General features: G+C 44.5%; 1 protein-coding gene across 1 annotated transcript; it reads right to left on the bottom strand.

The window, feature by feature from the left end:
* Positions 1–24300: 24300 nt before the first annotated feature.
* On the bottom strand, positions 24301–29488 carry LOC123145434 (dihydropyrimidine dehydrogenase (NADP(+)), chloroplastic). The gene is made up of 7 exons (XM_044564842.1): positions 29157–29488; positions 27535–27798; positions 27273–27443; positions 25972–26084; positions 25708–25891; positions 25432–25541; positions 24301–24655 (listed from the first exon to the last, which is right to left on the bottom strand). The coding sequence occupies exons 1-7, from the start codon at positions 29409–29411 to the stop codon at positions 24499–24501; spliced, it is 1254 nt and encodes a 417-aa protein (XP_044420777.1). The 5' UTR covers positions 29412–29488; the 3' UTR covers positions 24301–24498.
* Between the last annotated feature and the right edge of the window lie 42601 nt (positions 29489–72089).

The raw sequence follows: 72089 nt of genomic DNA on the forward strand, positions 1-72089 counted from the left end.
TCAACTCTCCCATCATAGACATTTGATATTCTTCACTCATCATATAGGCAAATTCATCACTGTAACGTTGGTCAGTACAGCCAAAGATAATATCATCAACATATATTTGGCACACAAACAATTCACCATCATAAGACTTAGTGAAAAGAGTTGGGTCAAGTGAACCAGGTTTGAAGCCTTTCTTCATGAGGAATTCCTTCAAAGTATCATACCACGCCCGAGGGGCCTGCTTGAGGCCATAGAGGGCCTTATTGAGTCTGAAGACTTTATCGGGATGCTTTGGATCTTCAAAACCTGGGGGTTGAGCAACATATACTTCTTCCTCAAGCTTACCTTTGAGGAATGCACTTTTCACATCCATTTGATATAGAGTGATATCATGATGGTTAGCATAAGCAAGTAATATGCAAATAGCCTCAAGTCTAGCAACAGGTGCTAAAGTTTCATCGAAAACAATTCCTTCAACCTGTGTGTAGCCTTGAGCTACAAGTCGTGCCTTATTCCTCACCACAAGGCCATTTTCATCTTGCTTGTTGCGGTAGATCCACTTTGTGCCAATGATATTGTGCTTGCAAGGATCTGGACGTTTGACCAGTTCCCAGACGTTGTTGAGCTCGAACTGATGTAATTCTTCTTGCATAGCTTGAATCCACTCAGGCTCCAGAAATGCTTCATCTACCTTAGTGGGCTCTGTGATAGAGACAAAAGCAAAGTGACCACAAAAGTTAGACAAATGGGAAGCTTTTGAGCGTGTGAGAGGACCTGGTGCTTCAATGTCATCGATGATTCTCTCAATTTGCACTTCGTTTGCAACGCGAGGATGAGCGGGTTGTCGTCGAGGAATTTGATCAGCATTTTCTTCAGGACCATTTTCCTCAGCACCATTTTCTTTGCATCAGCTCGACGTTCTTCACATTCTAGAATGAATTCTTCAGCAGATTCTTCGGTAGGAATGACATCCTCAGTAACCTTGAACTTGATAGATTCCTCAGGTGTTGGTTCATCTATCATAGAAGGTAGGTTCTCTCTTTGCGAGCCATTAGTTTGATTGAACCGCACATCTATAGTTTCAACAACCTTGTGAAGAACGTTGTTGAAGACTCTGTAGGTGTGCGAGTCCTTTTCGTAACCAAGCATGAAACCATCATGTGCTTTCGGTGCAAATTTAGAGTTGTGATGAGGATCTCTAATCCAACATTTAGCACCGAAGACTTTGAAATAACTCACATTGGGTTTCTTGTCAGTGAGGAGTTCATATGCAGTCTTCTTGAAGAATTTGTGAAGATATACTCTGTTGATGATGTGGCACGCAGTATCAATTGCCTCAATCCAAAAACGACGAGGCGTCTTGTATTCATCAAGCATAGTGCGAGCCATCTCAGCAAGAGTCCTGTTCTTGCGCACCACGACGCCATTCTGCTGAGGAGTATAAGGAGCAGATAACTCATGAGTAATACCAAGTTCATCAAGATAGTCATCAAGACCGGAGTTCTTGAACTCAGTTCCATTGTCACTTCTAATGTGCTTGATCTTCACACCGAAGTTGGTTGAAGCTCTCGAAGAAAATCGTTTGAAGACTTCCTGCACTTCATGTTTGTATGTAATAATGTGTTCCCATGTGTAACGAGAGTAATCATCAACAATAACAAAGCCATATTGAGATGCATCACTTGAAACTGCAGAATAATGATTAGGACCAAAAAGATCCATGTGAAGCAATCCAAATGGTCGAGTAGTGGTCATGATAGTCTTTGCTGGATGCTTGGCCTTGGTCATCTTTCCAGCTTCACAGGCTCCGCATAAGTTATCCTTGAGGAATTTGACATTCTCAATGCCAATGACATGCTTCTTCTTCGCAAGCGTGTGCAAATTCCTCATGCCTGCATGACCAAGTCGTCGATGCCAAAGCCAGCCTTCTGAAGCTTTTGCAAGTAGACATACGGTTGGTTGTGGTCCTGTAGAGAAATCAACAATGTACAAGTCTCCTCTCCTAAAGCCTTCGAAGACTTTGGAATTGTCAGCTTCCATGATCACAACACAACGATACTTGCCAAAGACAACAACCATATCAAGATCACAAAGCATTGAGACAGACATGAGGTTGTATCCTAAGGACTCGACAAGCATGACTTTGTCCATGTGTCAATCCTTTGATATCGCAACCTTACCTAGACCCAATACCTGACTTTTGCCTTTGTCAGCGAAGATGATATGCTTCAGATGCGATGGAGATAAGGGAGCATCAATCAATAGATTCTTGTCACCAATCATGTGATTTGTACATCCACTATCGAGGACCCACTCATTGGATTTGGGTTGATCATGCTGCAGATGAATTAGTGCAACTTACGAACTCATATACTTCATCAGCGAAGAATATGACATTAATTCATCAGATCAATTTCATCACGCAATAGAACAGATAAAGCAGTATGAGGACGTGAGAAATGAAAGTTCATTTCTTCATGATTAGCATGCGTCCTTTCAGGCATTTTCAGGTCTCCAGCAAATTCTTCAGATGTTTTAGCACGTCTGGAGACCTGACCCTGCAGAAGAAATTAGTTCTTTTTCTTCACCACCCACATCTGAAGGGGTGGCAAAGAGTTCATCACTCTGCGAGATCCATATGATAAAGGTGGCATAGAAGTCAATCCATTTCGTTTCACATAAGAGAAGTTAGGGTAAGCATATGAATAAGCAGAGAAATTCTTCGAGGACTTATGAACATAATGGTTAGAAGAGTAATGCTCATATTCATAGCCCTTAGCTCTTCCCTGCGAAACAGAGGTCTTAGCACGATGATAATCATATGAGGAATTTGATCCTTTTGAGGAATATGATCCACGTGAGGAATTTGGTACGTATGAGGACTTGGATCCATATGAAGAATTTGGTCTATATGAAGAGTTTGATCTGGGGTTCCTATTCTTCACAGGTGGTGTCATGAGGACATTCACCTGAAGACTTTTAAGGCATCTTTTGGGAACCCAGATTTTCTTCATAGGGGAACCGTTCCTGCAGTTAGTGCCAACATATCTAGCAAATACTTCACCATCCTGATTTTTGAACAGTTTATAGTTGGAGTCAAATGACTCATCAGAAGAATGAGGAGATTCACATGTAAAGCCAGATAGATTAGATGGATCTACTGGAGGTCCCTTTGCAGCAATCCATGAGGTTTTGGGGTACTGCTCAGGCTTCCAATAAGTACCATCAGCATTGAGTTTCCTCTCAAAGGCAATACCCTCTTTCCTAGGGTTCCTGTTCAGAATCTGCTTTTTAAGCACATCACAAAGAGTCTGATGCCCTTTGAGGCTTTTGTACATGCCTGTCATGTACAATTCCTTCAGCCCTGCATCATCAGTGATACTAGCAATGTCCTCAGATGAGGAATTAGTGATAGCAGAGATAGTTGAAGAATTTGTAGCATTAGAAGCATTTGAACATTCAGGTGAAGAATTAGCAGATTCACGTTCAATGCATTTCAAACATGGAGGAACAAATTCTTCCTGAGAAGCGCTGATTTGTTGAGCAAGTAATGAATCGCGCTCCTTCTGAAGATCTTCATAACTCACTCTTAGCTTTTCAAGATCTTGCTTTCTTTGAAGAAATTCATAAGAAAGCTTCTCATGATCAGATAAGAGAGTGTTATGATGACCTTGAAGGTTGTCAAACCTAGTCTGAAGTCTCTAAAGATTTTCAGTCAAGGTTTTAGTGCGATCCATTTCTTCACCCAACATATCATCACTTTTGTCTAGCATGTTTTGAACCTTTTCAAAAGCCTTTTGTTGTTTCACAACAATCTTAGCAAGTTTAGAGTAGCTGGGCTTGAGGTTTTCATCAGATTCATTCTCACTTGATTCAGATGAGGTATATTTGAGTACCTTGGCACCCTTTGCCATGAAGCAATAGGTGGGAGCGTATTCATCGTTGCCTTCATCAGCCTTGTTGGTGAAGTCATTTTCTTCAGAGTTGAAGATAGACTTGCTGACGAATGCAGTAGCGAGAGCTAGACTCGCCACACCAGACTCGGACTCCTCAGATGCCTCCTCTTCCTCATGTTCCTCAGATTCAGCCTCAGAGTCCATTTCCTTGCCAATGAATGCCCGAGCCTTCTTGGAGCCGCTCTTCTTGTGTGACGAAGACTTCGAGGATTTTGATGATGAAGACTTTGAAGATTTCTTCTTCTTCGCATCATCAGAACTGTAATCCTTTTATTTCTTATTCTTTGATTCCTTTTCCCACTGAGGACAATCTTGAATGTAGTGACCAGGTTTCTTGCACTTGTGGCATAGCCTCTTCTTGTAGTCACTGGATGAGGAATCATTGCTCCTTGAGGATTTTCCAAAGCGACCACGTCTTGAGAACCTCTGGAATTTATTCACGAGCAGTGCTAGCTCCTGGCTCAGTTCTTCAGGATCACCAAGGCTACTACCAGAATCTTCACCTTCAGATTCAGAGACAGCCTTGGCCTTCAGGGCACGTGATCTGCCATAGCTCAAACCATAGAGATCTCTCTTCTCAGCAAGCTGAAACTCATGAGTGTTTAGCCTCTCGAGGATATCAGCTGGATCAAGTGACTTGTAATCAGCATGTTCTTGTATCATCAATGCCAGAGTATCAAATGAGGAATCAAGCGATCTCAGCAATTTCTTCACCACCTCATGGTCGGTGATGTCAGTGGCACCGAGTGCTTGAAGCTCATTTGAGATGTCAGTGAGGCGATCAAAGGTTTGCTGAACATTTTCATTGTCAAGTCTTTTGAAGCGGTTGAAGAGATTGCGAAGAACGTCAACTCGAGAGTCACGTTGTGTTGAGACTCCTTCATTGACTTTGGACAGCCTATCCCAGATAAGCTTAGCAGTTTCCAAAGCACTCACTCTTCCATACCGCCCTTTGCTCAGATGACCACATATGATGTTCTTCACTTGAGAATCGAGTTGCTTGAATCTCTTCACATCAGCAGCATTCAGAGAAGGTGTGACTGAGGGAACACCATTTTCCACAACATACCAGAGATCGTTATCAATTGCCTCAAGATGCATTCGCATCTTATTCTTCCAGTAAGGGTAGTCCATCCCATCGAAGGTAGGACACCCAACAGAGACCTTGATCATACCTGCGGTCGACATAACTAAAACTCCAGACGGTTAAACCAAAATCACACAGAACAAGGGAGTACCTTGCTCTGATACCAATTAAAAGTGCGTTATATCGACTAGAGGGGGTGAATAGGCGATTTTTATGAATTCTTCACTGAGGAATTTGCGGGTGAGGAAATTCCTTAGCGAAGAACTACTTGCAGCGGAATAAGTACTTAGAAGTAAGCATAACAGAACACAAACATCGTCATCATGATGAAATGAAGACAAGCACAGAGTACAGGAAGCGTAAACACAGGAAAACACAGGATGAAGACAAACAGACTGAAGAAATTAAACTGAGGAAATTGAGAAAGTCTTCAGTCAAAGTCTTCAAACACAGATATGAGCAAGTGCACAACATAGTTATGAGGAAATGAAAGAGTTGAGGAAATAGAACCAGGAAGCTTGGTGAAGACAATGATTTGGTAGACCAGTTCCAACTGCTGTCTCAGTTGTACGTCTGGTTGGAGCGGCTAGGTATTTAAACCTGAGGACACACAGTCCCGGACACACAGTCCTCACCGTATTCTCCTTGAGCTAAGGTCACACAGACCTCGCCCAATCACTCGTGGTAAGTCTTCAGGTGACTTCCAAACCTTCACAAACTCGGTCACTCGACGATCCACAATTCCTCTTGGATGCTCTAGACCTTGACGCCTAACCGTCTGGAAGAAGCACAGTGTTCAAAGGTAACAAGCGTCGGATCCACGCAGGATCAATCTCTTCAGTGATGCTCAATCACTTTGGGTTTGTAGGTGTTTGGGTTTGGGTTTTCCTCACTCGATGATTTTCGCTCAAAGTCCTCGGAGGAGGGGATGCTCTCAAATGACAAGTGTCAGTTTCTCTCGGAGCAGCCAACCAGCTAGTGGTTGTAGGGGGCGGCTATTTATAGCCTAGGGAGCAGCCCAACATGATAAGACATAAATGCCCTCCAGTGATATGACCGTTAGGTGGGTAGATATTTTGGGACAGCTGGCGCATAGCACAGCAACGGTCGGAATTTTGAGGCTCAAATTCCTCAGGGCTATCATGTTCCTCACTGTGTAGGCAATCCACACTGACGAATTCCTAACTCCTCAGTCAGAACAAATTCCTCAGAGACCAGAAGAACTTCGTCTCTATCACTGAAGAATATGACTGAACTGTATGAGATTTCCAATGGCTACACTCGAAGGGATTGGTAGGTGTAGGATTTTGAGTCGAGCATCACATGGAAATTTTTCCTTAGTATTTCCTCGACTCCCTTTAACAGTACGGTGTTTCCTATGACTCAAGAAAGAGAAAATGAAACTACGAAAACAAAAGTCTTCACGCTTCATGTTCCTCGAATGGATACCTAGTCTTCAAGGTCACACCAATTTCTTCACTTTCAAAGTCTTCAGAAATCCAAAGTCTTCAGTCGAAGAACTTCATTTTAGGGGTCGACTTTCTCCGTAAATAGCAAAGTCCTCATAGACTTATAGACCTGTGTACACTCATAAACACATTAGTGCCTTAACCTATAAGTCTTCAATACACCAAAATCACTAAGGGGCACTAGATGCACTTACAAGTGACAAAGTTTACAATATGTCAATATTACAAACCAGGAAGGCCAGATGTTCGCGAATTCTGGTACTTACGAAGCGGCCCGAGGCTTCGTCCGGCGAGGTCGCTCCGGACTGCTGTCAAGATCCCACGCGGAGTTATCCGCGAGGGAGCCTTTAACCCTCTTAGGCACTTTCGCTTTCGGACTCGTGGGGGCCGCTCTTTTCTTCTTCCCCACCTCAGGTGGGGAGTCGTCTTCTTCCTCCTCTTCATCATCGTCATCGGTGGACGAAGAAGAGGTTTCGTCTTCGGACGTCACGTCCGGAGCGCCTTTTCGGCGAGGGCCCTTCTTGGCCCCTTTGGCCGCTTTCCTGGCCGTCTTCTCTGGCACCTCATAAGGTGCGGGAAAAAGCATTTTCGTCAGTAATGGGAATTCTTGGCCTTCGAGCAGCGGAGCCGGACAGTTAATCCCCTCTGCTACCTCGATCCAGGCCTGAAAACATGGATGAGAAAGCTTAGGCTTTACCTCAAAATATGCCAGTAAGAGGTATGCCTTGAAAACATGAAATAACTTACCGAATTGGCTTGGCGCTTTAAGCTAAGCCCGCGATCCTCGGTCATAGGCGGCGGCGTCTCGCCGGCCTTGAAAAGCACTCTCCAGATGTCTTCGTGCGTCGTGCCGAAGAGCTCTTGAAGTGTCTAGTGCTTGGCCGGATCATACTCCCACAGATAGCAAGTCCGGCGTTGGCACGGAAGGACCCGGCGAATGAGCATGATCTGGACCATGTTGACAAGCTTGATTTTCCTGTCTATCATGTTCTGGACGCACGTCTGGAGCCCAGTCAGCTCGTCCGAAGGACCCCAGGTTAGGCCCCTCTCTTGCCAGGAGGTGAGCCGCATCGGGATTCTGGATCGGAATTCGGGGGCCGCCGCCCAATTGGCGTCGCGCGGCTCGGTGATGTAGAACCACCCCGATTGCCACCCCTTCATCGTCTCTGCGAATGAGCCTTCGGGCCAGGTGACGTTGGGCATCTTGCCCACCATAGCGCCTCCGCACTCTGCTTGTTGACCACTCACTACTTTCGGCCTCACATTAAAGGTCTTCAGCCACAGGCCAAAGTGAGGTGGGATGCGGAGAAAAGCCTCACAAACAACGATAAATGCCGAAATGTTGAGGATAAAGTTGGGGGCTAGGTCATGAAAATCCAGCCCATAGTAAAACATCAGTCCACGGACAAATGGATGGAGAGGGAATCCCAGTCCGCGGACAAAATGTTGAGAAACACAACCCTCTCATAGGGCTCTGGAGTGGGGAAAATCTGCCCCTTGGCCGGGAGTCGGTGAACGATCTCCTTGGCTAGGTATCCGGCCTCCCGGAGCTCCTTGATGTCCTTCTTCTTAATGGAGGAGGCCATCCACTTGCCTCCAGCTCCGGATCCGAACATGTTTGGAGTGCTTTCTTGGACGAAGAAAAGCTAAAGCTTGGGTGCTGGAGCTCGAGGACGGAAGGGCTGAGGGAAAGAAAGGGCGTGGGTGATCCTTACCCCCTTTATAGAGTCCGCGAATATCAAACGCCTCCCCACTCGCCCTAAACTCGCCTATTCCCAAGGGCCGTGCGAATGGCACGGTCGGGTTACCCACGCCCGCATTGATGAGGATCCCGCAATAAGGGGACACGATCTCTGCTTCGACATGACGTGCCAATTATGACCGCGTCTCGAAACGTGGGATGGCAGATGAAAAAGGGTTTGAAACTATGACCGGACAGACGTGACGTTGTGTTGTAAAAAAGCTGTCAACAGATTAGATTCATGCAAATATTATATTCTCTCTACGGTGGTGTGTGGTATGCGTTACAGGTCCGGATACAATCATCGCATCCGAAGACTATCGTGGAGTTCGGAAAAAGGGGAACCCGCCTTGCAATGCCGAAGACAATCTGCGCGTCGGACTCCTCGTCATTGAAGCCAGGTTCAGGGGCTACTGAGGGAGTCCTGGACTAAGGGGTCCTCGGGCGTCCGGCCCGTTGTCCATTGGGCCGGACTGATGGGTTGTGAAGACATGAAGACCGAAGACTATACCCGTGTCCGGATTGGACACTCCTTGCCATGGAAGGCAAGCTTGGCGACCAACCATGAAGATTCCTTCTTATGTAACCGACCCCATGTAACCCTAGATCTCTCCGGTGTCTATATAAACCGGAGAGCGTAGTCTGGATAGGCGGATACTCATTACCATATTCACATACGCTAGACTTCTAGGGTTTAGCCATTACGATCTCATGGTAGATCAACTCTTGTAACAATCATATTCATCAAGATCAATCAAGCAGGAAGTAGGGTATTACCTCCATAGAGAGGGCCCAAACTTGGGTAAACATCGTGTCCCCCGTCTCCTGTTGCCATCGATCCTAGACGCACAGTTCGGGACCCCCTACCCGAGATCCACCGGTTTTGACACCGACACCGAGCTGTTGTGTCTCTACATTTACGGTGAGGTGGTAAGGGCTGGTGTTCGGCTTGAGTTGCCGTTTTGTCTCGGCCACGTGGTGGTCGGTCAGCCGCGTTACGCGCTGATGGCACGAGGTCCGGTGCCTCGTCGTCGAATTGAGGTAGAAGTTTACGCTTCGGGTAACTTTTGGTTGGGCGTTCGAGGCCGTATTCCTCGGCTGCCAGGACATTAGTCCACCTGTCGTTAAGTAGATCTTGATCAGCTTGAAGCTGTTGCTGCTTCTTTTTCAGGCTCCTTGCAGTGGCTATTAGCCGGCGCTTAAAGCGCTCCTGCTCGAGAGGTTCCTCAGGCACGATAAAATCCTCATTGCCGAGGCTCACCTCATCCTCGGAGAGAGGGAGATAATTGCTGTCCTCCAAGTCTTCGTTTTCAGCCTGTTCATCGGGGCTAACTTGCCCATCTTCCCGATCATCCTGTTCGGAGGTTGGCTTGACGGGTTCTTCTTCGTCTTCGGCATCGTTCGGAGTATTGTTGTCTCTTGTGCCGGTATTGCTGTCTTTTCCATGGCGTGATTTAGAGCGGCGCCGCTGACGTCGGTGCTTTGGTTGTATCTCAGGAGGTTTATCCTCGACTGGATTCTTCTCGTTATCGCCGTTATCCTACTTGGGTGTATCCACCATGTATACATCATATGAAGAGGTGGCCGTCCAGCGTCCGGTAAACGGCGGGTTTTTGGCCTGTTTATCTCCGGCATCGTCGTCCATACCGTCGATGTCTTCGGAGCCATAGTCGAGCATCTCAGTTAAGTCCTCGACGGTGGCTATTAAGTGGGTGGTGAGTGGGATGTAAAATTCCCCGCTCTCAGCCCCTAGTCCGGGCTGGGCATAGTTTGGACGTTGCTGCTCTGTGATGACGAGGGATCGCATCAAGTCCAGAGCCTCGCTTAAAGGCGAGGTTTGGCCAGGGAGAAGAGAATCCATGGAGTATGGCGGGAAGGAAACTCCTCGGCCGAGCTCACACGACACTGACTCTGAGGGTTCGAAACCAGTGTCCGGAGAAGGGTCTGACTTCATGATGGTTGCCAGCGACACTACTTCCTCCAGCTCTCCCATACTGGGCTTAGGGGCTCCAGAGAGTCTGGCGGGTTCAAGAATCCCGTCTTCGGACCTGGCGACGCGCTTGATACGTCTCTGTTGTATCTACTTTTCTAAACACTTTTGCCCTTGTTTTGGACTCTAACTTGCATGATTTGAATGGAACTAACCCGGACTGACGCTGTTTTCAGCAGAATTGCCATGGTGTTATCTATGTGCAGAAACAAAAGTTCTCGGATGACCTGAAACTCCACGGAACTTATTTTTGGAAAATATTAAAAATACTGGAAGAAGAATCCACATCAGGGGGGCCTCCACCTGTCCACGAGGGTGGGGGCGCGCCTGCCCCCTGGGTGCGCCCCTGCCTCGTGGGCCCCCTGTTGCTCCACCGACCTCAACTCCAACTCCATATATTCGTGTTCGAGGAGAAAAAAATCAGAGAGAAGGATTCATGGCGTTTTACGATACGGAGCCGCCGCCAAGCCCTAAAACCTCTCGGGAGGGCTGATCTGGAGTCCGTTCGGGGCTCCGGAGAGGGGAATCCGTCGCCATCGTCATCATCAATCATCCTCCATCACCAATTTCATGATGCTCACCGCCGTGCGTGAGTAATTCCATCGTAGGCTTGCTGGACGGTGATGGGTTGGATGAGATTTATCATGTAATCGGGTTAGTTTTGTTAGGGTTTGATCCCTAGTATCCACTATGTTCTGAGATTGATGTTGCTATGACTTTGATATGCTTAATGCTTGTCACTAGGGCCCGAGTGCCATGATTTCAGATCTGAACCTATTATGTTTTCATGAATATATGTGAGTTCTTGATCCTATCTTGCAAGTCTATAGTCGCCTACTATGTGTTATGATCCGGCAACCCCGAAGTGACAATAATCGGGACCACTCCTGGTGATGACCATAGTTTGAGGAGTTCATTTATTCACTATGTGTTAATTCTTTGGTCCGGCACTCTATTAAAAGGAGGCCTTAATATCCCTTAGTTTCCGTTAGGACCCCGCTGCCACGGGAGGGTAGGACAAAAGATGTCATGCAAGTTCTTTTCCATAAGCATGTATGACTATATTCGGAATACATGCTTACATTACATTGATGAATTGGAGCTAGTTCTGTGTCACCCTATGTTATGATTGTTACATGATGAACCACATCCGGCATAATTCTCCATCACCTATCCAATGCCTACGAGCTTTTCACATATTGTTCCTCACTTATTTACTTTTCCGTTGCTACTGTTACAATCACTACAAAACCCAAAAATATTACTTTTGCTACCGTTACCGTTACTTCCATATTACTTTGCTACTAAATACTTTGCTGCAGATATTAAGTTATCCAGGTGTGGTTGAATTGACAACTCAACTGCTAATACTTGAGAATATTCTTTGGCTCCCCTTGTGTCGAATCAATAAATTTGGGTTGAATACTCTACCCTCGAAAACGCTTGCGATCCCCTATACTTGTGGGTTATCAAGACTATTTTCTGGCGCCGTTGCCGGGGAGCATAGATTTATTCTTTGAGTCACTTGGGATTTATATCTGCTGGTCACTATGAAGAACTTGAAAGACGCGAAAACAAAAATTTATCCCTCAACTACGAGGGGAGGTAAGGAACTGCCATCTAGCTCTGCACTTGATTCACCTTCTGTTTTGAGTAAGCTTGCGACACCTAAACCTGCTTATGCTATTAATTCGGATATGTCGCATGTTATTGATGATGCCACTTCTGCTATGCATGATACTTATGATGAAACTACTTCTATGCTTGATACTACTGTGCCACTTGGTGAATTTCTTGATGAACAACTTGCTAGGGCTAGAGAGAATGAAATTATTGAAACTGATAATATTGATGACAAGGATGATGAAGACTCCCCCCTAATAAATATGAATTACCTGTTGTTCCTGAGGGTTATGTTATGGATGAAGAAGCTGCTAGAGCTATTTTAGCTTGCAATGATAGATATGATCTTAAGAAGTTATTAGCTAAATGGAAGCAGCAATCTCTTAATGCTAGAATGAAACCTGACCCTGCTTTTGCTACTTCACCTATCTGTGTTACTGATAAGGATTATGAATTCTCTGTTGATCCTGATATAATTACTTTGGTTGAATCTGATCCTTTTTATGGCTATAAATCTGAAACTGTTGTGGCACATCTTACTAAATTAAATGATATAGCCACCCTGTTCACTAATGATGAGAGAACTCGCTACTTTTATATCCTTAAAATATTTTCGTTCTCATTAAAGGGTGATGCTAAGATATGGTTTAATTCTCTTGACCCCTGTTGTGTGCGTAGTCCCCGGGATATGATTTATTACTTCTCTGCTAAATATTTCCCTGCTCATAAGAAACAAGCTGCTTTAAGGAATATATATAATTTTGTGCAAATTGAAGAAGAGAGTCTCCCACAAGCTTGGGGGAGGCTTCTCCAATTACTTAATGCTTTGCCTGATCATCCTCTTAAGAAAAATGAAATACTTGATATCTTTTATAATGGACTAACCGATGCTTCCAGAGATTACCTAGATAGTTGTGCTGGTTCTGTTTTCAGGGAAAGAACACCAGATGAAACTAAAATTCTATTGAATAATATGTTGACAAATGAAAATAATTGGACACTTCCTGAGCCAACTCCTGAGCCTATTCCTAAACCAACTCCGAAGAAGAGAGGTGTTCTATTTCTCAGTCCTGAAGATATGCAAGAGGCAAAGAAATCTATGAAAAAAAAGGTATTAAAGCTGAAGATGTTAAGAATTTACCTCCTATTGAAGAAATACACGGTGTAAATTTACCGCCTATTGAAGAAACATATGATCTTAATTCATCACCTATTGAAGAAACTCATGGTCTTGATAACCCGACACAGGTAGTAAAGGTAAATTCTATTTATAGATTTGGTGAAGGTGATATTCCTCACTATAAGTCTGCTAGACAATGCTTAGATGAGTTTGACAACTTTATTGTTAAACAAGAAAACTTCAATGCTTATTTTGGTAGACAATTAAAACAAAATTCTTATATGCTTGAACACTTGGGTGATTATATGTCTAGAGTTAAAGGTGAACTTAAACTCATTAGTAAACATGCTTCTATGGTTACCGCTCAAGTATAACAAGTACTTAAAGCTCAGAATGATTTGCTCAATGAATTGAATAGTAAGAATAATGACTATGTTGTCAGAGTGGCTACTAGAACTGGTAAAATGACTCAGGAACCTTTGTATCCTGAAGACCACCCTAAGAGAATTGAGCAAGATTCTCAGAGAAATAATAGTGATGCACCCAGTTCTTCTAAAAAGAAGAAAAAGAAAAATGATAGGACTTTGCATGCTTCTAGTGAACCTATTGCTGAAACACCTGAGAATCCTAATGATATTTCTATTTCTGATGCTGAAACACAATCTGGTAATGAACATGAAACTAGTGATAATGTTAATGATGATGTTCATGTCGATGCTCAACCTAGCAATGATAATGATGTAGAAATTGAACCTGATGTTGATCTTGATAACCCACAATCAAAGAATCAATGTTATGATAAGAGAGACTTTGTTGCTAGGAAGAACAGTAAAGAAAGGGAGCCATGGGTTCAGAAACCCATGCCTTTTCCTCCCAACCCATCCAAGAAAAAGGATGATGAGGATTTTGAGCGCTTTGCTGAAATGATTAGACCTATCTTTTTGCGTATGCGATTAACGGATATGCTCAAAATGAATCCTTATGCTAAGTATATGAAAGAAATTGTCACTAATAAGAGAAAGATACCAGAAGCTAAAATTTCCACCATGCTTGCTAATTATACCTTTAAGGGTGGAATACCTAAAAAACTAGGAGATCCAGGAGTACCAACTATACCATGCTCCATTAAAAGAAACTATGTTAAAACTGCTTTATGTGATCTTGGAGCCGGTGTTAGTGTTATGCCCTCTCTTTATATCGTAGACTTGATTTGAATAAGTTGACACCTACTGAAATATCTTTGCAAATGGCTGATAAATCAACTGCTATACCTGTCGGTATTTGTGAGGATGTGCCTGTTGTGGTTGCAAACGTTACTATTTTAACGGACTTTGTTATTCTTGATATTCCCGAGGACGAGAGTATGTCTATTATTCTTGGAAGACCTTTTTTGAATACTGCAGGGGCTGTTATTGATTGCAACAAAGGCAATGTCACTTTTCATGTTAATGGTAATGAGCATACGGTACACTTTCCGAGGAAACAACCTCAAGTTTACAGTATCAGTTCTATTGGAAAAATTCCATCGATTATTGTTGGAGGTTTTGAATTTCCTCTTCCTACTATCAAAAAGAAATATGATATTCTTATTATTGGGGATGTGCATATCCCCGTTGAGGTAACATAGTGTTATTCGAAATTTCTCCGGTTCCATGTTAGTCGGAATGAGTTTGTTAACAAGACTTGATCAACCTTGTTAGTGGATTCCTTTTGATGAGCATGAGATGGATGAAGTTAGAAAGCACAACCTTCGGTACCCTCCTTTTACTTTCTGTTATTTAGTTGAAATAAAGTAAAAATAGTATTTTTCTGTCTGTTTTCTGAATTATCCGTGCAATATAAAAATACCCCGAAAATAAAAGTTCTCCAAATGCCCTGAAATTGGAATATGATTTTTTTCTGGAATATTTGAGAATATCTGGCACTGAGAACACGGCAGGGGGAGCAAGCACCTGGCCACGAGGGTCCAGGGCGCGCCCACCCCTACAGGGCGCGCCCCCTGCCTCGTGGGCCCACGGTGGCTCCCCTCCACTTATTCCTGCACCCACACACTTCTTCTTCCTCCCAAAAAAATCACCATCCAGCTCAAGCATGAGTTCTAGCTCATTTTGCTGCGATTTTCGATCTCCTTGCTCAAAGCACCTCTCACAAAACTGCTTGGGGGGATTGTTCCTTGGTATGTGACTCCTCCATTGGTCCAATTAGTTTTTGCTCTAGTGCTTTATTCATTGCAAATTTGTGTTGCCTAGGTGACCATGTTCTTGAGCTTGCATGTCAAATTTATATGCTTCCAAGTAGTTCTAATGCATGATATAGGCTCTAGGCACTTGTAGGAGTAGTTGCTATCAATTTTGTTGAGCTTGGTTCACTTTTATTTGAAGTTACTAAAAATTTCAGAAATTTTTCAGAGGAAGAAATATGTTTAGGAAAATGTACCAAGGTGGCCCTTCAAGGAAGCAAGGACCCAGGCTTGCAATGCGCGATGCCGATGATGAGCCACCAAGGAATGCTCCAGTGCGGCCTTGTGAATGGCCTTCAGAAGACTTTATGGATCGAGCGGGAATCAAGGAAGAATTTAACGCGTATTTGCGTAACGCCGATCTTGTGAGCTTCGAGGCAGAAAAGTGCCGCCAGTACCACTATCTTACTAGTTCCTTTGTGAGGAGGTTTGAATTTTCATCTTCACGCAATTCTCAAACTGTCCTATTTGATCTTTATGAAAAATATTATACTATGGACTTAGAGGATCTTACCACTGCTTGCAAACTTCCACAATGGGGTAGTGCTAGTGAACCTCGCAAATATGAATTTAGAGATTTTCTTGCTAGTATAACTGTGGGGGAATCTAGAGATATATCCCAAGCTACCATAGGGAGCATTCATTTTCCTGCTATACATTATTTTGCTCTCTTCATAGGTAGGTGCATAAATGGTAAAGATGAAGCATGTCATATGTGTGTCCCTGACCTCAGTGTTCTCAGGAGTGCTGTGTTAGGAGATAAATCTTATAATTTGGGAGCCATTGTTGCACGTAGGTTGCATCATAATAGATTTAATGGAGATTTCTTTGGTGGAATTTATGCAACTCGCTTAGCTGATTTTCTTGGTGTAACCATACGTGATGATGATATTGAATTGCCTCCTACTTATCTAGACTTTAATGCTATGATTCACCATCAGTTTGTTGAGAGGAATGAACCGCCTCTCCAGTACCGACTAATCTTTGACAGGCGTCACGCTGTCAATATTGTCCTCCCTACTCCCGCTTCCTTTGAATTTCAGGAAAAAGGGAGACATTACATAACCAGAGAGGAGGCGGAGGAGTATAAGAGGAGGGCTGAGATAGCTCGCCTCCAAGCTGCAGCACACGATGCAATGGCCGCTGCATCCCAGTACGACCCCAACTATAACTTTGGATATCCGCCAGGCCATCCGTGGCAATAAACCAACTTAGGCCAAAAGCCTAAGCTTGGGGGAGTACGTATTTTCCACCGACATTACATTCATGTTCACACACTCATTGCTAGATGTCGGTGCTCATACTTTTTCATTGTAATATCCATGCTAGTTTATTTTCTTTTTCTTGCTTTCTTCTTGTGTGTTTGTTAAACCTTAAGAAAAACAAAAAATATTAGTTGTGGCTTTTAGTTAGTTTACTTCTCTTGCTGTGGTAGTAATAATTAAAAAGAAAACCCAAAAATATTTCCCATTCTTCTTTTGCTTGTTGGGAGCTTTCCCGTGTAAATAGTTTTATTTCTTTTCTTCTCTTTAGGGGTCGATAGGAGAAGACCATAATTAAATTGTCGAAGTGGCTCTTATATGCATTATTGTTGATTTAACCAAGAGTCCATATTGCCTTGTCTTCTCCTGCTTATTGAACGCTCGCAGATTCCAGCTTAGTCCAATGCACGTGCACTATTATTATTATTCACATCGTTCGGTCGTGCAAGTGAAAGGCAATTATGACGATATATGATGGACTGACTGAGATGAGAGAAGCTGGTATGAACTCGACCTCTCTTGTTTTTGTAAATATGATTAGTTCATCGTTCCTGATTCAGCCTATTATGGATTAACATGTTTGCAATGACAATTAGAGATTATAGTTGCTCGTGCCATGCTTGATTAGCTATGAGTTATAATGGTTTACCTTGCGTGCCAACATGCTATTAAAATGGTTGTGATGTGGTATGATGGGGTGGTATCCTCCTTTGAATGATTTAAGTGACTCGACTTGGCACATGTTCACACATGTAGTTGAAACAAATCAACATAGCCTTCACGATATTTATGTTCATGGTGGATTATATCCTACTCATGCTTGCACTCAATGTATATTAATTTTAATGCATTTTCATGACTGTTGTCGCTCTCTAGTTGGTCGCTTCCCAGTCTTTTGCTAGCCTTCACTTGTACTAAGCGGGAATACTGCTTGTGCATCCAATCCGTTAAACCCCAAAGTTATTCCATATGAGTCCACTATACCTTCCTATATGCGGTATCTACCTGCCGTTCCAAGTAAATTTGTATGTGCCAAACTCTAAACCTTCAAATGAAATTCTTTTTTGTATGCTCGAATAGCTCATGTATCAACTAGGGATGTTCGTATCTTCCATGCTAGGTGGGTTATTCTCAAGAGGAGTGGACTCCGCTCCTCACTCACGAGAAAATGGCTGGTCACCGGGATGCCCAGTCCCATGCTTTATGCAAACTAAATCAAAATAATTGCAAACAAAACTCCCCCGGGGTTGTTGCTAGTTGGAGGCACTCGTTGTTTCGAGCAAGCCATGGATTGATGCTTGTTGGTGGAGGGGGAGTATAAACTTTACCATTCTGTTTGGGAACCGCCTATAATGTGTGTAGCATGGAAGATATCACCATCTCTTGGTTGTTGTGTTGACAATGAAAGTATGCCGCTAAAAATATTATTTATCTCTGCTTTAAAACCGAGCTCTGGCACCTCTACAAATCCCTGCTTCCCTCTACGAAGGGCCTATCTATTTACTTTTATGTTGAGTCATCACCCTCTTATTAAAAAGCACCAGCTGGAGAGCACTGCTGTCATTTGCATTCATTACTATTAATTTATATTGGGTATGACTATGATTGGATCTCTTTTGCCATGAATTACAATGTCTAGTCAGTCCTTGATCTTTAAAGGTGCTCTGCATTTATGTTTTGCGGTCTCAGAAAGGGCTAGCGAGATACCATCATATTATATCATATTATGATTGTTTTGAGAAAGTGTTGTCATCCGAGATTTATTATTATTGCTCGCTAGTTGATTATGCCATTGATATGAGTAAACATGAGACCTAAGAGTTATTGTGAATGTGGTTAGTCATAATCTTTGCTGAAAACTTGAATGCTGGCTTTACATATTTACAACAAGAGCAAATAGAGTTTGTAAAAGTTTTTCTATATCACTTTCAGTTTATCAACTGAATTGCTTGAGGACAAGCAAAGGTTTAAGCTTGGGGGAGTTGATACGTCACCGTCGTATCTACTTTTCCAAACACTTTTGCCCTTGTTTTGGACTCTAACTTGCATGATTTGAATAGAACTAACCCTGACTGGCGCTGTTTTCAGCAGAATTGCCATGGTGTTATCTATGTGCAGAAACAAAAGTTCTCGGAATGACCTGAAACTCCACGGAACTTATTTTTGGAAAATATTAAAAATACTGGAAGAAGAATCCACGTCAGGGGGGCCTCCACCTGTCCACGAGGGTGGGGGGCGCGCCTGCCCCCCTGGGCGCGCCCCCCTGCCTCATGGGCCCCCTGTTGCTCCACCGACCTCAACTCCAACTCCATATATTCGTGTTCGGGGAGAAAAATCAGAGAAAAGGATTCATCGCATTTTACGATACGGAGCCGCCGCCAAGCCCTAAAACCTCTCGGGAGGGCTGATCTGGAGTCCGTTCGGGGCTCCGGAGAGGGGAATCCGTCGCCATCGTCATCATCAACCATCCTCCATCACCAATTTCATGATGCTCACCGCCGTGCGTGAGTAATTCCATCGTAGGCTTGCTGGACGGTGATGGGTTGGATGAGATTCATCATGTAATCGGGTTAGTTTTGTTAGGGTTTGATCCCTAGTATCCACTATGTTCTGAGATTGATGTTGCTATGACTTTGCTATGCTTAATGCTTGTCACTAGGGCCCGAGTGCCATGATTTCAGATCTGAACCTATTATGTTTTCATGAATATATGTGAGTTCTTGATCCTATCTTGCAAGTCTATAGTCACCTACTATGTGTTATGATCCGGCAACCCCGAAGTGACAATAATCGGGACCACTCCCGGTGATGACCATAGTTTGAGGAGTTCATGTATTTACTATGTGTTAATGCTTTGGTCCGGTACTCTATTAAAAGGAGGCCTTAATATCCCTTAGTTTTCGTTAGGACCCCGCTGCCACGGGAGGGTAGGACAAAAGATGTCATGCAAGTTCTTTTCCATAAGCATGCATGACTATATTCGGAATACATGCTTACATTACATTGATGAATTGGAGCTAGTTCTGTGTCACCCTATGTTATGATTGTTACATGATGAACCACATCCGGCATAATTCTCCATCACCTATCCAATGCCTACGAGCTTTTCACATATTGTTCCTCGCTTATTTACTTTTCCGTTGCTACTGTTACAATCACTACAAAACCCAAAAATATTACTTTTGCTACCGTTACCGTTACTTCCATATTACTTTGCTACTAAATACCTTGCTGCAGATATTAAGTTATCCAGGTGTGGTTGTTTGACAACTCAACTGCTAATACTTGAGAATATTCTTTGGCTCCCCTTGTGTCGAATCAATAAATTTGGGTTGAATACTCTACCCTCGAAAACTGTTGTGATCCCCTATACTTGTGGGTTATCAGCGCTCCGGATATAAAGCCAGAGCGGAGGTTGGAGTCGTGAACCCTTGGAAGATCAAGTCTCCTCAGATATCAGCGATGTAGTCCAGATTCCCAACTGATCTGGTGACCTGGGGCGTAGCTATCGATCTGCTCTAGATGGCCAAGCGAGTTGGCCCGCAGTGCGAAGCCGCCAAATACGAAGATCTGGCCGGGAGAAAAACCCCCTCCAGGGTCGCATTGTTGTAGATGATGGATGGAGCCATCGAACCTCCTGATGACAACACAGCGGAACTCTCAATGAAAGCACCAATGTCGGTGTCAAAACCGGTGGATCTCGGGTAGGGGGTCCCGAACTGTGCGTCTGAGGTTGATGCTAATAGGAGACGGGGGACACGATGTTTACCCAGGTTCGGGCCCTCTTCCTGCTTGATTGATCTTGATGAATATGAGAATTACAAGAGTTGATCTACCACAAGATCGTAATGGCTAAACCCTAGATGTCTAGCATGTATGATTGTGATTGCCTCTACGAACTAAACCCTCCGGTTTATATAGACACCGGAGGGGCCTAGGGTTGTACAGAGTCGGTTTACAGAGGAAGGAACCTTCATATCCAAACGCCAAGCTTGCCATCCACGCAAAGGAGAGTCCCATCCGGGCACGTGAGGATGTCTTCTATCTTGTATCTTCGTGGCCCATCAGTCCGGCCCACGTCACACAGGCCAGACGCCCGAGGACCCCTTAATCTAGGACTCCCTCATCATGGTCTCCAATTAGGTTGTGGAGATCACCCCGAGCAATTTGACGGGTTCGGTGACCGCCCCCAAGGGTTGCCATTTGTACGGGTTCGGTGACCGCCCTCAAGGGTCCCTTAGTGGAATCACGGCATCTTGCATTGTGCGAGGGCGTGAGGAGATTATGGTGGCCCTAGTGGCTTCTTGGGGAGCAATGTGCCTCCACACCACTCCAAACGGACATTAGCATCCGCAAGGGTGTGAACTTCGCGATACATCGTCGTCTCCGCGTGCCTCGGTTATCTCTTACCCGAGCCCTTTACTTATGCAATTTACTTTGTGATAGCCATATTGTTTCCTGTCATATATCTTGCTATCACCTAGCAGTTTATCTTGCTTAGCATAAGTTGTTGGTGCACATAGGTGAGCCTAGTTGTTGTAGGTTTTGTGCTTGACAAATTAACCGTTAGGTTTATTCCGCATTTGTTCAAGCCTAAACCGTAATTATTTTAAAGCGCCTATTCACCCCCCGTCTAGGTGATATCATCGATCTTTCACCAAGGGCTATACCCAAAAGGAAGGTGAAGATGTCTTTGATACTTACTCGCTCGTGGCTCGTCTGACCACTATTCGAGTACTATTTTCACTAGCTGCCTCACATGGTCTTTTTGTTCATCAAATGGATGTCAAGACTGTTTTCCTAAATGAAGAGTTGGACGAGGAAATTTACATGGAACAACCAGATGGGTTTGTAGTGGACGGTCAAGAAAGAAAGGTGTGCAAGTTTGCTGAAGTCTTTGTATGGACTTAAGCAAGCACCTAAGCAGTGGCATGAGAAGTTTGAAAGAACTTTAACTGCTGCAGGCTGTGTTGTAAACGAAGCTCGCAAATGTGTGTACTATCGCCATGGTGGGGCGAGGGAGTTATCCTTTGCTTGTATGTTGATGACATATTGATTTTCGGAACACATCTGGATGCTATTAAGGAGGTCAAGGATCTCCTATCTCGCTGTTTTGAGATGAAGGATTTAGGAGTAGCGGATGTTATTCTAAACATCAAGCTATTGAGAGATGATGATGCTGGGATTACATTGCTTCAATCTCACTATGTGGAAAAGATCTTGAGTCGCTTTGGCTATAGTGACTGCAAGCCCTCTCCAACACCATATGACGCTAGCATGCTGCTTTGAAAGAACCGAAGAATTGCTAGAGACCAATTGAAATATTCTCAAACTATTGGCTCGATTATGTATTTAGCCAGTGCTACAAGACCTGACATCTCTTTTGTTGTTAGCAAACTGAGCGAATTTGTTTCAAAACCGGGAGATGATCATTGGAAAGCTCTAGAGAGAGTTACGAGTTATTTGAAAGGCACTGCGAATTATGGAATTCACTACGCTGGGTACCAAATGTGCTTGAAGGGTATAGTGACTCAAACTGGATCTCAGATGTTGATGAGATAAAGGCAACGAGCGTATATGTATTCACTCTTGGAGGTGGCGCTGTTTCTTGGAAGTCTTGCAAGCAGGCCATCTTAATAAGGTCAACAATGGAAGCAGAACTCACAACACTAGATACAACTACGGTCGAAGCAGATTGGCTTCGTCAGCTCTTGAATGACTTGCCGGCTGTTGAGAAACCTATACCGGATATCCTTATGAACTGCGACAATCAAACTGTGATCACGAAAATGAGCAGCTCAAAGGATAATATGAAGTCATCAAAACATGTTCAGAGAAGGTTAAAGTCTGTCAGAAAAATAAGATACTCCGGAGTTATTGCAATGGACTATATCCAAACATCTAAAAATCTGGCAGATCCTTGTATTAAGGGTCTATCACGTAATGTGATAGATAATGCATCTAAGGAGATGGGTATGAGACCCACAATATAAGTTGTTCATAGTGCTAACCTAGTCTATGTGATCGGAGATCCCGTGAATTAGATGTGAAAGATAGCTAGATTCGTAGAAAACTTGCAGTTCACGGCCTAGTCCACTGTTCAAGTTGCTTACTAGTGTAGCATAGAGTTCTAGGTGGAAATTCAACTTAACAGTCTCCACTACAGTACCGTATATAAACAGTGTTTTGGAACCAAAGGGAAATTTTGTTTGCCTCTGAGATCTGGTGGGGGATTGCTGGAATTTAATCTATTTTGGGCCAGCCCAATAACATTTTTCAGAATTCCTAATAAATTCTAGAGGCCCACTTAGCCCATTCGTGTAAGGAAAGAGGTGGGACTAAAGTTTAGTCCTACATTGCTAGTTTGGTAGGAGTTGGACTTCCTTATAAGGGAGGTTGTTTCTCCACATGTATGAGGATGAGAACAAGAGAGATATTCACGCGCGCTCCTCCTCCGCCACCCGCCTCGTCACGGCGCACCGCGGGTTGCGGGAATGAGCCGAGCCATTGTTTAAATTTTTGCCACGCACGACTGGTATACAGAAGGTCACACGGGAGCTGAAAAGTTTTGCTATAGTGGAGATTGAATACGAACTCTGCACCCTTCGGCTGATGGTTGTTCGTTTCGTCTCTCTTTTGCTTCGCCTCCCGTTGCTACCTGTTCGCTTCCTTCTCATGTGCCTATAAAAGAGAGTCTGCTCCTTCTCCAGACAGACACACCAGAAGAACACTTTCCTCACGCCGCCGAGTTCTAAAGCACTGAGCTACTGCTACGATATTCCCCATCCCGGTTTGCAGCGTGCACCGCATGTCGGGACAGTAGGCCTCCGAAACTCCACCTCTTTGAGTCCTGTACGGAGAAGGGTGATAAGGTTTTTGGGGAGCGCTCTGCGCGACTACTTACCTCTTCATCACGGACACCCCGGACACCGACGACTACTTCCCCAACGATGACGTCTTACCCGTCGTCGACGACCTCTTCGACAACACAGGTGACAACGTCAACGCCAACGCTACTGCTACAGCCGCAGCTCAGTACGTGTTCATGTACCTTTTGTTGAGTACCTACTACAGTTTCTTCTACTAGTATCTGCTCTACATATGTTATGTTCTATTTCACATGTGCAGATGCTATTTGTCTTCTCTCTGTTAGATTACATGACTCGTTTCATCTCTGCTATAATAGTCATGTTTTATCTTGTATTTCTATGGATTAAATCATACGGTAAATTGCTCATATTTTCAACCAGAAGCCTGGGGAACACGACGGCACTTCCAGAGACCAGCCGCTGCCCATCCCCCGTCCCCATTTCGGGTGTGAACCAGCCTTTTCCGAACTCGCAATCACGTCTTCTCACCAATCAGCCGAAGTCGCTCTTGACAGAATACGTGTGACGCCACGTATGGTCAGTCGAAACCGCATCAAAGATTCAGGAGAGCGCCTAGAACGCGACAAAGCCGGCAATATGATGCACCAAACGGCAGCAGGTGTGGAAGAGATTTGGCCAAGGACTCCGCACACCTGAACCTGACCGGGGCTGACGCCACAGTTTCCTCACACTTCACTCCAGAGACCCCGACTTCAAGTCACCAGCCTATCACCAGCAGGTCAAGTCCGGGATACTCCCGCCGCCGATCACGTTCACATGACACGGAAACATAATGTGTCTGGAAGAGACTGAGAAGAGAAGATAATTACCAACTGCCGAGTGAGTGGACACATGACTCGGTCCAGCCCGAAGACTCAAGGTCCAAGGTCCAGACCGGGAACGTCGTCGCATTGGCCCGTCGCGCCTTGAACAACACGGTGAAAAGGAAAAAGGAATTTCGTACCACCACTATGCTTTATTGAATGAGGTGCAGCAAAAGTTCCCACTGTTCTTTCTTTTCGTTTCGTTTATAGGTCCGGGTGTAATCACAAGTGGAAGGAAGTATGGTGGAAAGGAAGGGCGTCGTGAGGGGATCGGACGGAGGTGCGGCATCAGTTGGAGACCGAGAGATCCGATCCAACGGAGTTGCGGCATCAGTTGGAGACCATGCTCTCGGTCTCCTTGACGAACCCGTCGCCGGTCCAGTCCTTGTCCGACTGCAGCCCCATCCTGATGGCCTTCCGCTGCTTGATCGCCTCCTTCTGCCGCTGCACTAGGTCCGTGTGCGTCGTGAAGTAGGGGAGAGACGCCCTGCGACAACGAAGCGTCAGCGATCTTGTTTCAGAAGGCGAGAAAAAATAGATCAAACACGTCTGCTGGAAGAGGGTGACAAAAAAATATGTACACTTGAAACTTGAAAGAGGCAGCTCAGGCATTCTCTACTAGTGGGGCGGACATTTAGCACTGGACTACTGATGCTTCGGAGAAACTTCCTCCAGGCAGAGTAAAACAAGGCCAACTTGACAGGGAGTTGATCATTGCACGGTGCACACGGCTTTCAACTTGTGCCGTTCATACATACATGGTGGGGCTAGGCGTGCTAATCAGGCTATAGGAGGCATGATTAAGGTTGAAGGCAATAGCTAACCATGATTATCGCCCACACTTCCCAAGTCTTCCCTGTTGATGATTACCTTCCACCCATTTACGCAAAACCTTTCCACCCACCCATGGAAAGTTGTTCTTTTCCGGTTTTCACAAGGGAATTATTTTCCAGTTTTAACAACGGGCATGCTGCTTCACTAATCGTGTCCTGTATTTGGTAGCATGTGTAACAAAAAAATAGCAAAGGGGACCTCCTGATTTCTCATGTCGATGATGATCTACTACATCCAAAGCTCATTTGTTAGATTCCAGTAACACAATGGTGCTTGGAGGCTTAACGCAAAGACGTGAACGTTTAGAGGTAGCACAACAACATAGTCAAGTACATGGTATCCTGGTATGTACTCGAAAGAAAGGAAGTTCATCCAGATGGTTTCCAACGCCAATTCAACCACAAAGAAAAAACGGTGAAGGGGACATACCCTCGGAAATCTTCAATTGACGAAAAGTCATGCATTCTCATAAAATCCTGCAACTCTGTACACAGCTTCTTCACAAGGCCATAACCATGCATCATTACACCTGTGCATACCTGTGATGAATAATCATTACTTCGTTAGTGACTCGACTGAAAATGATGTCTCGGAAGTACTGCCTACAGTACAAATAAAAATGTGTACCGGCAGCACACATAAGGATGCACACAGCACAGTCCCCTTGATCGGAAAATATGTTGCGTACTAAGTTCAGGAGCTCACCTGTACAGTATCTGCGCCAAGTAGAATAAACTCAGCAGCATCATTGCCGGTTTCAACACCACCAATGGCGGAGAGGGACCGACCTTCAGGAAATTCCTCTTTGATCAGTCTTGCTATCTGCATGACTTTCGCAAGTGCAATAGGGTGCACAGCTCTCGCAGAATATCCCCCAGGTGTGGAGTACCTGTGGAACAGAGTATTGTTTCAAATTGCTAGCAATAAATGGACATGCTCCAAAAAACAACCCAGGGAACTGAATCTAACCCCTCCACACAAGGTTCTGGGCGCAAAGTTTTGAGATCAATTCCCATCACACTCATAATTGTGTTGATAGCGGCAATTCCTTCAGACCCTGACTTAAGAGCAATCCTTGAAGGCTGCATGGTGTTAAGACAAAAAATGAAAACATAAACAAATAAATATGGGTGAAATTAGCAAATATTCTTAGCGCTATAATGTACAAAAAGAAGTATCATGGAGAGTCATGTGCAGCACAAGTGATGGCAATAATGTCATCTACCCTTATCAGTTCTATTCCAGGATGCACAATTAAATGGATAGAGATGCTAACGCATAATTGATGTTTCAGTGATCAGTACAAGTCATGATGCTAGACTTTGCAAAATGCCCAAGAAATGATCAACCTGGTACCATGGAGTAACGCGGCTAGCAATGTTGGACTGTGAAAGATTATCATCAATTATGCACTATATATCTGATCTCGACAATGCAAAATGAAGAAGAACATAAAATTGGAAACCCATGGGTGTGTTTGGCTGGAGGGGCGACAGGTTGGCGTGGTGGTTAGTGTAGTTCCCTCTCAACAGTGATTGGTTGGAGGGAATGGTAATTCAAGGGGGGGGGGGGGGGGGGGGGGGGGGGGAGTTTATGAAGATCTTTGGTGGGTATGAGAATTTACATGGAATGAGGATTAGGAGTTTGAGGGTCGAACTCCCGTCATTTTAGAAAGTTTGATTTACCTCAGCATTTCATGATGACCCATTCTACAGTTTCTGCTGGTCTTGCTAAACATGGACCTGAGACTAAAACCAGAATTCACATCCCTAATCCAGCAAAACTCCCACCCTTCCCCAGTTGTTACCAAACATCCAAGATATGTAGAACAAGACAAAAAATATCTTACACGAATAGTTTCATTACTACTCCCTCTGTTCCTAAATATTTGTCTTTTTAGAGATTTCAACAAATGACTACATACGGAGCAAAATGAGTGAATCTACACTCTAAAATATGTCTATATACATCCGTATGTGGTAGTCCATTTGAAATCTCTAAAAAGACAAATATTTAGGAACGGTGGGAGTATTTTCTAACAGCTAGCTTCTGCTAACAGATGAACGAATGTACGACCTGAGAACCAAACTACTAAGATCAATGCAGAGAGTAAACTAAGTATTTTTTTTGGAAGGTACAAACCAAATATGTGAGAAGTAGGCAAGGATAGAAACAAATTTAGGACTCATCATTTGTTGAACCATAACAAGTTAACCACGGAAGATATTTGTTGCTAAGTACTCAATAGATGTATTATATGCGGAAGTAACCTCTGTAATATCTGTAATGTTAGGAGTCATCTTAGACCAAACAGGCACAGTGGCCTTCTCATTTATCCAACCGGAAACCTCCTCTAACAAGGCACAGTCCTGTCCAACAGCGGCACCCATTTTTCGCTCAGGCATGCCATGTGGGCATGAGAAATTTATCTCAAGAGCGTCCTATGGAATGATAAAATAAAACAGATCAGTAGTACTTCATTATCATAACTCTGAAAAAGTATGCACCAAAACACAGATATGAAAATGTTACCACTCCAGATTCCTCAACACGTTCAATAAGCTCATGCCATGCAGCTTTGTTGTATTCCTCCATTATTGAGCCAATGAGTATCCTATCAGGGTATTCCTTCTTCAGTTGCTTGAACTCGTTAAGCATTGTCTCGAGAGGTCGATCACTGATAAGTTCAATGTTCTGCCATCCAATGATTGGACTCTTGGTAGATCCATTAGGATCTGCCCTGAGCCGAGCATAGCGAGGAGTTACATTGATAACTTTTCCAGCATCCAAGGACACCTGCCAGTCATAAATTAAACCAACAGTTAGCCATAATGTTACGTGAAAAACAGAAACCATTGCATGACATTGGTGGAACTGATGACTGAGTAGGTTCAATGCAGAGTGGTATCAGCAATGTGAAAGTGATGATTGTGCCAGTCTAATGTAGAATGGGACCAGTGACTAGTTAAAGCTTCTTTTTAATGTTTAGTACTGGGAATAAATGTTCATCGGAAAAAAAGTTGGGACACCTTACTCCAAAAGCAGATGTACATTGTTTCAAGCAGGTGGTTTGTCAGGAAAAACAAAAAAGCAGAGCTTAATCCATACAAAAATGTCATCTACAGGAGTCTCCTATGATCTGCAGCAAAACTTATGAGGTTAGGATCTACTGCTTCTCCAGTAGATTGAACTGGCCCCCACTCCATATTCAACCCAAATCGGAATCGTCAGGGTGACCTAATGTGATTCTCTGAACTGCAGCACATAGATCATATCCTTCCTATCCTACCCATGCGCACCGCTAAATTAACCTTTCCAGCATCCAAGGACACCTACCAGTCATAATTTAAACCAACAGTTAGCCATAATGTTACATGACAAAAGACCGACCATTAAATGTCATTGGTGAAACTGATCACTGATGACTGCGTAGGTCCAATGCAGAGTGGTAGTATCAGCAATGTGTCCTGTAATTATCTCTGCCTTCTATAAAGTTATGGTACGCGATTGCGATAATCTCGGAAAATAAAGTATCAGCAATGTGAAAGTGATGATTGGTGACAGTCTAGTGCAGAATGGGACAGGTAACGAGTTAAAGCTTCCTTCTGGTGTTTAGTAGTGCGACTGAAATGTTCATCGGGCAAAAGTTAGAACACCTTACAGGTGGTTTGTCAGGTAAGAAAGCAGAGCTTAGCCCGCACAAAAATGTGATCTACAACAGTCTAATGTGGTCGCAACAAACAAACATTTTTTAACCAGCCATATTACTGTCTTATACGGTTCTCACGCCGGCACTATACCATAATTAAGATCCATACCCATTCCCCAACCCAGTGAATCTGGTGTGGACCGAGCACACGGTTTCCGGTGGTCATCACCCAGCTTATGAGGTTAGGATCTACTGCTCCTCCAGCAGATTGAGCTGGCCCCCACTCCATATCCCACCCGAATCGGAACCACACGGCCAAAACGCAATGGCGCTAAGCATCCGAGGTGATCTAAGGAAATTCCCTGAACCACAGCACATAGATCCTATCCTATCCGTGCGCGTCGCGAAATTAGCTCTGAAGATGGCCACCGCACATGACGCAAGTAGCAGCGAGCGATTCACGGGAGCTAGTAATGAGCAGCGGCGAGGTGGTGAGGGGGATTACGGTCTTGGCGATGACGCCGCCCCAGCCCTCGTCGAAGGCGCGCTTCATGACGGTGTAGTTGGTGCCGGGGGGGCCGGAGCCGATCACGAACGGGTTGGGCATCTTCAGCCCGTTCACGGTCACGGACAGGTCCGGCTCGCCGGCGCCGGAGGCGGAGGCGGAGACGCGGACGGACGCCGCGCGCCGCCGGCCGGGCAGGCGGAGCAGCGGCGAGGCGGTCGACGACGGCGAGGCGCGCAGAGTCAGCGACTCCATTGCTGCTTTCTCTCTCTGTGTTTTTTTTTCTTTCTTTCTGTTTTGCGATGTGAATCTGTGGGGAGTATCACGGATGAGGGAGAAAGGAACCTCCTTATAACGTTTTTTTAAAGTTAGTGTGGGATTACGTGATGGGGAAAGCCCTTGTGGGTTACGTGTTGTGATTGAAAATGCGCCGCATGATAATCGACTAATCCAGCAACCAAACTACTTGACTTTTTTAATATGCTTATATACTTAGGCTTGTTTTTTGTTACTTCTATGAAGTGTTGGTGACTTTGAAAGTGCTTTTTTGAGCTCGCGTGGACAGTAAAATTGAAAGGAATAAATAATTCAAACAATTTTGATTTTTTATAACTTTGTACTAAACCGATGATAAGTAATATGGATGGGAGGGAGTAGCAAACATTGCCAAATGTTTTCGTTGCTTGTGAAGGTTCATCACTAAATGGCGTTCGTGGAAGACATGGCAAAAAAACAAATAGATGCTCCAAAATGCTTTTGTTTTTTAAAATAACATACTTGGAGCATCGATTTTTTTCTTCATGTTTTTCTTTAATGTCATTTCGTGATGAAACATTGCAAGCAATGTAAACATTTTTCAATGTTTGCTACAAAATTTTGTCTTGGTGACTTCTTCTTTTTCTTTGGACAAAAGTGATGGCGACTTCACGGACCAGGCTCACACCCCGCTTTATATATTATAAAGCCAATTCACCGAACAAGGATACATGATGTTGAGGAAATCCTCAAAAGCAGATAACAAAAAAAAACACACGACAAAAACACACCAAAGACGTGGAAACACCACTAGAGTGTCACTGAGGAGAAGCGCATGAGATTCGTCGCAGGACCGAAACCCACCAAACACATCGATGACGCCCCCAAGAAGGTAACGACGCCATGCGCCGCCGCCGCCACGTCCGTCAAAGCAAGCGAAGGTTTTCACCCCAGAGTGTCAAAGGGGTGGAAGAGGACCGAAGCGGCGCCCCAAGAGAAATGCGACACCCACGGGCATCACCACCACCGGCGTCACGACGAAAAGCATTCGCTCGGCCCTCCACCCTCTGCTTTACGGGAAAAGGCCACAGACCTACCCCGATGGGGAGCACCACGACAGCCAGGAATCCTTTGATTGGCTCTGTTGAAAATTGGCAAATATTCAGTTATGTTGCCCATTTGGATTCGTATGACTGAATTCCTATAGAAAATTTGCCATCAAACATTCAGTTAAATCTATTCAAAATAGGCATGACATTTATATCCTGTGTTTTTTATATTCCCGTGTCTTTACCATCATGCAAATCAAAGAGCCCTTAATTTTTTCTCGAGGCCCCATCTAAATGATGAAAATTCTCAAAAATGGGACCAATACAGACACAATCCGAAGGAATTTGACATCTCCATTCTTGTGAAAACGAATATCACTCAAAGGGAAAAAAATGGCTAGTGCCAAAATCATATGGAATCCTTAAAAAGTCCTGCAAACTGAATGAGCCCGGAACGTCCACATGCATACTTTATCTCTATATGGAATCCTTAAAAAGTCTTGCAAACTGAGTAAGTAACATTAAGATTTAAAAAGTTGCCACGGACAAACGGCAGCCTAGCAAAAGATGGCTGGTTAATTTTTTATTATTGTAATTTTTTTGCAGGTTATTGTAAAATTTGTTGGTAGCATACCAAAGCTCACCGCTTGGTACCGATTAGTTGGCGAGACGAATAAGTAACCACTAATACTAGTAATTTTGTTATCTCAATGGATAGCTTTCCCTTACCCCCGGATAACCACGACCATTTATCCGGGAAAGGTAGTTCAATTTGAACAGGAAGTAGAACCCTTGGCGTGCCGAGGACAAACGATGTTAACCGCGCACGAAGATTCCCTTCCACCGCGGCTAATCACATGCGGCGAGCCTGATTAGGATCTCGGAATATTTATTTTGAGCTGATCGGAGCTGCTGGTCTGGTTGTTCCGAGCTGGCAGCCACCTCGCGAGATCAGTCCAACGCAGCGGGATCGCATTGTTCGGCCGTCCCTTTCACGCGTTCAGGCAGGCAGGACGGGACAAATAACGGCTCACCTTGCTGCTTAAAAGTTTCTCGCTTTGACTGAAAGATCTGCTGCGTAAAAGATTCAGTCTAACCTGTTGCTTGGGTAAATCATACTCCTGCTATGTAGCAGTATACCACAAGAATGTGAGTAAATTATGTTATCCAAAAGAGTTTGAACAAAGTGGAGTTCATTTACGGCTTATAATTATAAAAAACAGACCACGGTAATAGTTATGAATCAGAGTGAGTAGTGACTCATCCAAAAAAAAAGAGTGAGTAGTGATTTTTTTGAAAAACTGTCGATCTATTCATCTTCAATCATGGTAGTACAACGAACACCAGAAATAATAAAAAATTACATCCAGATTCATAGACCACCTAGCGACGACTACAAGCACATAAGCAAGCCGAAGGCACATCGCCATCGTCGCCCCTCCCTCGCCGGAGCCGGGTATGACTTGTTGTAGTAGACAGTCGGGAAGTCGTCGTGCTAAGGTCCCATAGGACAAACGCCCTAGAACAGCAACCGCCACCGATGAAGAGAATTTTAGATCAGAAGGATCCAACCTGAAGACACATGAACAAAGACGAACAAAGACCGGATCCGAGCGGATCCACCAAAGACCACCACCGACTACTCGCGAGATCCGCCGGAGACACACCTCCACATGCCCTTCGACGATACTAGACACATCATTGGAACGGGGGCTAGGCGGAGAGAATCTTATTCCATCTTCAAGAAGTCGCCGCCGTCTCATCTTCTTTAACAGGACACAAACCCTAACAAAACTAGAAAAAGCACATAAAAACGAAGTCCTCCCGCCGACAAGGATCGGGATCCACTGCGCACCCATGACCCTAAGGCCACAGGAGACGTGGGAGATCGTCGGCGCCGCCGACAGGAGGCAGAAACAATAGCCGCTTTTTCTTGGAGGAGGGACAAAGGAAGGAGGAGTGAGTAGTGATTAATGTAAATAGCTAACCAATAATTAAGGCATGCAACTTCATCATGTAAAAGTACACTCTCCGAGCAAGAAGCAAGAAAAAAGAAGAAAAGAAGAAGAAGAAGGAGAAGCATGTTGCACATGGCGAACCAGAGGGTCGGTGCCGGATAAGAACAGCTCCACACACGTGGTCTCATCGAGGTGAGGCAATAATTGCGCAAAGTCGCAGGGAAGACGTGCACAACAAAAACTGCAACATGATGCGTACGCGTCCTCATCTATCCACGGATGATGCACTAGGCGGCGGTCATCCACCACATGTCCCGTCCAGTGTACGCACATAACCTTGCCTGCTCCAAGTACATTTCCACAAGCATCTACCACTCCCTATATAATCTACCAACAGCTTCCGTACATGTCACGATATACGGTCTCCGGTCTTTCTACACTCGACCCAAACGGACGGCGATTTTATCCGTTTTTTATCCGTTTGGGTCGGACGGACACGGATGCCCGCTTCTGCATTTGGGTCGGCGCGTGCGCCCAACGCTGGCTTGAGAGCCATTTTGACGGCGCCAAAAAAAATAAACCCATGCATATTAAAAAAAGAGAAACATCATTAATTAGACATTAAAGCCGGCCATGAAGGCCGGCGAGAGTCCACGCGTCCACATTTGCATTAAAAAAACAGACTAAACTACGAGACGGCGCGCTGCCCTAGGCGTCGTCGTCGTCGTCCTCGGAGTCCGTGAGGTCGATGAGCGTCGGCGCCGGCCCGGCCCAGGCGAACGCCGTGTTCCAGAGCGCCGTCATGTCGGGCTGTGCCGGCGCAGGCAGTGCCGGGGGGGGGGGGGGGGTGCGACCGCCTGTGCAGCCGCGGCCTAGCGCGCCTCCTCCTCGGCCTCGCGCTGCTCCTCCTCGAGGTCGCGCTCGAGCATCTCCTCGTACTCGCCGTGACGGCGCTCCTCTGCCAGCCGGCGCTGGCGTCACATCTCGAGGTACGCCTGCTCCTGCGCCGGCGTCGCCCCAGCCAAACCGGTGGCGCGGACACCCACTCGCGCACCACTCCATTCCAGGAGAAGCGCGCGATGGGCTCGGGCTCGGGCTGCGGCTCCGGCTTGATGGGGGACGGCGGGGCCACCGGCGGCACCACGCTGTCGCCCGCCGCGGAGAGGGCAAGGGCCTGCGGCATTGCCGCCTCGTACCGGGCCTCCTCCGCCGCCTCTGCTCTGCGCCGCTCGTCCTCCTCGCTCTCCCGGTAGACGGCCGCAAGGGCCGCCTGGTAGGCGTCCTCCGCCGCCTGGTCCTCCTCGTGGACGACAAGCGGTGTTGGCGGCGACCTCCGGTCGACCTCGCGCACGCCCCGTCGCCTCGCCTCCTCGTGCTTGAAGGCGAACCACCTCGCCCAGTTGGGCGAGTCGGTTGCGTAGGCCTTGTCGAGGCGCTGCTCCGGCGTCAGCAGCGCCCGCCGGCGCTGCACCTCCTCCGCGTGAGCACGAGCCGTCCGCGGCGCCGCCGGCACTGGGATCCTATCTGGATCCAGATGCCAGTCGTGCGGCAGCGTCACGTCCGGATACGGCAGAGGCTGGCGGTTCTGCCAGTGCCACTCCGCCTGGTGCACTGGCACGTTGACGCGTTGCCTCTGCCGGTGAGGCGCCGGCGGAGGTGGGAGGAACTTTGAGGGGAAAGGGGTGGCGGGGGACTTGCCCTTGGCCTTGCTGCCGCTGGCGCCGGAGAAGAGGCCCATCTCGCTGTGGTTGTGGTGGCTAGGGTTTGCCGGCGAGGAGGGAGCAAAGGTGGGCAGATGTGGACGGCGAGTTTGGATGAGGACGGCCCCGCCGCACGGTCGGCTTAAAAAAGGACGAGCGCCGTCACTGACGCGTGGGCCCGTCGTTATAAATTAAGCTGACCGCGTGGGCAGCGGATAGTTGGACGGCTGCCATGTGAGGACGCGGCGGATAGCGAGAAGGCGCACGAAGCGTCCGTTCGGCGTCCGCGCCGACGCATTTGGGACGCAAATTTAGGCCACAAATGCGTCGGCGCGGACGCGACGCGGACGTGATTTGGGTTTGGGTCGGCGCGTAGGGCCGCCACTTTTGTCCGCGCCGACCCAAACGGACGCAGGCGGATGAAATGGGTCGGCCCTTTGGAGTTGCTCTTAGATCCATACATCTCATTAGCATTGGCATACTTTCCTGCTTACGACTTTTGTTCCTGCAGTGTATCCCATCGGTTCTGCCAGGTCAGACACGTGAATGACTTCCAAGCAAATTCGCGCGCATTTTTACATTTCATTATTCTCTTTGTACTAAAAATTTGCACGCATTTTTTATTATTCTCTTTGTACTAAAATAAGCAACGATTAATATGGAAGATCAGACTTTCTCCTTCCGTCGTACATTGTGGGATGGAGGAAGTAGTTTTTAACCAGCACATTTATGTGTGTCATCTTGCCTGCACGCGTGAACGGGACCACCCGGGAACAAGGGAAGAGACGGGTTCGCGAGGCGACTGTGTAAAGCAACCTCAGCTCAGGACAGGGAATGAAGCCAACGTCGTGCTTGGTTTCGATCCCGCGCGACGTGTTCACAACAAAAACATTCCAACTTCCTAAAACAGGATCATATTCGCTCCAAGTATCAGGTCGACTTGATCCGAAAAAAGGGATCAGGCGATCTCAGACTTTCCTCGCCCCAGCCATCAACCACCGATGGGATTTCTCGTCCAAAGCCCCTCCACTCTCACCCACACTCTCGTCGCCTCCTCAGGTCGCCGCGGGCCAACTAAGCCGCGCGGCTGCCAAGGACGGGGGCGATGCGGCCTTCTTCTGCCATGGTTCCGAGGCGCGGCCGTGGTGGATCTTCAAGTGGGTGTCCCTATCCGGCGTCGGCCGTGCAACGATGGGGCTTCTTCTACGATCGACGGCCCACCCCAGTGGTGCGGCGGTTCCTGGCGGTGGTGGCAGGGCTCGGGCTCCAGTCGTGTGCAGATGTCTATTGGCGGTGGGGACGTTCCCTCGGGGTGTGGCGAAAGACAGTGGAGATGGATCCGAGGGTCCAATCGATGTTGGATGCGAGTTTGACAGCGAAAGCTTGTTTCGATCTCGGCCGGAACCATCGACGGTCGTGCCTGTGGGCGTCATTACTCATTACCTCACGGGAGGCGTCGTGGGGCGATTATTGGTCCCTGTGTGTCCTGGGGAAAAACTCTACATTTAGTCTTTCAAGATCGAATGATGGCGGTGTTCTGGCATCATCACCCCGACGGGGGCATCATCTTTGGAGCCATTCATCGGCTGGAGGGATAAGTGCTTGGCTTCAGTGACCGGGTGCAGGTCTTCCCATGCTTCTAGTGCGGTGACCAAGGTGGAGCAGTGTGTCATCTACGGTCCGATGGCAACGAGTCTGGGCTGCATGGTGCATCAGGGTCTCGGCAGTACTGGACACCGTTTGAGGGGTGCACGCAGAAGGGTGACACTGTCTGGCGTCGTGGTGGCATCAACGGCGAAAGGGACTGGCAAGATCAATGCCCTAATCACGCCAAAAGATGGGACGGCGGCGGATTCTAGAGCGTGCACATGCGGTGTGCGTCGAGAGTCTGCTACACCGATTGGTGCTCTCCCCACTAGTTGGCGGGTGGTTTGGTGAGGCCACCGATTTTTAGGTGTGTGTTGAGAGGTTAGGACACAAGATAGGGCAACATGTTTCGCTAGGAAGATGGCTTTGGGTTGATTCATGTATTTATCTTGTAAGACTTTATTATAGAATAATAATGTAATAAAGATAGTTGTGCGCATCATTTGATAAGAGACCGGTGTTATCCTCCATTTTGAAAAACTTCCTAAAACAGGACCGCCGGATGAGATTAGCAAAGGTGGAGGGGAATCTTCGTGCGCGGTACATCGTTTGTACTCCTACTTGGCACGCCAAGGTTTCTTCAGTTCCCGTTCAAGTCCAACTGCCTTTCTGGTTTTGGGATAACTAAATGGCCATGGTTACCCGGGGTAAGGAGATGCTATCCATCAACAATAATACCTTTCCTTTAATGATGCATAACAACAATAATGTGGTACCGTACTTCGTTTGTCACTCTTGTAGTACTTCATTAAAGCTGCGTCAATTAATTTAGATAGGAGGAGTAGCAAGTTTGGCCTTAGACTTGTGCTGCAAGCCGTGTTCTCAACTTGTCATACCGTCGAACAACACCAGGTCCACATCACAGTGCACCGAAGCCTCGGTGTGTTGGCCTGCCAAGTACGATGGTCGGTCGACGGGCCCTAGACACGGTAACACTTTCATTCATACGGCCTACAACAAAACCTAATCTTTTGTGTCATAAATCTCATCTCTCTAGTCATGGTGGATGGATGTCCAAGGCACGACTGATCCCAACCAAGGTCACACACAACGACGGCAATCACTCCCGTGCAAAAAAAAGGCACACACATATAGACTCAACCATAGTAGTTCCCCTAAAAAGAAGACTCAACCATAGTAGACGTGAGAAAAGAAACCCTAGACATCACAAGATCAATCCCCCCTATGGCTATGGCTGTTGCGCCTGCACCGTAGGGCGGATGGGAGGAGAAACTTATTTTAGGACAGAGGGAGTAGGTTTTGGTGTCGTGGAGATGTCACTCCAACGGTAATGGTGGCAACATCACAAAAAGAGGAAGCGACATCACGCGGCATTGCCGGTGGGATTTCTCGTCCAAAGCCCCTCCACTCTCACCCACACTCTCGTCGCCTCCTCAGGCCGCCGCGGGCTAACTAAGTCGTGCGGCTGCCAAGGACGGGGGCGATGCTGTAACGCCCACGATGCGGCTATATCTCCCACGTGTCGAGGCACGACTTAGAGGCATAACCGCATAGTGGTTTTGTCGCAAGAAGGGTCATCTTCACACAATCCCATGTAATGAACAAGAATGGGATAACGAGAGTTGGCTTACAATCGCCACTTCACACAATACATAAATATAAATCATACATCATCCAAAATACACACATAGACCGACTATGGTCAAGATCCAAATGAAAATAAGATAACCCCAAATGCTAGATCCCCGATCGACCCAACTGGGCTCCACTACTGATTATCAGGAAAAGACACATAGTAACGATGACGTTCCTCGTCGAACTCCCACTTGAGCTCGGTTTCGTCATCTGCACTGGCATCGTCGGCACCTGCAACTGTTTTGGTAGAATCCGCGAGTCACGGGGACTCAGCAATCTTACACCCGCGAGATCAAGACTATTTAAGCTCATAGGAAAGGATGGTGTAATGAGGTGGAGCTGCAGCAGGCACTAAGCATATATGGTGGCTAACATACGCAAAAGAGAGCGAGAAGAGAAGCAACGGAACGGTCGCGAGGCTAGAAATGATCAAGAAGTGATCCTGAAACTACTTACGTCATGCATAACTCAAACCGTGTTCACTTCCCGGACTCTGCCGAGAAGAGACCATCACGGCTACACACACGGTTGATGTATTTTAATTGGGTCAAGTGACAAGTTCTCTACAACCGGACATTAGCAAATTCCCATCCGCCTCATAACCGCGGGCACGGCTTTCGAAAGATAATACCCTGCAGGGGTGTCCCAACTTAGCCCATCATAAGCTCTCACGGTCAACGAAGGATAAACCTTCTCCCGGAAAGACCCGATCAGTCTCGGAATCCCGGTTTACAAGACATTTCGACAATGGTAAAACAAGACCAACAAAGCCACCCGAATGTGCCGACAAATCCCGATAGGAGCTGCACAAATCTCGTTCTCAGGGCACAACGGATGAGCCAGACGTCGGGTTGGCATAGACCCTGGTTGGCCAGGGGGCGCCGGACATCGCTCGGTTTGGGCCAGCACTCGAAGGAGCACTGGTCCGGGGGTTTAAAATAAAGATGACCCTCGGGCTCGCGAAAACCCGGGGGAAAAAGGCTTAGGTGGCAAATGGTAAAACCAAGGTTGGGCCTTGCTGGAGGAGTTTTATTCAAGGCGAACTGTCAAGGGGGTCCCATAAATCACCCAACCGCGTAAGGAACGCAAACTCAAGGAACATAATACCGGTATGACGGAAACTAGGGCGGCAAGAGTGGAACAAAACACCAGGCATAAGGCCGAGCCTTCCACCCTTTACCATAATATATAGATGCATTAATTAAATAAGAGATATTGTGATATCCCAAAATAACCATGTTCCAACAGGGAACAAACTTCAACTTCACCTGCAACTAGCAACGCTATAAGAAGGGCTGAGCAAAAGCGGTAACTTAGCCAAACAACGGTTTGCTAGGAAAGGATGGTTAGAGGCTGACATGGCAACATGGGAGGCATGATATAGCAAGTGGTAGGTAGCGCAGCATGGCAATAGAGCGAACAACTAGCAAAGCAAAGATAGAAGTAATTTCGAGGGGTGGTCATCTTGCCTGCAAGGTTCTCAGAGTTGTCGAAAGCTTGATCCTCGTAAGCGTACTCAACAGGTTCCTCGTTCACGAACTCGTCTCCCGGTGCTACCCAAAATAAGAACACAAGCAACGGAACCACAATCAATCACGGGGAATGCAAAAACAACATGATGCAAAACATGTATGATATGCGAGATCTGATATGCGATGCATATGCGTGCTCCGGAAGAAAAATGATGAACAAGGCAGTAACTTGGCAAACCAAGCATGCCACTGGAAAGATGAGATGATTTCGGTTGAAATCGATATAAAGATCACCGGAAACGGATGCACGGTTTGCAAATGGCAAGCAAAACAAGAATGACACGAATCTGCGGTTAACAGCATGATAGCACTTAGAATGCAACAAGAAACTATGCTACAACACTCTAACATAGCAACAAAACATATGGAAGAAATCTAAAGGAGATGCTTGACAAAAGATGAACACTGAGCTACGGCTAGATCACACCACAGCAGGTTCAAACAAGCATGGCAAAAGTGCAAAAGATAACAGGTTCACAGACTTGGTGAAATTACTGGACATGCCTGAAACAGCATCAGGTAGCAATGTTCAGAGCACGAAATCAACATGATACAGAAACTTAACATGGTAAAACAAGGCATGTAAGTATTCTACTAAATGCATATGCCAAAAGTCCCTTACCGACCATAAGTCAAAAAGGACAAGAAGATATGATGGCAACCATGTAAACATAGCAAGTTTCGTTATCAGGTTTCAGACTTGGCAAAAAACAGAGCATGGCAGAAACTATAATATGAAGGCATCTTGGTGAGCTTGATGCACTCTCCACAAAGCAATGCATGACAAAACAAGCATACCTACAGCAATATGGCATGTTTATGAAGCTATCCATGGCAAGAACAAATACATAGCATGTATGAAACAACTACAACAAGCTTGGCAAATTTGAATATCATGTTAAGAATCTTCCAGAAATATTTTATAGCAAAAGTAGAGCAAGATTGAGTCATGCTATGGCACTCCATAATTGCAAACAAGGGCAGTAATGGATCTATTACAACAATATCTACAAAACATCCTTACTGAACATCTCCAAAATAAGCATGGATCTCTCTGTAACCACATGAATACATGGCAACAAAATAACAACAGTTACAGACTTAGAGAAAATACTAAGTCTCCGAAATCAGAAACATTACGGAGCCTAGTTTGCATGCTTGTGCTAGTCACCACAGAGATCACAAAAATACATGGCATACACCTCTGTAAAGATGGCATGGCATACAACAAAACACATGTAGAGCTCATACCCATACGATGCACAGATTAAATGATACAAAAATAACAAATCCCTAAGCTCTGATAAGTAACAGCAGATAACAGCAACTAGCACTCTTGCACCAGATATTTGGGCATCGAGATGAACTCAAACGAACATGGTGCAATGGAACAAAATGAAGAGCATCACGAGACGAACAATTCGATATATTACACGCATGAAACAGAGCTATATGCAGAGAGTTATGCCATGATGAAGTATGCCACAGAATGTAAAAAACTTAGGACTTGAGGATTTTCGGGGGAAGGAGAGGAAAAGTCAACCCTGGCGATTTTTGGATCGGGATCTGGAGCTTGCTCGCCGGCGACGGGAGAGGAGAAGGAGGAGGCGCCGGGCTCGGGGAAGAGGAGGCGGCGACGGCGTGGCGGCGGGGCGAGGCGCGAGGCGGCAGAGGAGGCCGCGGCGGAGCGCCGGGTCGGGCGACGGCGGCGGCGGCGCGGGCGCGGGAGGCGCGCGGCGGCTCGGGCGAGAAGCGGGCTGGGGAGGGCCGGCCACGGGCTTCGGCGGGCCGCGGGCGGCGCGGGCGTACGGGCGGCGGCGCGCGGTGATGTGGCAGCGTGTGATTGGGCGAGGAGGCGGCGGCGGACGTGTCCGGCGCTGAGGAAGACGCGTCCGGCGGCGCGGAGGGGAAAAAGATCTAGGGTTTCGCCCGAATTTCGGAGGGGGTGCACATATATAGGTAGAGGGAGCTAGGAGAGTCCAAATGAGGTGCGGTTTTCGCCCACACGATCGTGATCGAACGACCTAGAGCATGGAGATGACTTAGAGGGGTTTTGGGCTGTTTAGAGAGGGGGTTTTGCTGCAACACACAGAAGGCATCTGCGGATACCCGGTTAACCGTTGGAGTACCAAACGACCTCCAAATGGAACGAAACTTGACCGGTGGTCTACCGGTGGTATACCAAGGCCACTTGACAAGCCTCGGTCCATTCCGAGAACGTTTGACACCCGCTCACGAAAAGAAACAAGACGGGTGCGCCGGAGGAGATGGGAGTGCCGGATTTTGCAAAACGGACAACGGGGAAAATGCTCGGATGCATGAGACGAACACGTATGCAAATGCAATGCACATGGTGACATGATATGAGATGCATGACATGAACAAAATGCAAAACGACAAACAAACCCGACCATGAAGGGAATATCATAACACACGGCCGAAAATGGCAAGAGTTGGAGTTACAAATATGGAAAGTTACATCCGGGGTGTTACAGATGCGGCCTTCTTCTGCCATGGTTCCGAGGCGCGGTCGTGGTGGATCTTCAAGCGGGTGTCCCTATCCGGCGTCGGTCGTGCATCAATGGGGCTTCTTCTACGATCGACGGCCCACCCCGGCGGTGCGGCGGTTCCTGGTGGTGGTGGCAGGGCTCGGGCTCTAGTCGTGTGCAGATGTCTATCGGCGGTGGGGACGTTCCCTTGGGGTGTGGCGAAAGACAGTGGAGATGGATACGAGGGTCCAATCGATGTTGGATGCGAGTTTTACAACAAAAGCTTGTTTCGACCTCGGCCGGAACCGTCGACGGCGGTGCCTATGGCCTGTGGGCGTCATTACCTCACTGGAGGCGTCGTGGGGGCGATTCTTGGTCCCTCTGTGTTTCGGGGGAAACTCTACATTTAGTCTTTCAAGATCGAATGATGGCGGTGTTCCGACATTTAGTCTTTGGAGCCATTCATCAGCTGGAGGGATAAGTGCTTGGCTTCGGTGGCCGGGCGCAGGTCTTTGCATGCTTCTAGTGTGGTGACCAAGATGGAGCGGTGTGTCATCTACCGTCTCAATGGCAACTAGTCTGAGCTGCATGGTGCATCGGGGCCCACTACAAAAAAAGACACTTCCGTGATGATACGTGTTTGTCACAGTAGGTCACGTTTTCTGTCATGTATGTACATCCATGATAATTTTATGACAGAATCAAGATAGTCATACCTGTGCTGTCGTAGAAGTGTTCCATGACATTACCAAAATTATCATCACAGAAGTGTCCACTTCCATGACGATAAATCGCGCGTCATAGAAGTGCTTTCGTCAAGGGTGACCGACACGTGGCATCCACCGTAACAGGACGCCGTTAAGCTATCGGGTCCGGTTTTGGATCCGATAACCCGCTAACAGCAACGACCAATGCCGATTTTCCACGTGTAAAATTCTCATTGGCTGATGGAACCACGTGTCAGCTCCGCGTTGGCACAGGTGTCACTCATCCAATGGGCGAGATGCGCCTATGATACGTTGACACGTGGACCGGCCCAAAAGTGGCCCATAAAGATTAAATGGGCTGACCCAACTAAAGGCCCGCAAAATTTAGCGGGCCATAATGGGCCGGCCCAGCTAAAGCCCACAAGATTTTGCAAACCATAATGGGCCGGCCCAGCTAAAGGTCCAACATTCTCATTATGGCCCGTACGGCTAGCGTTAAATCGGCCCGTCCTAAACTTGTCATCATTCCGGCCCATGGTCACTTTTGGCCCGTTAACAGTCCGCTAAAAATTTGGGCCGAATTACGGCCCGGTGTGTTTCCGGCCTGTTAAAGGTCCTGCTTCATTTGGGCCCATTTATAGGCCAATGAAACTTTCGGCCCATAAATGACCGTGAAGGATATGGGTCATATTCGGCCATGTCTGACATTCGGCCTGGTAGAGCCCCCCTACATATTTGGGCCACTTTCAGCCTGTTGTGACTTTCGGCCTGTTAATGTCGGACGAAATCCATGGTCCATATGTGGCCCAACGCCACATCGGGCCTACTAACGGCCCATATAAAAATGACACTAATCAAGCCCGACCGAACTTCCGGCCTATTAAAGGCCCGTGTAGTAGGTCGGCGCATTTACGGCCCGTCTGAATTTCGGCCTATGGACGATCCGCATTGTAAATGGGCCACCATTTCGGCCTGCTAAGACCAGTGGGTTATTTGGCACAATCAGGGCCCAATCTTACTTTCGGCCTACTAAAGGCCCATGTTTTTATGGGCTCGAGATATTTACACATGTAAACGGCCTATTATTACTGAGGGCCCAAATTATATTTAGGCATGTTAAAGGCCCACTATGGGCACGGGCCTACCAGAAAAATATGAAAGCTTATGCTGATTTAGGCCCAGATATTTTTAGTGGGCTACATGCAAATTTCGGCCCAGAATCGTTTTTAGCCCAATTGGAATGGGCCCGACGAATGTTGGCATGTTGGGCTCCTACGAAGCTTTCGGCCGAATACATTACTAAGATAAACCTACACTATACAAAAATAGCGTCGTATTACTGCAACCTTTGGCAGCATCATAAATGTTGTATCACAACAAAATAAATTCCAACCATACAACAAAAGGCCTGTTGGCATAAAGTTTACAGTCCTTGCAGATAAAAGCACCATCAGATGTATAGAAGCACAGATCATTTGACCCGAGTGCTTATGTTTCAAGCTGTAGAATCTGATGGAGCAGTACGATCTTCCCCTTTTTCCTCCATTGCTCTTGAACAACGAAGAAAATGTCTGATAGTCTGGTTTCAAAACCATTCATATCTTCACGGCATTTGTCAACCACTATTTTTGTTTCCGACACAATGTCCATTAGGGATTGGACTTGTGTCTGGAGCACATATATATCACTCTGTCTAGCCGGAAGATTTTGTTCAGTAGGCGATTTGGACGAGGTTACCTTGACAACCAACCCAGAATTACGCAGGAAGGTGCTTTTTGCACTGTTAGTGGAGAGATACTGACACACTGCAGCAAGAGGTGACATTGTGCCTATGGTAGCCTCGTCACCTTCAGGTGGTTGTGGCTGTTCAATCATTTGTTCCATAGCTTGCTGAAAGTTTGAACTTGTAGATTAGTGTACTAGATAAGTTACTAATGAGACAAAAACAAACAAAGTAGGTTTCACGTTTATACATAACTTATTTTGGTGAACTACTGTAATACATTAGCATGTATTGTAGTGCCAACTACATAATAAAATCACTTTCGGAACATATGTCCATGTAGCATGCCTACTGTATTGTCTATTTCCTCACATTTGTTGACATCTAAGGATAAAGAGACATGGTTTAAAGTAGGATAAAGAGACATCATTCATATCATGGGAAAACAGATATAAAACAAACATGCTATTGTATCATTGTGTGCGCACGTGAACGTCACAACTAGATTACAGATCAAGACCAAAAGAATATCCTTCATCTCTTTTAAACCATGTAAGGTGAAATGATACGTTAAGACAACTGTGTATAAAAGTGAACAGAGTAACTGACATTGGTTGCAAACGAAGCAGTTAAATGAACACATCATAGTACCAATCAGTTCAAAGGCAGGAGGAGTAAGGACTTACAACAGCGGCCTGAACTGGTGTGCTCATGCCCTACATCTTGCCGGTGTGGCAATCCTTGAAGATTTGCACTGCATTAGGTTCAGGTTCTTTTTGGTCCGCACGGGTTTTCCTCTGTATTTGGAACAAGTCAATATGGATACAATAATATGGCACAGGAAAAAGAAGGAAGTAGCAGCTATTTACAAGAGCCTCGCAGTGTGCAATATAGCTACGAGATCCTGTTGTGTGTTGGAATTTCACTTTAGAACGGTTGGTCTTATTCTTCAAATAGTTAGCCTAGAAGAAGATACACTTGTAAGGCACATACATAAATACAAGTTCAGTATGTGGACTGATCAAATACATATACCCTACCTGATACTTTGGATCAGACCAGTGTTTAACAAGGGCTGTCCAGTCTTCATCTGTAATATATTCCACTAGAGATGTTTGGGCGATTTCATTGTTAGCCTTGCCTTCAAAGTGAGATTTTCTAAGGTGGTACCGATACTGTCGCAGAGCAGACTGAAAAACATGAGTGCATGCTTGTTTAGTTGCATCATCTTTCGGATCCAACTTGAACCTCATCTGTTGAAAAAAGAATGTGAGTCTTATTAGGAGGAAGCTAGAAAGTATGGCACAGAGCAAGACAATATTACAAATTGCGATGAATAACATTACTTATGGATAAATGGTCAAGGAAGGTGTTAAATTGGGTATTGTCTTTCTCATTCCTGTACTGGATCCACGTTGGGAGGATACGTGCATGACACCTAACGATAATGGCTGCCTCTGATACTAACTTGGCTGACTCTGTAGCATCATGTGGCCTTTTTAAATCTGCCTCAAAATGGATCTCCATTCTTCCTCCTTTAGATTTTGTTAATCTGTCAAGCATTATCCCTGATGTCTGTTTCCGCTTGCGCCATGGTGCTAGTTCAACAACGAATATGGAAAGTGTTAGTGCACATCAAACTGTGGGAGTACATATAAAGGAGCATGCAACTGCAACTTGACTCGGTCAGGTACCATCTTGGTGTTGATGCTCATGAGTTTCATCTGATCTTGCCAAGTCCTGTTGTGTCAGCAGTGCTTCAGAAGTAGTGTTAGGTGTGAATGCAGCTTGAGAACTGGCCAGTTCCGGAGCAAATGAACGAGTAACTCGTTGAGATGCTGGTATAGTTGAAGCGGATGCTGCAGCTGGTGGAGCAGGTGATACTGTGTTTGTAGATTTAGCCGGTGGACTTGGACCTTCTACCGCACTATAAGTACCAGCAGAATCTCGAGAGCAGATCCTTTTCCCTTTCACCCGACGATTAACACCATTCCTTACTATATTCTTTTCCTTGCTCTTTTTTGACTTCGCCATGTCAAGGCATACCCACAACACAAAAGAATAAAATCGCTCTTCAGAACTCATTGATGCATGATACAGACAAGCAATAATTTGATGTAAGACAACCGTATGAGGATGGAATATGTAAGAAAAACAGGACGTCGTGACATATTCACAGCTACGATGTGTAAACTAAGCAGAAGGATTTTCAAGAAAATAGAAGTAATGCAAGCAAGACACCATATGAAAGATGCAACCAATATCACTCTGCCTAGTTAAAAGTGTCTTGTCATAAGTGGCATTTCGAAAAATTAGAAGCAGTACAACATAGAAATCAATGCAAGATGCAACCACTATCAAACTGCCATGTTAAAAGCGTCCAATCATGAGTGACTGATGCGGGATACACAACAACAGTACTTTGATGTAAGAACATGGTATGATTGATAGATGCCGTGTATTCTAGACACAAAAAGGCATGTCATATGCACATGTATAACGTATAAACTCAACAGGTGCAATTTAATCAAAATATAAGAAATACAGGCTAGACAACATATGCAACATGAAACCAATTATCACACTGTCAACTTAGAGCAAGCACCTGCGATGGTGGAGTACGGGAGATGAACTCATCATGTAGACTTGGGACTTCAACTTCATTAGAAGTAGCGGTGGCAAATCTAGAGAGTCTTTGTTTGCGTAGGCCCGGAGGACCACCAACATCCCGTAACTTACTCTTTTCCTTCCTATTTTCTGATATTGCCTTATGAAGTCAAAACCAAAAGAAGATGAATAAAATTAGCTCTGCAAAACTGGTTGATGCATGATACAGACGAACACTACTTTGATGTAAGGCAAGTGCAGGATAGGAGGATGGAATATATACAAAAAAAGACAGCATTGCATATTCAGACATACGATAGGAGGATGGAATATGTATGAAAAACAGTAAGCAGAAGGCATTTCAACAAAATTAGAAGAAATGAAAGCTAGGCACCATATGAACATGCAACCAATATCACTATCAGGTAAAAAGTGTCTCGTCGTAAGTGCCATTTCAAGAAATTAGAAGCAGTACAAGCTAGAAGACAATGCAAGATGCAACCTACATCACACTCCCAAGTTAAATGTGTCTTATGGGTAAGTGATCGTTGCAGGTATAAGTTGTAAGCTACGCAGATGCAATTCAAGAAAATCAGAAGCAATGAAAACTAGACATCATATGGAACACGCAACCACATATAACAGTTCCAAGTTAGAGCAAGCACCTGTGATGGTGGAGTAGGGGAGATGTGCTCATCATGTACACGTATGTTCTAGAAACAGGAACACGTGTCATATTCACAGGCATTATGTGTAAAGTAAGCAGATGCAATTCAACAAAGTTAGAAGCAATACAAGCTAGACATCATACGCAACATGCAACCACATATAATAGTGCCAAGTTAGAGCAAGCACCTGTGATGGTGGAGTAGGGGAGATGTGCTCATCATCTACACAACTACGTTGACTGTCCAGCCTTGTGTTGTCTTGCGAATCTTGTTGGCAGGATGGCGGAGTAGAATCTGTAGATACCCTCTGTTTGAGTTGCTCCGAAGGACCACCATCATCCACTGTCGGACTAATTTCCTTCAGCTGTATTGATTTTGCATTGTGAAGTCAAACCGATAAGAAAAAGGAATAAAATTCGCTCTTCAAAACTCATTCATGCATGATACAGACAAACACTACTCGGATGAAAGGCAAACACATGATATGAGGATGGAATATGTACGAAAAATAGGACGGCGTGACATATTCACACCTATGATGTGGTAACTAAGCAGAAGGCATTTCAACAAATTAGAAGCACTGCAAGCTAGACACCATATGAAAGGTGCAACCAATATCACTCTGCCAAGTTCAAACTGTCTAGCGTTTCAACAGTGGCGACTTAAAGGTGCCTTATCATAAGTGACTGATGCGGGATATGCAAGAACAGTAGTCTGATGTAAGAACATGGTGTGATCAGATATAGTATGTTCTAGAAACAGGAATGATACATCTCCAACGTATCTATAATTTTTGATTGTTCCATGCCATTATATTATCTGTTTTGGATGTTTAATGGGCTTTAATATACCTTTTTATATTATTTTTGGGACTAACCTATTAACCGAAGGCCCAGTGCAAATTGCTTTTTTTTGCCTATTTCAGAGTTTCGCAGAAAAGGAATATCAAACGGAATCCAAACGGAATGAAACCTTCGTGAGGATCTTTTTTGGAACAAACACAATCCAGGAGACTTGGAGTGGAAGTCAAGGAAGCAACGAGGCGGTCACGAGGCAGGAGGGCGCGCCCAGGGGGTAGGCACGCCCCACCCTCGTTCCCCCCTCGTAGCTCCACTGACCAACTTCTTTCGCCTATATATAATCTTATACCCTGAAAACATCTAGGGGAGCCACAAAACCACTTTTCCATCGCCGCAACCTTCTGTACCCGTGAGATCCCATCTTGGGGCCTTTCCGGCGATCTGCCGGAGGGGGATTCGATCACGGAGGGCTTCTACATCAACACCATAGCCTCTCCGATGATGTGTGAGTAGTTTACCACAAACCTTCGGGTCCATAGTTATTAACTAGATGGCTTCTTCTCTCTCTTTGGATCTCAATACAAAGTTCTCCTCGATGTTCTTGGAGATCTAATCGATGTAATACTCTTTTGCGGTGTGTTTGCCGAGATCCGATGAATTGTGGGTTTATGAACTTGATTATCTATGAATATTATTCGGTTCTTCTCTGAATTCTTATATGCATGATTTGATATCTTTGCAAGTCTCTTCGAATTACCGGTTTAGTTTGGCCTACTAGATTGATGTTTCTTGCAATGAGAGAAGTGCTTAGCTTTGGGTTTAATCTTGCGGTGCTCGATCCCAGTGACAGAAAGGGAACCGACACGTATTGTATTGTTGCCATCGAGGATAAAAAGATGGGGTTTATATCATATTGCTTGAGTTTATCCCTCTACATCATGTCATCTTTCCTAATGCGTTACTCCGTTCTTATGAACTTAATACTCTGGTTGCATGCTGGATAGCGGTCGATGTGTGGGGTAATAGTAGTAGATGCAGAATCGTTTCGGTCTACTTGACACGGATGTGATGCCTATATTCATGATCATTGCCTTAGATATCATCATAACTATGCACTTTTCTATCAATTGCTCGGCAGTGATTTGTTCACCCACCGTAATATATGCTATCTTGAGAGAAGCCACTAGTGAAACCTATGGCCCCCGGGTCTATTTTACATCATATTAGTTTATCATCAACTTGCCAATTTCCGTCGCCGTTTATTTTGTAATCTTTACTTTCCAATCTATACAACAAAAATACCAAAAATATTTATCTTATTATCTTTATCAGATCTCACTTTTGCAAGTGGCCGTGAAGGGATTGACAACCCCTTTATCGCGTTGGTTGCAAGGTTCTTGATTGTTTGTGCAGGTACTAGGCGATTTGCGTGTAGTCTCCTACTAGATTGATACCTTGGTTCTCAAAAACTGAGGGAAATACTTACGCTACTTTGCTGCATCACCCTTTCCTCTTCAAGGGAAAACCAACGCATGCTAAAGAGGTAGCAAGAAGGATTTCTGGTGCCGTTGCCGGCGAGATCTACGCACAAGTCAAGACATACCAAGTACCCATCACAAACTCTTACCCCTCGCATTATATTATTTGCCAATTGCCTCTCGTTTTCCTCTCCCCCACTTCACCTTTGCCATTTTATTTGCCCTCTTTCGTCCTCTTCTTTCCGCTTGCTTCTTCTGTGCTTGTGTGTTGGATTGATTGTTTCTCACGATGGCTCAAGATAATACTAAATTGTGTGACGTTTTCCATACAAACAATAATGATTTTATGAGCACTCCGATTGCTCCTATTACCGATGCTGAATCTTGTGAAATTAATGCTCCTTTGTTGAATCTTGTCATGAAAGATCAATTTTCTGGCCTTCCTAGTGAAGATGCCGCTACCCATCTAAACAACTTCGTTGATTTGTGTGATATGCAAAAGAAGAAAGATGTTGATAATGATATTGTTAAATTGAAGCTATTTCCGTTTTCGTTTAGAGATCGTGCTAAAACTTGGTTCTCTTCTTTGCCTAAAAATAGTATTGATTCATGGAATAAGTGCAAAGATGCTTTTATCTCTAAGTATTTTCCTCCCGCTAAGATCATCTCTCTTAGAAACGATATTATGAATTTTAAGCAACTTGATCATGAGCACATTGCACAAGCTTGGGAGAGGATGAAATTAATGATACGTAATTGCCCTACACATGGTTTGAATTTATGGATGATTATACAAAAAAATTATGCTGGATTGAATTTTGCTTCTAAAAATCTTTTAGATTTAGCCGCGAGAGGCACTTTTATGGAAATCACTTTAGGAGAAGCTACTAAACTCCTAGATAATATTATGGTTAATTATTCTCAATGGCACACCGAAAGATCCACTAGTAAAAAAGTTCATGCTATTGAAGGGATTAATGTTTTGAGTGGAAAGATGGATGAACTTATGAAGTTGTTTGCTAATAAGAGTTTTTCTTCTGATCCTAATGATATGCCTTTGTCCACTTTGATTGAGAATAATAATGAATCTATGGATGTGAATTTTGTTGGAAGGAACAATTTTGGTAACAACGCGTATAGAGGAAACTTTAATTCTAGGCTGTTCCCAAGTAGCCCCTCTAATAATTATGGTAATTTCTACAACAACTCTTATGGAAATTTTAATAAGATGACCTCTGATTTTGAGACTAGTGTCAAAGAATTTATGAATTCGCAAAAGAATTTCAATGCTTTGCTTGAAGAAAAATTGCCTAAGATTGATGAGTTGGCTAGGAACGTGGATAGAACTTCTCTTGATGTTGATTCTTTGAAATTTAGATCTATTCCACCTAAGCATGATATCAATGAGTCTCTCAAAGCCATGATAATTTTCATTGATGAGTGCAAAGAAAGAACCGCTAGGATGTGTGCTAAAACATATTGCTTTGTGAAAGCGTGTTCCTCTAATTTTCATGATAATAATGATGAAGATCTAAAAGTGATTGATGTGTATCCTATTAAATCTTTGTTTTCCAATATGAATCTTGATAAAGATGGGACTGGAGATGAGTCAACTTTAGTTAAAAGGCGTCCCAATGGTTCAGATTTTTTAGATCTTGATGCAAAAATTGGTAAAAGTGGGATTGAAGAGGTCAAAACTTTACATAGCAATGAACCCACTATTTTGGATTTCAAGGAGTTTAATTATGATAACTGCTCTTTGATAGATTGTATTTCCTTGCTGCAATCCGTGTTAAATTCTCCTCATGCTTATAGTCAAAATAAAGCTTTTACCAAACATATCGTTGATTCTTTAATGCAATCCTATGAAGAAAAGCTTGAATTAGAGGTTTCTATCCCTAGAAAACTTTATGATGACTGGGAACCTACTATTAAAATTAAGATTAAAAATCATGAATGCTATGCTTTATGTGATTTGCGTGCTAGTGTTTCCACGATTCCAAAAACTTTGTGTGATGTGCTAGGTTTTCGTGAATTTGATGATTGTTCTTTAAATATGCATCTTGCGGATTGCACCATTAAGAAACCTATGGGAAGGATTAATGACGTTCTTATTGTTGCAAATAGGAATTATGTGCCCGTAGATTTCATTGTTCTGTATATAGATTGCAATCCTACATGTCCTATTATTCTTGGTAGACCTTTCCTTAGAACGATTGGTGCAATTATTGATATGAAAGAAGGAAATATTAGATTCCAATTTCCATTAAGGAAAGGCATGGAACACTTTCCTAGGAAGAAAATTAAATTACCTTATGAATCTATTATGAGAGCCACTTATGGATTGCATACCAAAGATGACAATACCTAGATCTATTCTTGTTTTTATGCCTAGCTAGGGGCGTTAAACGATAGCGCTTGTTGGGAGGCAACCCAATTATATTTTTGTTCCTTGCTTTTTGTTCCTGATTAGTAATAAATAATTCATCCAGCCTATGTTTAGATGTGTTTTTATGTTTTAATTAGTGTTAGTGCCAAATAGAACCAATAGGATCTTCTTGGGTGATAGTTGTTTGATCTTGCTGAAAAAGACAGAAACTTTACGCTCACGAATATAATTGTTAAAATTCACCAGAACGTGATAAAATACCAATTATTTTTGCAGTAGATCAATATACAAATTATCCAGGTTGTCCTAGTTTTTCAGAATTTTTGGAGTTTCATAAGTATTCGAACAAATCAGATTGCTACAGACTGTTCGGTTTTTTGACAGATTCTGTTTTTCGTGTGTTGTTTGCTTATTTTAATGAATCTATGGCTAGTATCGGGGGGGGGGGTATGAACCATAGAGAAGTTGGAATAAAATAGGTTTAACACCAATATAAAGAAAGAATGAGTTCATTACAGTACCTTAAGGTGGTGGTTTGTTTTCTTATACTAACGGAGCTCATGAGATTTTCTGTTTGAGTTTTGTGTTGTGAAGTTTTCAAGTTTTTGGGTAAAGATTTGATGGATTATGGAACAAGGAGTGGCAAGAGCCGAAGCTTGGGGATGCCCAAGGCACCCCAAGGTAAAATTCAAGGACAACCAAAAGCCTAAGCTTGGGGATGCCCCGGAAGGCATCCCCTCTTTCGTCTTCGTCTATCGGTAACTTTACTTGAGGCTATATTTTTATTCACCACAGGATATGTGTTTTGCTTGGAGTGTCTTGTATGATTTGAGTCTTTGATTTTTAGTTTACCACAATCATCCTTGCTGTACACATCTTTTGTGAGAGACACACATGAATCGGAATTTATTAGAATACTCTATGTGCTTCACCTATATCTTTTGAGCTAGATAATTTTGCTCTAGTGCTTCACTTATACCTTTTTAGAGCACGGTGGTGGTTTTATTTTATAGAAATTATTGATCTCTCATGCTTCACTTATATTATTTTGAGAGTCTTTTAGAACATCATGGTAAATTGTTTTGGCTATAAATTTTGTCCATATGATAGGCATCCAAGATGGGTATATGTAGCGACCAGACCTCAAATGGTCTGTGCTGCTGTGCACCAGTGTCATCCCTGGATCAGTAATGCTGACACGCACAGTACAAATGGAGGATTTATAACAGAGTAGCAATCACACACTTATTACATCAAATATCTCCGAAGAGATTAAGTATGATAATATGGCTTAAGGCCATCTAATACGATAACAGCGGAAGACTTGGAAGATAAGTGAGTCCATCAACTCCAGCGGCATCACTGAGTATAAGACCACGACCTAAGGCACCTTACTCGTCGTCTGAAAAGTCTGCAACATGAAACGTTGCAGCCCGAAAACGGGCCAGCACATAGAATATGCTGGCAATGTAACACATAGAGAATAATGAACAATAATAATGCTATACTACATGCATATATGGCTGGTGGAAAGCTCTATGGTTAAGTTTTGCGAAAAGCCAATTTTTCCCTACTACAAAGGAATAAATTTTATTTAACTATCATGGTGGTTGTTAAACATTGAGAAGGTACCTCCAACTCAATCCCAATTAAGTGTCATCATTAACCCAACAAAATTAATTAAAAGTAACATGGTGATGAGATTCAAATGATAATCCAGGTACTAGATACTCAAGTTGTCCATAACCGGGGACACGGCTAACCATGATTAGTTTGTACACTCTGCAGAGGTTTGCGCACTTTTCCCCACAAGACTCGATCGCCTCCGTTTTATTCTCGCACTACATGATGTTTGAGAAACGGATGACCGAGACACAGTCTTTCAGAAACAATCACTCTTTACTCTGGATGGACCGGTACACCTACTTTCCCCTACATCTGCTAGCCCACCTCTTCAAGAGATCTTGTAACCTACTCAACTATGCTAGAGCCCATAATAGCTTGTGGCTGCACACGGAAGTTTCTAGCATGAACAATCTTATGATCCCTTTGAGCCTGGGTGGCGGACCTTATAAAATCAGACAACACTGGGTTCTCCAGGTGCCTCAATCCACCCAGATGTGAGTTTTAGTTGCCACCTTAAGTTGAACCATTAATAAACATCTCACATCTGTCATGAATATCTCTCAAACCCAATCCACGTCTACGAGCATAGCATGGCAATAATAATAGCAACGTAGAAGTAACTCCCAAGGGTTTGAATAGAAAACAGGTAATAGGTACTACCTCAACTACTTCCCAATACCCACAATTTAATAGATCCTAATCATGCAATGTTTGAGGAATAGATCTAATGCAATAAAACTGGGTATGGAAAGGTATGATCAAAGTGTTACTTGCCTTGCTGATGATCCGCAAAACCTAGCGATTCGAAGTAACAAGCGGCACACTCCGGGTACTCTATCGCAAACAAACAAGCATACAATCAGTACTCATCTAATGCACAGGTAAAACTCGAATGAAAGATCCAACCAGAAAGTTCAACTTAAGAACTCCGGTTTGCAAAAAGAATCAACTCGAAAGAAGCAACGAAAGTCAAACTGCGAAAGAAAGAAGCTTCGTTTACTAATCTGGATCTAGGTCAAATTTTACTGTAGCAAAAACTTGTTTGAGTAGGTTAAACGGAAAGAGAATTTCGAGACGAAACTCTAGGCGCTTGAATCGCCTGATTCCGATAAACGAGCGAGAAGTTAAACAGAAACGAAGATTCCATCAGAAATCGAATCTGAGATAATCGCAGAAAAAATCCGCGAAAAAGAAAAACGGACGAACGGTTAAAGAACGGACGTTCGTTAACAGAGAAAAACCGACGAACGTGTTCGGTAAAACGAACGGTTCGGTGAACGCTCGCAAAATAACAAAACCGAAAAAAACCGATCTAGGTTTTTTTTAAACGAATGGTTTTTTTTAAAACAAAAACCGGCGACGAACGAGGCGAGGCAGTACCTCGTCGGGGGCGGCTCCGGCGGGGCTCCGGCGAGGGCGCGGGGTGGCGGCGGGGTGCGGGGCTCGGGTAGGGCAAGGGGGCGGCTCCGGCGGCGGCAAACGGCGGCGGCGGCGGTGGAGGCAAGTGCGGCGGCGGCGGGCGAGGTGAGGGAGAGAGGGGGGTGCGGGGGTTTATAAAGGGGGGGGGAGCAGGTTGGAGGAGGGGCAAGCTCCGGCGGCGGCAGCACAGACTCCTGTGTCGCCATGGACACGGCGGCGGCGGCGCTGCCGTGCGCGAGGAGGAGAGGGCGCGGGGTGGGCCGGCGGCCTGGCGCGGCTGGGCTCGGCCCGGCGGGCGCGCGCGTAGTTTTTTTTTAAATGTTCCGTGGAAAATAATTCACAGAAAAATAAATAAAAGTCAGAAAAATATAAAATAAATTTTCCCCGTCTAGTTAGAAAATCTAGAATAGGGTGAACATTTTTTAACACAAAATAAATATTTTGAAAACATGCAATATTTTTAATGCAATAAAAATTGCAAATAAAATCCAAATAAATTCCAATAAATGATTTTAACATTTTTCCTCCAGTATTTCAATTGTTTTGGAGAAGTCATATTTTCTCCTCTCATTTATTTTTAAGATGAAATATTTTTCCGGAGAGAAAATAATTAAAACCAAAATCCTCGTCTTATTATTTGATGAAAATCAAATATGAAAATTCGAGAAAATCCCCAACTCTCTCCGAGGGTCCTTGAGTTGCTTAGGATTTATCGAGGATTTGTCAAAATGCAATAAAACATGATATGCAATGATGATCTATGTATAACATACCAAATTGAAAATTTGGGATGTTACAAACCTACCCCCCTTAAGATGAATCTCGCCCTCGAGATTCGGGTTGGCTAGAAAACAGGTGGGAGTGGTCCTTCCGTAGATCTTCCTCTCGCTCCCAGGTGGCTTCATCTTCCGTGTGGTGACTCCACTGGACTTTGCAAAACTTGATAACCTTGCTGCGGGTAACTCGGCTGGCATACTCAAGAATCTTAACTGGTTTCTCCTCATAGGTCAAATCACTTTCCAGCTGAATCGCTTCCAGTGGCACAGTATCTCTCAGTGGTATCTCAGCCATCTCTGCGTGGCACTTCTTCAACTGGGAAACGTGAAATACATCATGAACTCCAGACAATCCTTCGGGCAATTCCAGCTTGTAAGGCAACCTCTCCCATACGTTCCAACACTCTGTATGGTCCGATAAAACGGGGCGCTAACTTTCCCTTAACTCCAAAGCGCTTCACTCCTCGAAGTGGTGATACTCGAAGATACACTCGGTCTCCGACTTCGTGAACTGTCTCCTTTTCGTTTAGAATCAGCATAACTCTTCTGCCTGGACTGGGCTACCTTGAGCCTATCGCGAATCAACCTCACTTTCTGTTCAGACTCCTTAATCAAATCTGGTCCAAACAACTGACGGTCTCCAACTTCGTCCCATAACAACGGTGTTCTACACCTCCTTCCGTACAAGGCTTCGAAAGGGGCCATCTTCAAACTGGTTTGATAACTGTTGTTATAAGAAAACTCCGCATATGGCAAATTGTCGTCCCAACTAGATCCATAATCTAGTGCACATGCTCTCAACATGTCCTCCAAAATCTGGTTGACTCTCTCGGTCTGTCCATCTGTCTGCGGGTGAAAAGCTGTACTAAATTCCAGCCTGGTTCCCAATGTTTCATGTAACTGCTTCCAAAACTTCGAGGTAAATTGGGTTCCTCTGTCTGATACAATGGTCCTCGGAACTCCATGCAAACATACGATCCTGGTCATGTATATCTTTGCCAACTTAGCACTGGTGTAAGTGGTCTTCACTGGAATGAAATGAGCCACTTTCGTCAAACGGTCGACTACAACCCATATCGAGTCATAGCCTGAACGAGTCCTGGGTAATCCTGTGATAAAATCCATGCCTATTTTATCCCACTTCCATTCGGGTATCGGCAATGGTTGTAGCAATCCTGCTGGCTTCTGATGCTCTGCCTTCACTCTCTGACATACATCACAAACTGCTACATATTCCGCAATATCCTTCTTCATTCCGGTCCACCAGAAAGTATTCTTCAAATCCAAATACATCTTGGTATTCCCTGGGTGAATCGAGTACGGTGAATCATGGGCTTCTTGCAAAATCAACTTCCTGATCTCCGGATCATTTGGCACATATACGCGGTCCTCAAACCATAAGGTATCGTGCTCATCCTCACGAAATCCCTTGGCTTTTCCTTTGCTCATCTTCTCCTTTATCTCTTCAATCTCCTTGTCTGTCTTCTGAGCTTCTCTGATCCTTTCCATCAAGGTAGACTGAATCTCCAATGTCGCTAAATAGCCTCTTGGGACTATCTCCAAACATAGCTCGCGAAGGTCCTCGGCTAACTCCTGAGGTAACTCTCCTGTCATGAGGGTGTTGACATGACTCTTGCGGCTCAACGCGTCTGCTACTACGTTAGCCTTTCCAGGGTGATAATGCAATCTCATATCATAATCTTTAATGAGCTCCAACCATCTCCTCTGTCTGAGATTTAACTCCTTCTGCGTGAAAATATACTTCAAACTCTTGTGATCCGTGTACACCTCACAATGGTTTCCGATGAGAAAATGTCTCCATGTCTTCAATGCATGCACCACGGCTGCTAATTCCAAATCATGCGTAGCATAATTCTTCTCATGGGGTTTAAGTTGTCGTGAAGCATATGACACAACTCTTCCTTCCTGCATAAGCACTGCTCCAAGTCCTCGACGAGAAGCGTCGCAATAAACTTCATAGTCCTTGCGTTGATCTAGCAGAATCAACACTGGTGAGGTAACCAATCGTTTCTTCAACTCCTGGAAACTAGCTTCACACTCCTCAGTCCAATTGAATTTGGTGTCCTTCTTCAATAGCTCAGTCATGGGCTTAGCAATCTTCGAGAAATTCTCGATGAATCTCCGGTAGTATCCTGCAAGTCCAAGAAAACTCCGGATTTCTCCAACTGTCGTGGGTGATTCCCAACTTGTCACTGTGTCAACCTTGGCAGGGTCTACTGCTATTCCTTCTCTAGAAATAACATGTCCAAGGAATCTAACTTCCTTCAGCCAAAATTCACACTTGCTGAACTTGGCATATAACTGATGTTCTCGGAGCTTCTCAAGTACCAATCGTAAATGCTCCTCATGCTCTTCCTCGTCTTTGGAAAAGATTAAAATATCATCAATGAACACCACGACGAACTTATCCAAAAACTCCATAAACACTTTGTTCATCAGGTTCATGAAATAGGCAGGTGCGTTAGTCAGACCAAATGACATAACGGTATACTCATACAATCCATATCTGGTGGTAAAAGCCGTCTTGGGTATATCCTGCTCTCGAATCTTTAACTGATGGTATCCTGATCGTAGATCGATCTTGGAAAATACTTTAGCTCCTTGTAGGCGGTCAAACAAATCATTGATCATCGGCAGTGGGTACTTGTTTTTGATGGTCACTTCATTCAATCCTCGGTAATCAACAACCATCCTCAGCGATCCATCTTTCTTCTCCACTAGAAGTACTGGTGATCCCCAAGGTGACGAACTTGGGCGAATATAGCCTTTATCCAGTAACTCCTTGATCTGCTTCTTAATTTCCTCCAAATCCTTTGCGGGCATCCTGTACGGTCTCTTAGATATTGGCCCTGTGCCTGGCAAAAGTTCAATCAAGAACTCAATGTCTCTATCTGGTGGCATGCCTGGCAACTCTTCTGGAAATACATCCGGATAATCCTTCACCACTGGTACTTCCTCCTGTACAACTCCTGATAAGGAATTTACTTGAGTCCTCTTCGGCATATGCCGGGATACATACTTGATCCTTTTTCCTTCCGGGGTGGTAAGCAAAATCGTCTTGCTGGCACAATCGATGTTTCCTCCATACAACGATAGCCAATCCATTCCCAAAATCACATCCAAACCTTGCGATTCCAAAACAATGAGGTCTGAGGGGAAAACATGCCTTCCAATGGCCAATGGTATCTGAAAACATCCTTGGGTTGCCATATACTCTGCTCCTGGCGAGGTTACTAACATAGGGGTTTTGAGAACTTGGGTGGACATCTTAAACTTATTCACGAATCCCCTTGATATGTATGAATGCGATGCACCAGTATCGAAAAGAACGGTTGCAGTAAATGACTTAACCAAAAACTTACCTATTACTGCATCAGGCTGAGCTTCAACCTCCTCCACGCTCACGTGGTTCACATGTCCTTTGTTGAACGGGTTCGGCTTCTTCCCAGAGCTTCCATTGCCATTTCCATTTTGGGCTTCAGGACAATCAGTTGCATAATGTCCAGTCTTCTGGCACTTGAAACAAGTAATGTGACTTAGATCCCTCTTGGTTGGGGTAGATGGGTTGGTGCGGTTCTGTCCGTTGCCTCCTCCATTCCCATTACCATTCTTGGAGCCATTATGGTTGTGCGAACTACCTCCTCCATGGGTATGCTGAAACTGTCCTCCCGGCTTCGGGGTAAATCGTGGCTTCTGCTGAGCTCCAGAATTGTACTTCCCTTGTCCATACTTCCTCTTACGGTTTTCAATCTGCTGTTGCTTCCCTTCAATCATGAGAGCTCTATCTACCAGCTCCTGGTAGTTGTTGAAGGTTGCTACCATCAACTGCATACTCAGTTCATCATTCAGTCCTTCCAAAAATTTCTCCTGCTTGGCAGCATCTGTAGCAACGTCATCTGGTGCATAACGTGCTAACTTACTGAAATCCTCCACATACTGGCCTACGGTGCGTCCTCCTTGGCGTAGGTTGCGAAACTCACGCTTCTTCATAGCCATAACTCCTTCTGAAACATGAGCTGTACGGAAAGCTTGCTGAAACTGGTCCCATGTGACAGTGTCAATAGGGTGCATGGCTGTATAATTCTCCCACCATGATGCTGCGGGTCCATCAAGCTGATGTGCGGCAAAACGCACTCTTTCCGCATCTGTGCATCCTGCAGTGGTCAACTCCCTTCCAACTTTGCGGAGCCAATCATCTGCTACAATCGGCTCGGTGCTACTGGAAAACACCGGCGGGTTTAGCCTTAAGAAACGGGCTAACTGATCAACAGGTGGTGGTGGTGGGTTGTTGTTGTTGTTGCCTTGGTTCTGCACTAACACTTGCATCAGGGCATTCTGTTGCTGAATCAACTGGGTGATCTCTGGCAGGAAAACAAATCCGGTGTCGCGTCTCGGAGGCATCTGATAGGTTTAGAAAAGATGAGAGTTAAGAATAGAATGAGGTCTAGAGAGAAAACACTACCCATATGCTCATGAGACAAATACAATCAATATCACTCAATCAATTCAAACAAGACAAAACAATCGATCTAACTAGCGTTACAAAGTGCTTGAACTATACTATTGAATGGGGGGAAAACTACTACTGATATGGTGGTCTACTAGAAATTCTGATCCGTTGAAGACTCCATGATGTCTGCTCCAGCTTCATCAACAAGTCATCTTCACTTGGTTCCGAGTCGGTGTCGTCGATGATGATGTAGTTATCCGGACAAGTGCATTCGTCGACTTCTGCTTTTGGCACTGGATTTCCCATGAATACTCCAATCTTCTTCTCCAGGTCGTCATTCTTCCCTACTAGTGCGTTGATTTCCTCCAAATAATCCTCGCGTGTAGCCTTGAGTTCTTCTTGGAGCTCCTTGATCTTGGTTAATGCCTTCTTCAGTTCTTCCTTGTCCGTGCACATCTGGTTCTCCTGGCGACGAATATGTTGGTTTTGCTCCTGGATGAAAGCTGCAATTGATCCATCCTTCTTGGTTCTGATCATCTCCCATTGCGCGTCTCGGCGTCCACAAATTTGGTAAATTGTATCCTTAAGCTCCTGGTGGTAGACTTCTCCAATGCGTCCCATGGCGATGTGTGCGGCCATGCTCTTCCCTAAACTCCAGGTTGGTGCTTCGAAAACCAATCTTATGGGTTCAGTAACTGGCACAAACGTCCTTCCTGGAATGTGAACTTGAATCTTCCAGCTCTCCTCTTCGGGTAATGTGGCGTTGTAGGTTCCGGTGATGCTTGGTATTCCTATGTTCAAGTACTTGGTGACTTCCTTCAAGTGTCGACCAAACGGCGTGTCTTCATCTGGTTGCATGAACTTGCTCCTTGCATCCGCCATTCCTAAAAGATTAGAAAGTGGAGAGGGGTCAGAAATGAGAAGAGAGAAGCTTTCCAGGGCTTAAGCTTAGTGGTCGTGTCCTACAGTCAGCGTGTGCTCTGATACCAACTTTGTAGCGACCAGACCTCAAATGGTCTGTGCTGCTGTGCACCAGTGTCATCCCTGGATCAGTAATGCTGACACGCACAGTACAAATGGAGGATTTATAACAGAGTAGCAATCACACACTTATTACATCGAATATCTCCGAAGAGATTAAGTATGATAAATATGGCTTAAGGCCATCTAATACGATAACAGCGGAAGACTTGGAAGATAAGTGAGTCCATCAACTCCAGCGGCATCACTGAGTATAAGACCACGACCTAAGGCACCTTACTCGTCGTCTGAAAAGTCTGCAACATGAAACGTTGCAGCCCGAAAACGGGTCAGCACATAGAATATGCTGGCAATGTAACACATAGAGAATAATGAACAATAATAATGCTATACTACATGCATATATGGCTGGTGGAAAGCTCTATGGTTAAAGTTTTGCGAAAAGCCAATTTTTCCCTACTACAAAGGAATAAATTTTATTTAACTATCAGGGTGGTTGTGAAACATTGAGAAGGTACCTCCAACTCAATCCCAATTAAGTGTCATCATTAACCCAACAAAATTAATTAAAAGTAATATGGTGATGAGATTCAAATGATAATCCAGGTACTAGATACTCAAGTTGTCCATAACCGGGGACACGGCTAACCATGATTAGTTTGTACACTCTACAGAGGTTTGTGCACTTTTCCCCACAAGACTCGATCGCCTCCGTTTTACTTCTCGCACTACATGGTGTTTGAGAAACGGATGACCGAGACACAGACTTTCAGAAACAATCACTCTTTACTCTGGATGGACCGGTACACCTACTTTCCCCTACATCTGCTAGCCCACCTCTTCAAGAGATCTTGTAACCTACTCAACTATGCTAGAGCCCATAATAGCTTGTGGCTGCACACGGAAGTTTCTAGCATGAACAATCTTATGATCCCTTTGAGCCTGGGTGGCGGACCTTATAAAATCAGACAACACTGGGTTCTCCAGGTGCCTCAATCCACCCAGATGTGAGTTTTAGTTGCCACCTTAAGTTGAACCATTATTAAACATCTCACATCTGTCATGAATATCTCTCAAACCCAATCCACGTCTACGAGCATAGCATGCAATAATAATAGCAACGTAGAAGTAACTCCCAAGGGTTTGAATGGAAAACAGGTAATAGGTACTACCTCAACTACTTCCCAGTACCCACAATTTAAATAGATCCTAATCATGCAATGTTTGAGGAATAGATCTAATGCAATAAAACTGGGTATGGAAGGTATATGATCAAAGTGTTACTTGCCTTGCTGATGATCCGCAAAACCTAACGAGTCGAAGTAACAAGCGGCACACTCCGGGTACTCTATCGCAAACAAACAAGCATACAATCAGTACTCATCTAATGCACAGGTAAAATTCGAATGAAAGATCCAACCAGAAAGTTCAACTTAAGAACTCCGGTTTGCAAAAAGAATCAACTCGAAAGAAGCAACAAAAGTCAAACTGCGAAAGAAAGAAGCTTCGTTTACTAATCTGGATCTAGGTCAAATTTTACTGTAGCAAAAACTTGTTTGAGTAGGTTAAACGGAAAGAGAATTTCGAGACGAAACTCTAGGCGCTTGAATCGCCTGATTCCGATAAACGAGCGAGAAGTTACACAGAAACGAAGATTCGATCAGAAATCGAATCTGAGATAATCGCAGAAAAATCCGACGAAAAAGAAAAACGGACGAACGGTTAAAGAACGGACGTTCGTTAACAGAGAAAAACCGACGAACGTGTTCGGTAAAACGAACGGTTCGGTGAACGCTCGCAAAATAACAAAACCGAAAAAAAACCGATCTATGGTTTTTTTTAAAACGAATGGTTTTTTTTTAAAACAAAAACCGGCGACGAACGTGGCGAGGCAGTACCTCGTCGGGGGCGGCTCCGGCGGGGCTCCGGCGAGGGCGCGGGGTGCGGCAGGGTGCGGGGCTCGGGGTAGGGCGAGGGGGCGGCTCCGGCGGCGGCAAACGGCGGCGGCGGCGGCTCCGAGTGCGGGCGGCGGCGACGGCAAGTGCGGCGGCGGCGGGCGAGGTGAGGGAGAGAGGGGGGGGGGTGCGGGGGTTTATAAAGGGGGGGGAGCAGCTTGGAGGAGGGGCAAGCTCCGGCGGCGGCAGCACGGACTCCCGTGTCCGCCATGGACACGGCGGCGGCGGCGCGTGCCGTGTGCGAGGAGGAGAGGGCGCGGGGTGGGTCGGCGGCCTGGCGCGGCTGGGCTCGGCCCGGCGGGCGCGCGCGTAGTTTTTTTTTTTTTTTTTAAAGTTCCACGGAAAATAATTCACAGAAAAATAAATAAAAGTCAGAAAAATATAAAATAAATTTTCCCCATCTAGTTAGAAAATCTAGAATAGGGTGAACATTGTTTTAACATAAAATAAATATTTTGAAAACATGCAATATTTTTAATGCAATAAAAATTGCAAATAAAATCCAAATAAATTCCAATAAATGATTTTAATATTTTTCCTCCAGTATTTCAATTGTTTTGGAGAAGTCATATTTTCTCCTCTCATTTATTTTTGAGATGAAATATTTTTCCGGAGAGAAAATAATTAAAACCAAAATCCTCGTCTTATTATTTGATGAAAATCAAATATGAAAATTCAAGAAAATCCCCAACTCTCTCCGAGGGTCCTTGAGTTGCTTAGGATTTATCGAGGATTTGTACAAATGCAATAAAACATGATATGCAATGATGATCTATGTATAACATACCAAATTGAAAATTTGGGATGTTACAGTATAATAAAAACTTTTATATAGAGTGCATTGAATACTATGATAAGTTTGATACTTGATAGTTGTTTCGAGATATAAAGGTGGTAATGTTAGAGTCATGTTAGTTGGGTAATTGTGGAATTGAGAAATACTTGTGTTGAGGATTGCAAGTCCCATAGCATGCACGTATGGTAAACATTGTGTGACAAATTTGAAGCATGGGGTGTTCTTTGATTGCTTTCCTTATGAGTGGTGGTCGAGGACGAGCGATGGTCTTTTCCTACCAATCTATCCCTCTAGGAGCATGCGCTTAGTGCTTAGTTTTGATGACTTGTAGATTTTTGCAATAAGTATGCGAGTTCTTTATGACTAATGTTGAGTCCATGGATTATACGCACTCTCACCCTTCCATCATTGCTAGCCTCTTCGGTACCGTGCATTGCCCTTTCTCACCCCGATAGTTGGTGCAAACTTCACCGGTGCATCAAAACCCTGTGATATGATATGCTCTATCACACATAAGCCTCCTTATATCTTCCTCAAAACAGCCACCATACCTACCTATTATGGCATTTCCATAGCCATTCCGAGATATATTGCCATGCAACTTTCCACCGTTCCTTTTATTATGACACGCTCCATCATTGTCATATTGCTTTGCATGATCATGTAGTTGACATCGTATTTGTGGCAAAGCCACCTTCATAATTCTTTCATACATGTCGCTCTTGATTCATTGCATATCCCGGTACACCACCGGAGGCATTCACATAGAGTCATATTTTGTTCTAAGTATCAAATTGTAATTCTTGAGTTGTAAATAAATAGAAGTGTGATGATTTTCATTACTAGAGCATTGTCTCATGTGAGGAAAGGATGATGGAGACTATGATTCCCCCACAAGTCGGGATGAGACTCCGGACGAAAAAAAAGAGGCCAAAGAAGCACAAACAATAAAAATGAGAGAAAAAGAGAGAAGGGACAATGTTACTATCCTTTTTCCACACTCGTGCTTCAAAATAGTACCGTGATCTTCATGATAGAGAGTTTCTTATTTTGTCACTTTCATATACTAGTGGGAATTTTTCATTATAGAACTTGGCTTGTATATTCCAATGATGGGCTTCCTCAAAATGCCCTAGGTCTTAATGAGCAAGCAAGTTGGATGCACATCCACTTAGTTTCTTTTGATGAGCTTTCATATATTTATAGCTCTAGTGCATCCGTTGCATGGCAGTCCCTACTCCTCACATTGACATCAATTGATGGGCATCTCCATAGCCCGTTGATTAGCCGCGTCAATGGGAGACTTTCTCCTTTTTTGCCTTCTCACATAACCCCCATCATCATATGCTATTCCACCCATTGTGCTATGTCCATGGCTTGCGCTCATATATTGCGTAAAAGTTGAAAGAGTTTGAAAAAGCTAAGTATGAAACAATTGCTTGGCTTGTCATCAGGGTTGTGCATGATGGGAGCATTTTGTGTGACAAAAATGAAGCATGACCAAACTATATGATTTTGTAGGGATAAGCTTTCTTTGGCTATGTTATTTTGATAAGACATAATTGCTTGGTTAGCATGCTTGAAGTATTACTATTTTTATGTCAATATTAAAACTTTGTCTAGAATCTTTTGGATCTAAACATTCATGACACAATAAAGAGAATTACATTGAAAATTATGTTAGGTAGCATTCCACATAAAAAATTCGGTTTTATCGTTTACCTACACAAGGACGAGCAGGAAGTAAGCTTGGGGATGCTTGATACGTCTCCAACGTATCTATAATTTTTGATTGATCCATGCCATTATATTATCTGTTTTAGATGTTTAATGGGCTTTAATATACCTTTTTATATTAGTTTGGCCTACTAGATTGATCTTTCTTGCAATGGGAGAAGTGCTTAGCTTTGGGTTCAATCTTGCGGTGCTCGATCCCAGTGACAGAAAGGGAACCGACACGTATTGTATTGTTGCCATCGAGGATAAAAAGATGGGGTTTATATCATATTGCTTGAGTTTATCCCTCTACATCATGTCATCTTGCCTAATGCGTTACTCCATTCTTATGAACTTAATACTCTCGATGCATGCTGGATAGCGGTCGATGTGTGGAGTAATAGTAATAGATGCAGAATCGTTTCGGTCTACTTGACACGGAAGTGATGCCTATATTCATGATCGTTGCCTTAGATATCATCATAATTATGCACTTTTCTATCAATTGCTCGGCAGTAATTTGTTCACCCACCGTAATATATGCTATCTTGAGAGAAGCCACTAGTGAAACCTATGCCCCCCGGGTCTATTTTACATCATATTAGTTTATCATCAACTTGCCAATTTCTATCGCCGTTTATTTTGCAATCTTTACTTTCCAATCTATACAACAAAAATACCAAAAATATTTATCTTATTATCTTTATCAGATCTCACTTTTGCAAGTGGCCGTGAAGGGATTGACAACCCCTTTATCGCCTTGGTTGCAAGGTTCTTGATTGTTTGTGCAGGTACTAGGCGATTTGCATGTAGTCTCCTACTGGATTGATACCTTGGTTCTCAAAAACTGAGGGAAATACTTACGCTACTTTGCTGCATCACCCTTTCCTCTTCAAGGGAAAACTAACGCATGCTCAAGAGGTAGCAAGAAGGATTTCTGGCGCCGTTGCCGGGGAGATATACGCACAAGTCAAGACATACCAAGTACCCATCACAAACTCTTACCCCTCGCATTACATTATTTGCCAATTGCCTCTCGTTTTCCTCTCACCCACTTCACCTTTGCCGTTTTATTCGCCCTCTTTCTTCCGCTTCTTTCCGCTTGCTTCTTCTATGCTTGTGTGTTGGATTGATTGTTTCTCATGATGGCTTAAGATAATACTAAATTGTGTGACTTTTCCAATACCAACAATAATGATTTTATTAGCACTCCGATTGCTCCTATTACCGATGCTAAATCTTGTGAAATTAATGCTGCTCTATTGAATCTTGTCATGAAAGATCAATTTTCTGGCCTTCCTAGTGAAGATGCCGCTACCCATCTAAACAACTTCGTTGATTTATGTGATATGCAAAAGAAGAAAGATGTGGATAATGATATTGTTAAATTGAAGCTATTTCCGTTTTCGCTTAGAGATCATGCTAAAACTTGGTTCTCTTCTTTGCCTAAAAATAGTATTGATTCATGGAATAAGTGCAAAGATGCTTTTATCTCTAAGTATTTTCCTCCTGCTAAGATTATCTCTCTTAGAAACGATATCATGAATTTTAAGCAACTTGATCATGAGCATGATAGGAGGATGGCGGAGCAGAATCTGTAGAGACCCCCCATTTCAGTTGCTCGGAAGGACCACCATCATCCAATGCCTTACCAATTTTGTTCCGCTTTATTGATTTTGCATTGTGACGTCAAACCGACAAGAAAAAGGAATAAAATTCGCTCTTCAGAACTAATTCATGCATGATACTGATGAACACTACTCTGATGAAAGGCAAAGTCATGATACGAGGATGGAATATGTATGAAAAACTGGACGGCTTGACATATTCACACCTATGATGTGGTAACTAAGCAGAAGGCACTTCATCAAATTAGAAGCACTATAAGCTAGACACCATATGGAAGGTGCAATGAATATCACTATGCCAAGTTAAAACTGTCTCGTCATAGCTGGCGTTCATCAAACTAGAAGCACTACATGCTAGAAGTCATATTCAAGACGCAAACGAATATCACACTGCCAACTTAAAGGTGTCCCATCATATGTGACTGACGCAGGATACACAAGAAGAGTAGTTTCATGTAAGAACATGGTGTGATAGACAGATATAGTATGTACCAAAAACAGGAAAGCGTGTCATATTCACACGTATCATGTGCAAGCTAAGTAGATGCAGTTTACACTAATTAGGAGCAATACAAGCTAGACACCATATGCAACATGCAACCATATATCACACTTCCAAGTTAGAGCAAGCACCTTGGATGGAGGAGTAGGGGAGCGGAGACTTGGAACTTGTAATGCACTAGCAATACAAGGAGAATCCGTACAGATGCTCCGTTTATGTTGCTGCAGAGGACCACCATCATCGCCTTCCTTACTCTTTTCCTTCCTCTTTTTTGATTTTGCCTTGTCAAGTCAAACCCACAAGAAAAAGGAATAAAATTTGCTTTTCAGAACTCATTGATGCATGATACTGACGAGCACTACTTTCATGTAAGACAGACGCATGATAGGAGGATGGAATATGTATGAAAAACAGAGACGGCATGACATATTGACATGTATGATGTATAAAGTGTAAACTAAGCACAAGGTGTTTGAACTAGTTAGAAGCAATGCAAGCTAGAAAGCATATGAAAGATGAAACCAATATCACTCTGCCAAATTAAACGGGTGGCCTAACAAATGTATTTGACCAAATTAGAAGCAATACTCCCTCCGTTCCACAATGTAGTGCCTATAGATTTTTCTGAAAGTCAAACTTTGTGAACTTTGACCAAGTGTATAGAGAAAACTGTCTACATCTACAATACCAAACATGTACAATGTGAAAATACAACTCATTATGTATCCAATGATGTGCATTTGGTATTCTAGATGTGCCTATTTTTCTGTAGGTGTGTCATATTCACATGTATAATGTGTAAGCTAAGGAGATGCAATTTAACAAATTAGGAGCAATACAAGCTAGGCACCATATGCAACATGCAACCAGATATCACACTGCCATGTTAGAGCAAGCACCTGGGGTTGTGGAGTAGGGGAGATGAGACTTGGAACTTGCACTGCAGTAGGAGTAGCAGGAGAATCTGCAGAGATCATCTGTTTCGGTTGCTCCAGAGGACCACCATCATTCCGTGCCTTCGTCCTTTTAGATTTTTCCTTGTCAAGTAAACACACAAGAAAAAGGAATGAAATTCGTACTTCCAAATTCGTTGATGCATGATACTGACGAACACAACTTTTACGTATGGCAACCACATTGTAGGAGGATGGAATATGTAGAAAAACGCTAAGCAGAAGGCATTTCAACAAATTAGAAGCAATGCAATCTAGACACCATATGAAAGATCCAACCAAAATCACTCTACCAAGTTAGATGTGTCTCATTATAAGTGGCACTTCAAAAAATTGTTGGGGAACGCAGTAATTTCGAAATTTTCCTATGCACACGCAAGATCTATCATGGTGATGCATAGCAACGAGAGGGCAGAGTGTAGTCCACGTACCCTCGTAGACCGTAAGTGGAAGCGTTATGACAACGCGGTTGATGTAGTCGTACGTCTTCACGATCCGACGAATCCTAGTACCGAAAGTACGGCACCTCCGCGATCTGCACACGTTCGGCTCGGTGACGTCGCACGAACTCTCGATCCAGCTGAGTGTCGAGGGAGAGCTTCATCAGCACGATGGCGTGATGACGGTGATGACGAAGTTACCGGCGCAGGGCTTCGCCTAAGCACTACGATGATGTGACCGAGGTGGATTATGGTGGAGGGGGGCACCGCACACGCCTAAGACAGTTGTCTGTTGTGTGTTCTAGGGTGCCCCTGCCCCCGTATATAAAGGAGCAAGGGGGGAGGCCGGCCGGCCCTAGGGCGCGCCAAGGAGGGGAGGAATCCTCCTCCTAGTAGGAGTAGGATTCCTCCTTTCCTAGTCCTACTAGGAGGGGGAAGGAAGGAGTGGGAGAGGGGAAGGAAAGCGGGGCGCCACCCCCCTTCCAATTCGGACTCAAGGGGAGGGGGCGCGCGGCCTGCCCTGGCGGCCCCTCTCTCTCTCCACTAAGGCCCATCTAGGCCCACTAGTTCCTCGGGGGGGGGGGGGTTCGGTAACCCTCCAGCACTCCGGTTTTCTCTGAAATCACCCAGAACACTTCTGGTGTCCGAATATAGCCATCCAATATATCAATCTTTATGTCTCAACCATTTTGATACTCCTCTTCATGTCTGTGATCATATCCGAGACTCTGAACTATCTTCGGTACATCAAAACACATAAACTCATAATACCGATCGTCACCGAACGTTAAGCGTGCGGACCCTACGGGTTCGAGAACTATGTAGACATGACCGAGACACGTCTCCGGTCAATAACCAATAGCGGAACCTGGATGTTCATATTGTCTCCCACATATTCTACGAAGATCTTTATCGGTCAAACCGCATAACAACATACGTAGTTCCCTTTGTCATCGGTATGTTACTTGCCTGAGATTCGATCGTCGGTATCTCAATACCTAGTTCAATCGCGTTATCGGCAAGTCTCTTTACTCGTTCCGTAATGCATCATCCTGCAACTAACTCATTAGTCACAATGCTTGCAAGGCTTATAGTGATGTGCATTACCGAGAGGGCCCAGAGATACCTCTCCGATACTCGGAGTGAAAAATCCTAATCTCGATCTATGCCAACTCAACAAACACCATCGGAGGCACCTGTAGAGTATCTTTATAATCACCCAGTTATGTTGTGACGTTTGATAGAACACTAAGTGTTCCTCCGGTATTCGGGAGTTGCATAATCTCATAGTCATAGGAACATGTATAAGTTATGAAGAAAGCAATAGCAACAAACTAAACGATCATCGTGCTAAGATAACAAATGGGTCAAGTCAATCACATCATTCTCTAATGATGTTATCCCATTTATCAAATGACAACTCTTCGTCCATGGCTAGGAAACTTAACCATCTTTGATTAACGAGCTAGTCAAGTAGAGGCATACTAGTGACACTCTGTTTGTCTATGTATTCACACATGTACTAAGTTTCCAGATAATACAATTCTAGCATGAATAATAAACATTTATCATGACATAAGGAAATATAAATAACAACTTTATTATTGCCTCTAGGGCATATTTCCTTCAGTCTCTCACTTGCACTAGAGTCAATAATCTAGATTACATTGTAATGATTCTAACACCCATGGAGTCTTGGTGCTAATCATGTCTTGCTTGTGAGAGAGGCTTAGTCAACGGGTCTGCAACATTCAGATCCGTATGTATCTTGCAAATCTCTATGTCTCCCTCCTTGACTTGATCGTGGATGGAATTGAAGCGTCTCTTGATGTGCTTGGTTCTCTTGTGAAATCTGGATTCCTTTGCCAAGGCAATTGCACAAGTATTGTCACAAAAGATTTTCATTGGACCCGATGCACTAGGTATGACACCTAGATCGGATATGAACTCCTTCATCCAAACTTCTTCATTCGCTACTTCCGAAGCAGCTATGTACTCCGCTTCACACGTAGATCCTGCCACGACGCTTTGCTTGGAACTGCACCAACTGACAGCTCCACCATTCAGTAAAAATACGTATCCGGTTTGTGACTTAGAGTCATCCGGATCAGTGTCAAAGCTTGCATCGACGTAACCATTTACGACGAGCTCTTTGTCACCTCCATAAACGAGAAACATATCCTTAGTCCTTTTCAGATATTTCAGGATATTCTTGACCGCTGTCCAGTGATCCACTCCTGGATTACTTTGGTACCTCCCTGCCAAACTAATAGCAAGGCACATATCAGGTCTGGTACACAACATTGCATACATGATAGAACCTATGGCTGAAGCATAGGGAATGACATTCATTTTCTCTCTATCTTCTGCAGTGGTCGGGCATTGAGTCTGAGTCAACTTCACACCTTGTAATACAGGCAAGAACCCTTTCTTTGCTTGATCCATTTTGAACTCGTTCAAAACTTTGTCAAGGTATGTGACGGTGTCCTGGACTAGGGGGTACTCAACACTTCGTCTCCCAAACAGGTGTATCGGGCCAAGGACCCCCGTGGCGGTTCACTCATAGGCCACTTTGGGCAGCCCATGCCGCATACAAGGAGGATTCCACAAGACTTGGCGCCCAGGACAAGGACTCCTCTAAACCCTAGGCCTCCAGTGCATTATATAAACCGAGGCTAGGCTAGTCAATAGATCATCTAATATTCATTACTACAATCTCGTGGTAGATACTTGCACTCTGTACTACACCCATATGAAAACAATCAAAAGCAACATGTAGGGTATTATCTCTTCGAGAGAGCCCAAAGCTGGGTAAAATCCTATGTCCATGTTACCACCGCTCCAAGACGCCTAGCTTAGGACCCCTACCACGAGATACGCTGGATATAGAACTGACATTGGTGCTTTCATTGAGAGCCTGCTAGGTGATCGCCATGGCTCGATGGAAGTCTAGATCAACGATCAGCTTATATTTTTTCAGCTAGATCTGTTCAACTTATCTTCTTTGCAAAATCGTTGCAGCCGCGTCATACAACTCTGTTTGTAGATCAAGAATTTTTTACCAAAGGCGGG

Source organism: Triticum aestivum, chromosome 6D, assembly GCF_018294505.1.
Source record: "Triticum aestivum cultivar Chinese Spring chromosome 6D, IWGSC CS RefSeq v2.1, whole genome shotgun sequence".
NCBI classification, from domain to species: domain Eukaryota; kingdom Viridiplantae; phylum Streptophyta; class Magnoliopsida; order Poales; family Poaceae; genus Triticum; species Triticum aestivum.

What these genes read in the sequence shown, in the direction of transcription:
- LOC123145434 (XM_044564842.1), bottom strand. Translation starts at nt 29,411, where the DNA reads ATGGAGTCGCTGACTCTGCGCGCCTCGCCGTCGTCGACCGCCTCGCCG. An exon ending in ACATTACAGATATTACAGAG is followed by an intron (nt 26,085 to 27,272) that starts GTTACTTCCGCA and finishes AACACCATGCAG; the next exon opens with CCTTCAAGGATTGCTCTTAA. An exon ending in CCAGAACCTTGTGTGGAGGG is followed by an intron (nt 25,892 to 25,971) that starts GTTAGATTCAGT and finishes TCTGTTCCACAG; the next exon opens with GTACTCCACACCTGGGGGAT.